Genomic DNA, 65,935 nt, shown 5'->3' with positions numbered 1-65,935 from the left:
TGGGCCAGTGAAGCGACATCCTCCACAACTAGACTGAAGAACAAAAGGACAGCAACTTGTCTGTTCCCCTTCCCCCGATTCTCCAATAAAATCTTTAAAAAAAAAAAAAATAAATAAATAAATAAATAAATAAAATATATATATACACACACTTTCTCACTATTGTGTAGTAACTCCTCATTTTCAAGCTTACCTCATCTTGTAACTAGGCAGATCTTGCTTTACTATTAGCTAATCAGTTTAGATTGTAAAGTCACGCTCTCACCAATAGAGTACGACATAGTGGAACCTGCGTAAGGGATAAAAACTGAGTGGACTTCCCACTCAGTGTGCTTGTTAGACCGGCTTACAGTGGCTCTGCACCCTTCTGCAGAAGTAGTTTCCCTTGCTGAGTTACTTTCGACTTCATGTATCTTTATTTGCGACACGGCTAAAATCTGTTCCCAACACTATCTCCTCAGAAAACTTGCTTTATTGATGATTCCTTGGTTCTTTCCCATCACCACCAACTTCTCCTCCACTATACTCATTCCTCTAACATCAAAACATCATCAAATATGTTTACGTTTTGAAACAAATTCTCGTCTTGGAACAAATTCAAGCCTCAGGCCCCACTTAACCCTCCAGTTACTGCTCAATCTCTCTTCCCCTTGATCATAAAACTTTTTGAAAGAGTCATCTACCCTCACACTCTCCCCATTTCCCCACCTCCCTGACTACACAGCAATCTGGTTCGCATCTCACCACTTCACTGACACATTGCCAAGGATTTAAGAGATTGAGAATTAACCCGGTGACTACATTTCTGTCTTTGATTTAGTTGGTCCCTCAGAAAAATTCTATCACTATTTTCTTCTATAAATTATTCTCTTTCTTGGGCTTTTGTCACTACAATCTCCTTGTCAGCTTACTTCTCTGGCCACTTTCCTTCAGGGTCCTCAGCAAGCTCTTCTCTCGCTGTTGACTTTCCTCCCGTCCTCAAAACTCAGTCCTGGCCCCTATTTCTCACCTTATTCTATGCATTTTATATTTATCCATTCTCTCAAACTTAATTTCCATCACTAGTAACACCAAAATCTCAGATTTAAACTTAAAACCCTTATATCCAGCTGCCTTTCAACTATGGCCTTCTAAAATTTTCATAGGCACCTCTGATGAAACTCATCAGAGACAGAACTTGCCATCTCTTCCAAAGAACTGTTTTACTTCAAACACTGGCACTGTGAGTGAGGAGTATTAGCGCCCTCGGTATTCAAACAGGTAGAAGGGATGATTGGTAACACACTTCACCCCACCCCACAGCTGTAATTAATTGACACTGAAGATGAATCCACTTGACAAGCCCTCCTCCCCTCCTGTGGGCTGTGATCAATCAAAACCTAACAGAATCCTTGGCTCCTCTCCCTCAGCCCACATACATAGCAATTGAAATCTTAAAATATAGACACACTCTCTCCCCCCAACCCCAAAGGGCAGCAGCAATCACCTGAAACCTAAAACTATTTCTCCATGAGCTCCTCCACCCTAACACCCAACAGAAATCGATTAAAAGTCAAACTAATCCAAGCCACACCCTTCTCTCTCTCAACACCCAAATTCACTAAACCTTTCAATGTGCTCTCACCCGAGAAAATCTCTCCAACAACTTCATGCTCCCCCATTCCCCGCCACACATGGAGAATTATTCCTCTATGTCATTTCCTCAGAATCACCTTGACGGTGAGTCCCACGTCCAATATAAAGCCAGTCTCCTCTTATTTTACAGCCTAAGAGTGCTCTCTATTTTTCTTATGAAACCCTGTTCATGATTTGTAATTTTGTTTACTCATCATCTTTCTCTTCCTCTAGGTTGCAATATCTGAGTATAAGAGAGTGGTCTTTTCTTGTTAAAACTCTATACTCAGTCACTAAGCATAGGGTAAGTGTCCAATATTCTGGGTGAAGAAATTAACGAGTCACCAAAGTATAAATCCCACCTTCCATCTGCCCTTCCATCTGCCCTCCAAATCATCCCTTTGTTCTACATTGCAATGCTCAAGAATCCAGATTACCATCATTCATTCCTAAATCATTAAATCTTTTCTCCATTTGGTCAAGCTTGTCCTTCCTTCCCTCCCCCTTCACCATGCAGCGAGCTCTGCTACACACAGATCTAATCCTGTGACACCCCTGCTCGCAATGGCTTACCCCCAACCTTAGAATTCAGCCCTGAACTTGCTTTCAAGGTTCCACGTCATCCTGCCAGGACTCTTACAGTTGAATTCACCTTCATTCTTTCTTGCTTCTTTTCTAGCCACGTCCTGTCTGGCTCAATTCCCGGTACACTCCACCCTCTTCACTAGATCAGGGATTTTGCATGTGCAGAGCCCTCGAGCTAAATGCTCTTCACCCAGCCTCCATTCCGGCCCCACCACAGCCAAGCCCAGGGCCTGGCTGTATCCTAGTCATTTGTAAGATTGCAGCTTTAATGCCTTTTTTTCCCTAGAGGCTTTATAAATCTGTAGGTCAGTCCTCCTCTGACATGCTCTCATTTAAAATAATTCACGTTCAGCTAGCATTTACAACTAGGCTTAATGGCTGGACTACAAACTCCGGTGGACCTGACCCTTATGTATGTATTTTGTTTGTCGTTGCATGTGTGGGACCGAGCAAACAGTAACAAGCTCAGTGTGGGCATGTCGTAATTATCTGTGGACCACTGACAAGCCACAAAAACTCACTCCAAGAATTTTTTAGTGTGAGCACACTAAATGACAAGAATTACTAAAATACATGTCATAATAAAATATGAAAGCAATGAAGCTTATTCATGAGTTTTTAAAATAAGGTGAATTCAGGCCAGCTGAGTGGCATGTTGGTTAGGAGTTGGTTTGGGACGCCAGCTCTGAGCAGCAGAGCCCCGGTTTGGATCCCACATGAGGGCCAGTGACACTGCACCCTCTACAGCTAAGATGGTGAACAACAGCTCGACCTGGAGCTGGGCTGCCATGAGTCGCTTGCGGCAACGGCATAGGCTGCAGTGGGGCTGGCCGGCAAATGGCAAGCACTTTCATGAGATGCCATGAGCAGCCACCCAATGGCCAGCGAGTGACTGCCTCACCTGGGAAGAGTGCAATGATAATACCAACATGGGCCAGTGAAGCGACGTCCTCCACAACTAGACTGAAGAACAAAAGGACAGCAACTTATCTATTCCCCTCCCCCAATTCCCCAATAAAAAATAAAATAAAATAAGGCAAATTCTATTTAGGTAAATGAGGCTTCAAATTCTGTAAGAGAATACTCTTTTGTAACCAAATTTTTTGCATTTAAACCCAAAGTTGATTCGTAATTTGTCTTCATTATGTTTTATTATGTTTATGGTTTGGGAGGAAGTAAATACTTATTTCATTAACTCACACTGGGTCAAATCCCATTTCATGGAGTCAATGAAACTCTAATTTTGGGTAATACCTTAACAAAGTTTACATTACTTTTTAAAGAATCTCTTGATGTTTAAGCCTTGGGGGTTGTAATTTTAGCTGACCTCTCTTGAAAAGAACAAAGCTGACCTTCATAGTAGAACTCATGATTAGAAGTTGATAAATTGCCCATCCTGATACTCCCATGAGCGAAACTTGCCCAACATAAATAACTGAACATTTTCATTTCACAAAATACCCCAACCTTAAAGCCCAACCTGATGCTCACAGTCAAGAGCAAATGTTCTGCAGGTGAAAACTTTTCTTATAAAGTGATGGCGAATGGGAAACCTCTGCCACATGTTCTATTCCTTACTCACCAAAACACACAGAACACAGAAGTTCATAGTGAGGTGAGGTAAGTAAGGGCTTGGGCCAGCCTGATGTTCACACACTTCTCAGCTACAGTGTGCTTTCTGTCTAGAGAAAAGTACAAGGTCACTGACTTTTATCTAGTGATGCAATGGAAAGGACTAAAGGATTAAAAGACACACCCTGTTCTCATTGATTAGATTTACACAGGGGACTTTATATAGCATTATTGATAAACCAAAGAATATGCCTTGTTAACCCAAATTCTACTTATTTGATTGTTTCCTAAATATCCAGAAACATACAGGTATTCAGAAATTTCAATGGAGTGGTTCATTGCCTGTTAAAGTCTAAATGTTGCATCTTTTTTCAGGGTAATTATCATTCATTCATTGAATAAATATTTATTGAGCACCTACTGCATACCATGCACTATTCTAAGTACCAGAAATGTAAACAAACAACACTCTACTTATAGAAAAATCAAATAAGTAAGAAAGCTTGAGTAGATGTCAAATGCTGGAAGAAAAAGCATATGGCAATGGGATAATGAATGATTGGTGATAGTCAAACATGGTCATGCTTTCAGGAGCTAATGAAACCTTGACAAGGCAGATCAGATTTTGTGCTTGACCTGACTTAGGCTGGATTGACTAGAATAGCAAGGCCCTACATTTTATGTGAATTCCCATCACTATAGCCTGTTGGCTCAGGCTCAAGTTTATTGGGGTGACAATTGTTAGTAAAGTTACATAGATTTCAGGTGTACAATTCTCTAATACATCATCTATATATCACATTGCATGTTCACCACCCAGAGTCAGTTCTCTTTTCATCACTATATATTTGATCCCTTTTACCCTCATCTACCACCCCCTTCACCCCCTTACCGTCTGGTAACCACTAAACTATTGTCTGTGTCTATGAGTTTTTCTTCATTTGTTTGTCTTGTTCTTTTGTTGCTTTCAGTTTTATATCCCACATATCAGTGAAATCATATGGTTGTCGACTTTTTCTATGTGACTTATTTCGGTTAGCATAATAATCTCAAGATCCATCCATGTTGCCACAAATGGCACTATTTCATCTTTTCTTATGGCAGAGTAGTACTCCATTGTGTATATATACCACATCTTCTTTATCCAATCATCTATCAAAGGACACTGGTTGTTTCCATGCTTTGGCCATCATAAATAAAGTTGACATGAACATAGGAGCACATATATCTTTACAGATAAATGTTTTAAGATTTTGGGAGTAGATACCCAGGAGAGAGATTGCTGGGTCATATGGTAATTCTATTTTTAATTTTTTGAGGAACCTCTGCACTGCCTTCCATAGCAGCTGCACCAATCTGCATTCCCACTAACAGTGTATGAGGGTTTGTTTTTTTTCTCCATGGCCTCTCCAACACTTGTTATTATTTGTCTTGATGACAAACAATGATTTCTGGCCTCATCTTTCTTGTTAGTGCAATATTTAACACAGTTTGTTAAGTTTCAAAACACACGCCCACCAATGTAGCAGTTTTTAGCATGCCCCTTCTTCTTTTCCCAGCTGCTTACCTCTGAATGTTTAAGCTTTGTTCACCCACCCCTTCCCTATTCTGGCCTACACTTTGTGCAGCTTTCTGTTAATAGTCCCCCTTAATAAAATCTTTCTTTACTAATGTTGAAAGTGGCTTTCTTTTTTAATTTAACAACCTGAATTACTAGAGCCAACTATGGGAAGACCTGGGAAAAGCTTTAAGAAAGAAATGCCAAAAAAAAGCCGGTACAAAGGCCTGAAGGCATGAATAAACTTGGGGAATTTGAAGAACAAAGAATTCCTTTAGGTGATGAGCTGAAGTCTGTTTTGCACAGCAGATTATGCAATCTCTTCCCAACTCTGCTTTCAGTGTCTGCCAATTGGTAGCTTGAAATTGACTGTGGTGAGAGAATTTACAACAGAAATCAGTCAGTGCTACAAATCAGAACTTATACTGACTTCTCAGCAAACCCTTGCCTCTAATCATCGGTTTCTTCATCTCCATCATGGGTTTAATAATAGCACCTCTTAGGTTGGAACAATTTCTTGATTCATGCCAGTAATATGTAATCAGCTCCCATTTGTGTCTGACACTGGTAGGCCATGGTGTGCAAAAGCTAAGTTCTTCTTTTTTTTTTCTTTTAATTATTTTATATTATGAAATACACATTTTTTAGAATTAGTTTCAGCTGTACAACACAGTGCAATAGTTATACTTTTTACCCCTCGAAGTGACAACCCCCCTCCCCGGGGATGAGGGAGAAGGGGAAGGAATTAGACAGCATAAATAGGTAACTACAATATTGCCACAGGGACATGAAAGACAGTTCGAGGAATATAATTAATAATGTTGTAAATATTTTGTATGGTGTCAGATGGTCACACGTCTTGCTAGGGAGACCGCATCATGGATGGGGAAGAGGCTTGATCACTGCACTGTACACCTGAAGCTGATGTTGTAGAATATTGTATGTCAGCTAAGTTCTTCTTTTGGAGTTGTAGTTTGGAGGGTCAAGTGGGCTCTCATCAAATAATTGCCAAAATCCTGGATCTCAGTATAATTGTAGGTGACTGCCATCAATGACTAGAGCACCTATGAGAGAGCCCCAAACCAGGAACCCTTAGCTAAGGTGTGTATCAGAGGAGGCTACCTGAGCAGGTGCTCCAAAAGCAAAAATCCAGAAGCTGTAGAGATGTAGTCATTAGTATTTACAAATTGGGATGCAGAGTTTTTTAAAGACTATATATTTTAATGTGTATTAAAAAATACAGCTGACCCTTGAACAACACAGGTTTGAACTGCATGGGTCCACTTACACCAGATTTTGAAAAATAAATACGTACAGTCCTTGTAAATGTATTTTCCTTGTGATTTTCTTAATAACATTTTCTTTTCTCTAGCTTATTTTATCATAATAAGAATACAGTATGTAACACATATAACATACAAAGTATGTGTTAATCGACTGTTTATGTTATCGGTAAGGCTTCCGGCCCACAGTAGGTTATTAGTAGTTAAGTTTTGGGGGAGTCAAAAGATACATGCGATTTTTCTTTAAGATTTTATTGGGGAATTGGGGGAGGGAACAGCGTTGGGGAATCAGGGAAGGGGAACAGACAAGTTGCTGACCTTTTGTTCATCAGTCTAGTTGTGGAGGACATTGCTTCACTGACCCATGTTGGTATTGTGACCATTGTGCTTCTCCCAGCTGAGGCAGATCAGTTGCTGGCCATCAGGCGGCTGCTCACAGCGGCTCACAGCAGCTCAAGCCGCAGGCCGCTCACGCTGGTTGCCAGCCACTCACCCTAGCTTACGACAGCCCACTGCAGCCTAAGCCATTGCCGGTGACTCACAGCAGCCCAGCTTTAAGTGGAGCTGTTGTTCACCATCTTAGCTGTAGAGGGCATGTCATTAGTCCATATGGGATCCAAACCAGCGGCTCTGCTGCTCAGAGCTGGCGCTCCCAAGCCAACTCTTAACCAATGAGCCACTTGGCTGTCCCTATATGCAGATTTTTTACTGTGCAGGGATCAGAGCTCCTAACCCCCTTATTCAAGGGTCAACTGTATATCAACAGCACACACACACACACACACACACACACACACACACACACACACACACACCACTTTGCTCAGGATTGGGCTGAGTTAAAAATGTGAACCAATTGAGAGTTCCTTTCAAGTGGAGGAGACTATTGGCAACAGCCATAGAGAGTCAGGAATGACTGATGTTTGGAAAACTGCTTCCTGGTACTCAGTGAAGGGCACACTGTTTGCTGTTGGGCCTGTTCATCAGTCCTGGACTGTGAGCCTTGACCCAGGAGCAGAAAGGGCAGGAGAGGGGAGAGGGCACTAGTTTCTTTCTGCTGCAGGACTGGGAGGAACAGAACAATTCGGCTAGTGAGGGGCTTCAGAGATCAGGCCCCTAGGGCCAGAACTGTCAAAAGACCTCTTGTTCTGTCCTGTATCAACACGATCTCGCCTGCCAGACCAGAGAAAATGTGCCTTGTCTCGCCTCAAAGAATGTGTCTTGTCGAGAAACTCTACACATGGCTGTCTCCCTGAAATTCTCAAGGGCCAATTAGTCTTCAACATGTACATCTGAGAGAGATACTCAGCCTCTGTGATCTTCGGTGGGGTCACCTGGAGATATAGAAATCCCTTGTAAGTTCTGGAGGAAAGAGGGCGACTTTATTATTATTGTGATTATCATTATTACTACTACTACTATTATTGCTATTACTATAATTATTCCAATTTGGAGGTAGTCCTAGGTTAATTAAGTAGGAAACCTATGTCAATGGTGCTTAGAATGTTGTCCCCAGACCTGCAGCCAGAGCTGGGTTCCTGGGCTTGCAACCCAGACAATCTCACAGGACACGGTAGGTTTAATGCTCTGTTGTCACCATCTTGAATTTTTGAACAAGGGGGTACCACATTTTCTTTTTGCACTGGGACCTGAAAATTATGCAGCCAGTCCTGCCAGCAGTATCAGCGTTACCTGGGGAGTTATTTGAAATGCAATTTCTCAGGCCTCACCTGAAACCCTGGGATGGGGTGCAGCGATCTGTTTTAAGAAACCTGCCAAGTGACTCTGATGCCTGGTCAAGATTGAGAATTTTTGTCTAAAGTCTCCTGATTTTTCATTAATTATGTGACATATTTCCAAGGCCCCTGGCACTGGATTCACAGTTGTTTTCAGCTCCACTTACCCCCTTCTCTGACCCTAAAACTGCAGGGGCCAATTCCTTACTCAAAGAAATCAATGCTTTCTAACATTTTCTAAGGATTCCGGCTACTCCCATGCACCCCTCCCTTTATTTCCCAGGAAGGGCAGGAGGAGACCTGTGCTGCTCTGTCTTCACAGAACTGGTTTTAAATTCAATCCTTCAGAGGAGACACTGGGATTCAAGGGAAGGGGGTGTTCAAGGGTCCTTGTAAAATATTCCTCTTTCCTCACAACTCACAGGTGTTGTCACATGGATATTCTCTCTCTCTCTCTCCTCCCTCCTCTTCCTCCTCTTTCTCCTCCTTTATCTTCTGGTCCTTTCCCCTACCCACTCTAACACACACCCTTCTAGGGGAGGAATTCAAGGAACAAGATAACAATGAGAGGTTCTGTGGTCTCCTTCTCTGATGAGATGGGTTGTGCCCTGAGGGGTTCAGAAAAAGGGATTACTCTGACATTCCAAGGGCATGTTACTTTATTTTATTTATTTGTTTTTAAAGGTTTTATTGGGGAATTGGGGGAGGGGAACATTGTTGGGGAATCAGGGAAGGGGAACAGACAAGTTGCTGTCCTTTTGTTCTTCAGTCTAGTTGTGGAGGACGTCGCTTCACTGGCTCATGTTGGTATTATCATTGAGCTCTTCCCAGGTGAGGCAGTCACTCTCCAGCCATTGGACGGCCGCTCACAGCAGCTCATGGCAGTTCACGGCAGCTCATGAAAGCTCACGCCTGCTGCTGGCCAGCCCCACTGCCACCTACACCATGGTGGCAACTCACAGCAGCCCAGCTCCAGGTTTAGATGTTGTTCACCATCTTAGCTGTAGAGGGCGCAGTGTCACTGGCCCTCATGTGGGATCTGAACCGGGGCTCTGCTGCTCAGAGCTAATGTCCCAAGCCAACTCCTAACCAACGCGCCATTCAGCCAGCCCAAAGGGCATGTTATTTTAGATGCAAAAAGACAATAGACAGGCTCACTTAAGGTGAAGATTGATCTTTGTCAAGGAAGCTACAGGACCAAGAAAGAACTATGCACTATGACCCGCTTTTAGTTAGGAATTCTTATGTTCAGATCATTCTGTGTGGTTAACTTCAGTCTCTGAGTTTGTAGGACCCATGATGCTTGCATCCCCTGAGCTTGCCAGGTTTAGTGTGGCCCCTTTTTTGTCCACAGCTCTGCACAGGATTGTAATCCAGATGTGGTTGATTCTACACCATGCTTTAGAAATTTCTACAGTGGTGGTTCTCAAAGTGTGGTGCCTCCCTCCCCCAGCAGTTTCAGAGTCCTCTGGGTACTTGTTAAAAATGCAGGTTCTTGAGCCCCACCCCAGATCCAGTCTGTCAGCCCTTCTTGGGTAGGACCTAGAGATTTGTGTTTTTCACAGGCCCTTTGAGTGTTTCTGATGCACACTAAAGTTTGACAGCCACAGTGCTAAAGTAACTGTTGTCTTCCTGGAGAATAACCAAAGCATCAGCCTCTGTCTCTAGTTTGTTTTGTCCACTGGTTTGTAGATCATGGAGGCTGGTGTTGAAAGCTCTGTAATTCTCATTATCTTTTTACCCTTGAGCCCTAGGGACTCATTATGAATGTTTCCTCCTGCTCATTCCTAAGAACCATTGGTAGATGCTCAGAGACCCACCCAGTTGTCCCTTCTGGCCTCTTTGGAGGGGCCCAGGGATCAGCTTTCCAGGATCCTGAAGCAGACCGAGGGGACAGAGTTGGTGAGGATCTAAGCCTTGTTCCTGCTATGGATTCTCCCAGGAGACAGCTCTGTCTGAGTCATTTCTGAACTGGACTTGGACATGATGCTGTCAAGAGCCAGAGGAGGTAAGATCTAGGTCTCCACAAATGATGTTAAATAGTCCTGGATCTGAGGGATTCCCTGGCTGAGGGAGAAGGGGGAGACAGAGTGAAAATGGGGCTGTGTCCCTAAGAAGATCCATGAAGCATGAGGTGCGGCTGATTTCTCAAAGCACCATGAAGGACAGGAGCATGATTAAAGCAAATCGGAGAGAGTTCCTTCAATATTTTTTATTCATTAATTTACATTTTAATCATAGGAAAATATACATAAAATTTACCATTTTACACTAATTCAAAAAGATATATGCACTCCTATGTTCCCTGCAGTGATATTTACAATAGCCAAGATATGGAAGCAACCTAAGTGCCCATCAATAGACAATTGGATAAAGAAGATATAGTACATATAATCAATGGAATATTACTCAGTCATAGAAAAAAATGAAATCTTACCATTTGCGACAACATGGGTGGACCTGGAGGGTGATATGCTAAGTGAAATAAATCAGACAGAGAAAGACAAAAACCATATGATTTCACTCATATGTGGAATCTAAAAAACAAAATAAATGAAGAAACAAAACAAACTCATAGATACAAAGAACAAACTGATGGTTGCCAGGTCGGAGGGGGGTTGTGGGGCTGAGTAAAAAAAGTGAAGGGATTAAGAAGTACAAATTGGTAGTTACAAAGTAGTCATGGAGATGTAAAGTACAGCATAGGGAATATAGTCAATAATTTGGTAATAACTATGTGTAGTGTCAGGTGGGTGCTAGATTAATTGGGGGGAATCACCTCATAAATTATATGAATCTCTAACACCTGAAACTAATATAATATTGAATATCAACTATAATTGAAAAAAAGAAATTGAATATTCAGAATGACAGAGTTTTGTAAAAAGAGAGATGTGTTTATGAATATATGTAGAGGTAGAAGAAAAAATACAAGAAGGGAATACATCATAATATTATTAGCAACTGTGGCTAGCTGAGGATGAAGTTTATGGGTTTTTTAAAAATCACTGTGTATTTCCATATTGTTCAAAATCACTACAGTTCTTAAGCATTGTTTTGTAATTTAAAAAAATCATTTAGAGAAATAATTTTATTTAACTTCAAAGAGACATTTACCATTTTAACCATATTGAAGTGTGCAGTTCAGTGATATTAAGCACATTGTCATTGTTAGGCACCCTCACCACCACCCATCTCCAGAGCTCTTTCCATCTTGCAACACTGAAACTCAAACTCCCTATTCTAGTCTCCTACAAGCCCCTGGCACCACCATCTACTTCCTGTCTTTATCAATCTGACAACTCTAAGTATCTCATATAAATGGAACCACACCGCATTTGTCTTTGTGTGACTGGCTTATTTCATAGAACATCATGTCCTCAAGGTTCATCCATGTTGTAGCAGGTGTCAGAATTTCCTTCCTTTTTAAGGCTGAATAATATTTAATATCCCATTGGATGTGTATTCTATATTTTTGCTTTCCCACTTATTTCTTACATTTAGGTTGCTTCCCCCTTTTGGCTATTGTGAATAATGCTGCTGTGAACATGAGTGTATAAATATCTCTTTGAGTCCCTGCTTAAAATTCTTTTAGATATATACCCAGAAGTGGAATTGCTGGATAACCTGGTCATTCAATTTTTAAGTTTTTGACAAACTCTTTAACCTTTTAAATATAAATATACAAATACAAAAATATATTTTAAATACTAAAAATATAAAGTCTCTTTCTTGCATTATTAAATTTTCCAAATGTATAACCTCTATTCATGTTTCCAGAGCAGTGACTATCGAAACAGGTAACAACAGCCTGTGTATCAGGGAATTGAAGGGAAAAGGAACACCCTAAATCAAGCTCAGTATTTTCCATAGAGACTACTATAACAACTATTTTGCTATTAATAAAACTAATAACAATGGTAATAATTATAGCTAATATTTCTCTTTTTTTAAGACTTTATTGGGGAATTGGGGAAGGGGAACAGCCAAGTTGTTGTCCTTCAGTCTTAGTTGTGGAGGGCGCAACTAGCTCAGCTCCAAGTCCAGTTGCCATCTGGCCACCCATTGGCAGCTTGCAACTGCTCAGCTCAAGGTGCTGTGCTCAATCTTCTTTGCAGGTGGGCATAGCCCACCATCTTATGCGGGAGTCGAGCCGGCAACCTTTTTGTTAGGAACATGTGCTCTCACCAGCTGAACCGTCCTGTCACCTGTCGGCAGCTCAGCTCGGGCACAGCTCACTGGCCCATGTGGGAATCAAACCAGTGACCCTGTTGCTCAGAGCTCATGCTCTTAACCAACTAAGCCACTTGGCTGGCCCCTATAGCTAATATTTCTAAATATTCACCATGCCCCTAGCACTGAGGCCTTCACATATTGAATGCACATGGCATCTTATTCATTTGAATGACACAAATGTCCTTTGAACTTTGCTCAGCTGGCTCTCTCTCGCTCTCTCATGAATAGACTATGTCCTGCCTCCCTTGGTTCCCCACCATCATATGGGTTGTGATACTGTCAATGACCTGATTGTCAGCATTGGCCAGTTTGACAGTTCTCTCCCACTCCCTCCAGTGTGAGAGCAGAGGGAAAATGTGCATCTATCTCCTTAGTTTTCTCAAGACTCCATGCATTCCATCCTCCCTGCGCGTCTGTTAAAGGTACGTGTCCTTCCAAAGTGCACATCCTAAGATGAATACTTTAGTTGGGGTTACGCAGGACATGACCCATTTTCTTCAATAATGTGTCATGCTAGTATATGCACAGCAGCTCTTAGAATTATTAGCTCTTGAAGATTTCTTGACTCAGTCATGATATGGAGTGTCAGTTTTATGAACCAGCATTTGCCAAGAGTACATCAATCCATGTGTAATTATCACAGGGGCCCAATGATGGAGGAAGTTGAATGCCAGAGTGAGGACTGGGAGGGTGTTGGGTAGAGTTGCACCGAAGTCAGCCACAAAGATGTGCTAGTCCTTCACTGGCACCTTTGGGAAGATTACAGAGATGCCCAGAGTTGAATGCCCTCAAGAGTGCTTGGAGGGAGGGGGTAATTATAAAACCATTGCCATATGGAAACGTCCTAGAAGGTGGTTACCGAGGAAAAATTAGTCCCAAGCAATATTCTATAAAATGACTCTTTCTGAGTTTCTAGACATGGTCCGTGTATCTGACTATATGCTTCTTAGCAGCCAAAAGAAATAAAAGAACCAGTTGTTCAGAAAAAGCACTAGCTATTCTTATTTAAAAGGACAGATAAGAATTTCCTCTATGGGTGTGACATTTCTACAATAAGGACAATAGAGACTCATTCAACCTTTTCTTATAATGTCCTTCATGGTAGGCTAATGACAAATGACGAATCACCATTCAGCAAAAACAATTCCTTCAAAACAGATGGGTCCCAATAAAGTGGTTTGATCTAATTGTAAAATATAGAATGTTTAGAGGAATAAATTAATGATGTTATTTGTCACATAGAGGCAGTAGAGTATGTAAGGTTATATTTTCCAGCAATACCTGAGATTTGCAATTATGAACAGGCTCAATACAGTTAACTACAGAATTTATATTCTCTGATAAAATGAAGTCATCTAACCAAGTTTGATATTGTATGAAGAAACTACTAGAATTAATCCTAGATTTTAAAATGGCAGGTGGGCGTGATAGTTCCTGAAAAAAGTAAAACAGCATTTGTTTTCATTTTTAATTTTAGCATTAGAAAAATATGATATATAGAAGTCACTCAGAAATTACTTGATAAAGGAAGGAATGAATAGAGGAACTCGAAGGGAAGGATTATTTAAATATTATTAGAATTTAAGGCACAGATAACAGACCTCTGTGAAACAAGTGTTGTCTGTTTCATTGTAATTCAGTCTCTATTTACCAGCAGACTCATCAATAACATGGAATCAGAAAACCAAACAGGCGTAGCAGACTTCCTCCCCCTGGGGCTCTCAGAGGACCCAGAACTACAGCCCTTTCTCTTTGTGCCCTTGGCTCTTCCTGTCCACGTACCTGGTCACCGTGCTGGGGAGCCTGCTCATGATCCTGGCTGTCAGCTCTGACTCCCATCTGAACACACCTAAGTACTTCTTCCTCTCCTACCTGTCCTTTGTCGATATGTCTCTCACCTCCATTATAGTCCCCAAGATGCTGGTGAACATCCAGACAGAGAACAAAGCCATCATTTACACAGGCTGCCTCGCTCAGGTATGTATTTTCATATTGTTTATATGTATGGACAATTTACTGCTGACTGTGATGGCTTTTGACCTTTCCATGGTCATCTGTCACCCTCTGTGTTATGTGGTCATCATGAGCCCCGCCTCGAGACCTGGTGGTTCTTCTCTCCTTGTTCATTAGCGTTATGAACACCCTATTGCACACTCTGATGGCACTGCAACTGTCCTTCTGCAGGGACCTGGAAATCCCCACTTCTTTTTCAAGCTCACTCAGGTCCTCAAACCCGCCCATTCTGACACCTTCACCAATACCATCCTGGTGTATTTAGTGACTAGCCTTTTGGGTGTTGGTCCCCTCTTGGGGATAATGTTCTCTTAAAGCAGGTTAGTATAATATCAGGCAGTCAGGAATTCCCTGGTAGACTGAGCAAAGATAAGAAAAAACTGGTTATTCCTTAAACTAGCCATTCCTTCCAAAATTATAGGGTAACTCCCACATACTGAAACAGAGACATCAATCATGCCCCAGAGCAACAAAGCCATTTGGAAAGATATTTCGAAAGACCTCCCCAAGGCTGAGCAACAGAACAAACCTGACAAACCCCTTAATAACAGACACCAGTATTTGAGCATTCCCCCTTCCAGGAAGAAACAAAGTATAAAACTCAAGCCTTTTACCCTAGCTAGGGGCATCCCATTTTCCGTACCCCCTCCCACTCGAAAGCTGTAACCTTTCTCTTGCATTAATAAAACTATCCTCTGCTACAAACTCTACCTCTCTGGTACATGTCTCCATTCTTCGGCTTCAAGAGACTACGATCCCAGTGCAAGAAATATCCTACATCACTCTTACACTGGCATTGTCTCCTTCATCCTGAGAATCCCATTAACTGAAGGAAAGTATAAAGCTTTTTTTACCTGTGGGTCTCGCCTGTCTGTTGTTTCCTTGTTCTATGGGTCTTGTGTTGGAGTACACCTTAGTTTTGCAGCTACTTTCTCATCCAGCAGGAGGGAAGTGGCCTTGCTCATGTACACAGTGGTCACTCCCACGATGACCCCTTTCATCTACAGTCTGAGGAACAGGGACATGAAGGGAGACTTAAGGAAACTAATCTCTGGAACATTTTTCTTTTCACGATTCTGTCATCTGCCTTGGGTGTGGGCTTCAAGAATGACTTGTAGACCTAAGAAACATCCAACCTGTAGAAAACTTTAATGAGTTTATTTGAGCCAAACTGATGACATTTTCCGGGAAGCAAAATCTCAACAGATTAAGAAAATTCTCCAGAGAATGGCAGTTTTGCAGCTTATTTTATACATTAGAATCAACGGAGGACATGTAAGGAGGGTTACATAAAATCTGTTGATGGTCAATTAAGGGGGAGGAGAAAGCAAAGTGAGGAAATCTCTGGGGTTACATAAAAAGTAAATTCGGAGAGACACATGCTTCTTTTACGTTGGCGGGTAGTGGATAGTTAATAATTATCATTTACAGCACTTAGAGATGGTATTCGGGGAACAAGATAACAGCAAGGGATCCTGTAGTCCGGTGCTCTGGTGTGGTGGGTTGTGCCCTGAGGGGTCCAAAAAAAGGGGATTACTCTGACATTCCAAGGGTATGTTATCTTAGATACAAAAAGACAATAGACAGGCTCACTTAAGGTAAAGATTGACCTTTGTCAAGGAAGCTACAGGCCAAGGATGTGACTACTGGCCAGGACCAACTTTAGTTAGGATTTTTTTTTTAAAGATTTTATTGGGGAATTGGCGAAGGGGAACAGTGTTGGAGAATTGGGGAAGGGGAACAGCCAAGTTGTTGTCTTTCAATCTTAGTTGTGGAGGGCTCAGCTAGCTTAGCTCCAAGTCCAGTCGCCATCTGGCCGCCTGTTGTTAGCTCATGGCTGCTCAGCTCAAGGTGCCGTGTTCAATCTTAGTTGCGAGTGAGCATGGCCCACCATCCTGTGGGGAAGTCAAACCATCAACCTTGTTGTTAGGAGCACGTGCTCTCACCAGCTGATCCATCCTGCCACTTGTTGGCAGCTCAGTGGCAGCTCAGCTCAGGCGCAGCTCACTGGCCCACATGGGAACTGAATCAGGGAACCTGTTGCTCAGAGTTCGCACTCTCAACCAACTGAGCCATTCGGCCGGCTCCCTAGTTATGAATTTTTATGTTCAGACCATCTTATGTGGTTAATTTTGGTCTTTGAGTTTGTAGGGACTGCCATGCTTGGACTCCCATGGGCTTGTCAAATTTAGTATGTGCCCCCTTTTTCACCCACAGAGTCAAAGAAAATGAAATACTGGATATGCCAGAAATCCCAGCTCTTCCATAATTCATTTCTCCTGGGACTTCAAATCAAATAGCTTTGTATTAAATCCTGCTATCCTGTGCAATATGACTTGTCAACTAACTCAACTCTGTGAGTTCAGTTTGGCATCTACAAAATGGGCAGAGTAATATTAAACACTTAATAGTGATATTGGGAATATATCTCATACATTGGGATATATGAGATAATTTAATATATAATGTGTATTAAGCACTAGTAAAATTTAATGAATAATTATTGGGTGTTTAAAAAGTCAATTGTATCTCAAAGCTGGGGGGAGAATAAAAATTATCAGGCGTACAATCTATGTGTTAGTAAACTTGTAGTGAACACTTATTTGCTTCCACGTTAATATATTGATTATATCAATTCTCAATTCACATTCTTCCCTTTGAGTCATCTTCATCTTTCTTTTTATTTTGTTCTCATTTCTGCTGGAATCTATATGGGGAAATATATTTGAAATAAGTCAATTGAGATTTGTTTTACTTAATTCATGTGTTATACAGAAGTGCATTTCTTAATGCCCAAATATATAAAGGGTCTCCATTTCTAGTATAGTTGCGTTGTGACCACAAAACATACTCTGTATGATTTTAATGCTTTGAAATCTATTGAAACTTACCTTATGCATCACTTCTGGTCAAACTTAGTACATAGTCTATTTGTGCTGAAAGATAAATGTGTATTTTGATAATTGTGTAATTCTGTAAATTGAGTGCATTTCTATATCTGTCCAATGGGTCAAATTTGTTAACTATGTGTAAATCTGATTTTTTTTTGGTCTTCTTGTATCAATCATGGAGTGATATACTCATATGTTAAAATCATCCAGAGTGTGATTGAATTTGTCTATTTCTGCTTGTAGTTCAATCAGTGGACTACTAAATACAAATTCAGGATTGTTATATCTTCCTGGTATTTTGAATATTTTATGTCTATGAAGTTATCTTTGTTATCTCTGGGCGTGTTTTTGCATTAAAGTCTACTTTGATAGCAATGCACTGTAGTTACATAACCTTTTCTGGGCCTTCCAGGTGATGGGAGACCTGGCTGCAATCCATACAGTCATTGGGTTGCTTCTAGCTTCCCTGTCTTCCTAAGAGACATTCCTCTGGGGTGCCAGAGGTAACAAGCAAATGAGTATTGATCAATAATTCCAAGGGAAAATCAAGATGCATTTTAAAAATCCTCTGAGCCTGCTCGTTTTCTGTACCTCAGAAGGAATTTGGTTTTCAGACATTTTGCCCAGCCCCTAAAACCCTGGTCATTTATTAAAGAAAAGGCGGGCAGTGATTTTACCGTCCCGTTTCTCCCACCTCAGCACTGTTCACATGTGGAGCCGGTTAACTCTATTTTTTTTTTAATTTAACTATTTTTTATTTTTTATTTTTATGTATTAATTTTGTTTTATTGTTAGTTTCAGGTGTACAGAACAATGCAATAGTTATCCTTTTCATCCCTCACAAAGTGACAATCCCCCTCCCTCCATCCACTGCCCCCAACCCCCGATATCATACATATCTATTACAATTCCATTGACCTCATTCTCACACTATACTCCTCATTCCATGGCTGTATATGTATCAAATTATAGTTGACATATAATATTATTCAATGGCAGCTTCAGATGTACAGTGCAGTGGTCAGGCATCTACACCGTCCATGAAGTGATATCCCTAACAAGACAGGAGTCCATCTGGCCCCCTAAAAAGTATTTACATCATTGATTATATTCCCCAAACTGTCTTTTATATTCCCCAAACTGTCTTTTCTATGAGGCAATATTGAGGTTGCCAATTTATGTTGTCTCATCCCTTCCCCTTCTCCCTCATCCCCACCCCATCCCATCCCATCTAGCAACCATCAGTTTTTCCTCTGTGTCTCTGAGACTATTTCTGTTTACATTACTCGTTTATTAAAAAAATAAAAAAATAGAATAAATAAAAATAAAGTATCTCCATAATCGTAGTCCTTGTGATCAGGATGTCTGCTTTTCTGTTAGCTTTACAAACAGTTGTTCGGAAGACTTTGTGGCTATGGCCCAGTCTGGAGGCTATTTTGCCCAGTTCAAATATTCCAAAGGTTCAAGGAGCAAGATGTTCAAGGTAGTTCCTCTAGAATAGTTGCTCTGGTTCCATTTTATTAAGATTTTATTGAGGAATTGGGGGAGGGGAACAGCATTGGGGAATTGGGGAAGGGGAACAGACAAGTTGCTATCCTTTTTTGTTCTTCAGTCTCGTTGTGGAGAACGTCGCTTCACTGGCCCATGTTGGTATTATCATTGCGCTCTTTCCGGGTGAGGTAGTGGCTCGCAGGTCATTGGACGGTGGCTCACAGCAGCTCACGGCGGCTCACGAAAGCTCACACCCGCTGCCAGCCAGCCCCACTGCAGCCTATGCGGTCGCCACTGGCGACTCATGGCAGCCCAGCTCCAGGTTGAGCTGTTTTCACCACCTTAGCTGTAGAGGGCATAATGTCACTGGCTGTCATATGGGATCCGAACCGGGGCCCTGCTGCTCAGAGCTGGCATCCCAAGCCAACTCCTAACCAACATACCACTCAGCCGGCCCCGGTTCCATTTTAAAATGGTTCTACTTCCATCAACTTTTCATAGGCATGTGCCCTTTTTATGATTTATAAATTTACTTTAAAAATTTATTTGTGGACTTTTTGTATGTTTGTTGTAATTAAGCAAGTAATTAAAAAAATAAGTCTACTTTATCTCTTTCTAGCTTTTCTAGGCAAGGCGAATGACTGATTAAAAGCCATTTACAAGGGTGGGGTGAGATATTCACCAATATTAACTCATCAGTATTTTATCTCCCTACAATAATTATTTATATAGAAACAGGATGGCCACAAGGTTTCCCAATCTTCCGAGGTATTGTTTACCTTAATAATACTTTCCACTGTTTGGGGAGTATTGCAGAATTTTCCTTCTCTTAATTTTGAAGGGTCAAATGAGTGATATTTCCCCCCTTTATTCATTCCATTAATTAGTCCTTCATGTAAGCTTACTGGGATTCAGCATTGATAAGACAAGCTCTGATCCTGACCCAGCATTTTAAAATAATTTTAACTACCCAATTTCCCCAGGTACTGCCTGAATCCTAATTAATCTTTTCCCTTTCTTCCTCCTCTGTCCTGGGCTCCAGGTCTTGATTATCCTATCCTTAACCTCTTCTGGGGTTTCCCCGGCCTAAACCCAAGGCACCTCCTGCCCAGGTCTTTCCATCTTTGCTCACCTCTCTACACTAGGCTTTTTTTTTTTTACCTCCTTCCTGTATCTGCTGAGCAGTAATCAGAGTTGCTTATGTTCCCCATTTGAGTCTTGCAACAACTTTAGGAAGTGGTTGATTTTTACAGAAGGAAAAACAGGCAATTTACTCAAGATGCCCACCTTGGTGGAGTTAGGATTAGGACTTGTATTAGAACTTCTCTTTGCACTAACTGCTCCCTCACCCAGATAAAAGCCCTCACCTGGATGCTGTGCCTCCTAGCTTTCTAGCTCAGGTATTGTAAAAAAGCACCACAAAACACTAATCCCGATTATTCTGAGTCCCGCCATGACCTCTCTTGACACAGGATCATGGAAAACATTTCTGGCAAAGTGACCAGGTTCTGGGTTGCCAGTCAAGGTAAAACTAAATGTTCCCCGATGGATCGATGGGACAAGCAAAAGGGTTGAGGATGTCGCCAAGGTTTATAAGTGGAAAGATGGGGTTGCTGTTACTGGGTTGTCAGAAAAGTCATGATGTATTTTTCTGTTTTTCGTTGCAAAAATGCGTCATGACTTTTCCGACAACCCAATATTTGCGTTTGAGAAGGCGAAGTCAGAAGTTTGATTTGTGGCATTTTAAAGTGTGCATTATGGATGAAAAAATGGGTTCTCTGGAGAATAACCTCACAGGGTGATCTGATCATAAATTCCTAACTGGGCAGGTCATGGTGGGGAGTTACACTTCAGGTCTTTAATTCTTTACAGAAAGGTTTTAAGCCAGCCCTGTCCATTGTTTTTGTGGATCTAGGTTAACACACCTTTGAAATGCCAGAAAGGGGGTATTAAACCTCAAGAGAGCACATAATCTTGTTAACTATCCTGTAATCCAATCCATGTCTTGCTTTCTCCAACCTTCCTTTTGTCCCCTCCTTAATTTCAAATGCATAAAAGAAGCTGCTAAACTGTTATTCTCGGAGTAGTTAAGTTCTTGCTCCCCAGCATATGTCATCAATTTAGGTCAAAAAAACTTTTATACAACTTTTCTACAGGTTTGTACATTTCTTATGTTGACATTATAAAATATCCAAGTGGAGAGAGAATGTCTCATTCTATCTGGAATTCAGGGTAAATGTGTGGGGCTGTGGATGGATATTTCAGTCTTGAGTATATTGTGGATGTAAGAAATGTCCAAACCTGTAAAGAACTTTAATGAGTTTATTTGAGCCAAACTGTCAACAATTGCTGGGAAGCAAAATCTCAACAGATTAAGAAACTGCTCTGGAGAATGGCAATTGTGCAGCTCATTTTATACATTCGAATCAAACAAGGAGACATAAGTAGATTACATGAAATGCATTGACAGTCCAAGGGTATGTTATCTTAAGTGCAAAACGGCAATAGTCAGGCTCACTCAAGGTAAAGCTTGACCTTTGTCAAGGAAGTTACATGACTAGGCTGTGACTATCCACCATGACCCACTTTTATGTTCAGACCATCCTATGTGGTTAATTTCGGTCTCTGAATTTGTAGGGCCTCCCATGCTGGCCCCTCTGAGCTTATGAGGTTTTAGCACGTGGCTCCTTTTTTGTTCACAGTATAAACAGTACTTAAAGCAGTGAGATTCGCTGCTACCACAGAGAGAATGATTATAAGAGGAAAAGAAGCCAGAGGACAGAGAACTGAGTCCCAAGACAGTCAAACAATTAAAAGTTGGGGAAATGAGCTGATGGTCAGAATCCACCTAGGTACCTCCATCATACCCCTCTAAGCGCAAGAACTACATTTCCAAGAATCCTTTGCGCTCAACATTTCCGGGTTACGTCTGTCAATGAAGTCCCGCGAGATTTAGAAGGCGGACGTGAGGCGGAAGCCATTGCTTTGGGGCTGGGATCTCCGCTATACAGATTGGGCGAGATCTCTGCTGTGGTTTCCGCGAAGCTGTTGGGGACCCTCCACCTCCCCTCGGCAGACTGCACCTTCTCTTTCAACTTTTCGTCCTTTGGGTGGCAGCTTCCGTGACCTCTGCTTCCTCCAGTTTTTTCCTCAGTCGGGTAAGCTCCGCTTTCCTCATTTAACCCTTTACCCCCCGCCTTCCTGAGGACTCCAGAGGCCCACAAGGCGGGGAGAAATTAGGCAGGACGGGGAGCTGGGACAGGCGAGGAGTGTGACTTGAGGGCTGAAATTTAGGACTACTGTATTTAGCAACGTGGGGCAGGCACTGGTGGTCTGGTAAAAAAAACCTGACATCTTGGGGTGGAGACGGAAAAGCCCGACTGAAGGAGTTCAGAACATTTTGGAGGCTCAGAAATTGGAGACCGCAGGATAAACTACCTTCCTTTTGCTCTTCTTCTGGTCAGTTTCCTCTTGTGGTCAATTTTTGTGTAATATTCATATAGGCACACTAGTTTTCTTTTTGGCAGCATTTGTTTTGAATACCTTTTATACTTTTTGGTGCACTTGTCTATTTTTATTTTATTAACTTTACTTGATTCTCGTATAAACAGCCTACAACTAGATTTAAAAATTCACTTCAACATTGTTGTTTGAGAGTCTGTTGATATTTATTATGATTACTAATATTTTGCTTTGATTTTTACCATCTTATTTGGTGCATTCTGTTTATCCTTTTTCTATAGGACACGTGCAAAAAAAGTTTGAAAACACACACACGCACACGCACGCACACATGCACACAAACTTTTAAGGACACTGATAAAGCAAATCCACAAACCAGGCCAAGAAAAGATTATGAAACCTCAGAAACCTGTGAGCTCCTCAAGTGCATCCTGCTTTTCTCCCAAGATTTTCTTTATGATTGTTACTGCTTATATGTTTTCCTAAAAATGTATTTCCTAATTTTGGTAATTATTTGTGCATAGACTCACACTCTTTGGTGTTTTCGGACAGATCCTTTTTTCCATATTGATGCAACTACACATTTTAATTTAGAGAATTCTAAATATCTTGTAGATGAAATTCATACACCTACCCATTATTTTAGGTACCTTGTGGCTTAAATTTTAGAATCAGTTTACAAAGTTTCACCTACTGGAGTTTTGTTTTCAGGTTGTGTTGAATATTAATTTTGAGAATATTGGCATTATTATGTCATCGAATCTTAAAATTAAATTATATCTATTTACACCTGTGTTTTTAATAAAGTTTTATGAGTACCAATAAAAAAGATTTAAAGTTTTTTTTGTTGTTAGATTTATGCCTGGGAATTTTTTTTTTGGGGGGGGGAGTGCTTTGAAATATTTTTTTCCTAACAATTTTGTATATTGAATTTGGGTTCCACAAGCGTACAAAAGTATATAATTCTCTTAGTTTTTGTGTAGTGTTGTTGTTTTTTAACAAATATTTTGTTTATTTTAATTAAGCTGGTACAGACAATTTAAAATCCATTTAAAACCCATATCCCAGGCCAAAAAGTACAAATAAAATAAAAAAGAACAGTGTTCTGTTGTACACACTTCTGCATTAATAACTTTATTAACTGCTAATGAAATTAGAACTTTTCTGGGATCTTCTGACAAGGTTCTTCTTTACTCTTAAAATGCTTTTTCTTCAGGGAAACCATCTTTGGAGTTAGTCTTCACTCTCGCCACATCTGTCATCTTAACTCCAACCTGATATTACTCTTCTTTTGGTCCAAACCCTCAGATTTTAAAAGTAGCTTCAAGTTAATGAAAGGTCATTTGTCCACAGTTCAGTTCTCTGAAAAACTTCCATCTACCACTGAAAGTCACAGTCCAGGAGTGAAGCAATCATATGCTAGAACTTCAGGGCCAATTAGAAAGTCATTATGAACACTTGTATTGGTTGATCTTATTTATCACAAGCCTGAAAATACACAGTCCTGAAAAAGGTGGCCTCTCTGTGCACACACATAATATTTAAAAAGGAGAGGGCAGTGCTCGCTTCGGCAGCACATATACTAAAATTGGAACAATACAGAGAAGATTAGCATGGCCCCTGCACAAGGATGACACGCAAATTCATGAAGTGTTCCAAAAGTTTTAAAAAACTAAAAATAAAAAGGAGAGGGCAGTATTGTGTGTGTGGGGGGGAGAGGTTTGATCACCAAAAACCAGCACAATGAAAACAAACAGTAATGAACAGTGGGCACTAGAATTTAAATTACCAGATGTTTTAAAGAGATGGGGTTGATCACCAAAAATCAGCACAATGAAAACAAACAGTAATGAACAGTGGGCACTAGAATTTAAATTACCAGATGTTTTAAAGAGATGGGGTTGATCACCAAAAATCAGCACAATGAAAACAAACAGTAATGAACAGTGGGCACTAGAATTTAAATTACCAGATGTTTTAAAGAGATGGGGTGCCAGTTTTCAACTCTGTTTTGAATACCACATTACAAAAGAACTATTTTTAAAATAAAAAGAGATTGAGGGAAAAGAAAAGAAAAATATCTAAAATGTTGAATGACCTGTTCAACCCCCCCCCCTTTGTTCCTGATAAACTTCAATCACATCTTCTTCCTCCATTCCCAGCTCTTTTGGAGTGTGATTATCAGCAATTCTCTGACCTTCAAAGAGAAACCTGAGTGAATTCATTGGAACTCCCTGTCTTTGACAGTATGATTCTTTGAGTTTCTTGAGATGTGTTCACTTTGAAGTGAATCTCACTGTTATCCTGTCCAATGACTTTGAGTTTAATGTATTCTCCTTCCTTCTTATCCCCCAAGTCCTCAGCTGAAGGTTTTACCTCCTGGTCAGACATAGTGACAGTGACTTCACCCAGGGTCTCTACACAGCAGTGGCCTCAGGTATGCAGAACCTCGCTCTGGGGTTTACAAATCCATCTCTCTTTCCCACAGTACAACACTGCGGCTGGAGCTGTGTAGTGTTTTGGATGTTCTTCATAGACAATTTTATCTGTATAGAATGAATAAATATAAATATATTTTGTTTGGCACATGTTTTATATTATTTACTTTTTTGTAGTACTGGCTAGGGACTTCCAGTAGCATGGAATGGAGTTTAGATAGGAGACAGTCCTGTTTTTGTTTTTGTTTCTTGACCTTAAAGGAAATTAACTTTAATGCTTGCTGGTGGCTTTTTCTTTTTTCTCTTTTTTTTTTTGATAGTATTTATTAGGTCTAGGAAGCTCCCTTCTTTTCCTAGTTTAAAAGCTTGAAAGTTTTTTTCTTTTATCATGAGCAGCTGTAGGCTTTTTAAAAAAAATATTTTATTGGGGAATTGGGGAAGGGGAACAGACAAGTTGCTGTCCTTTTGTTCTTCAGTTCTTCAGTCTAGTTGTGGAGGATGTTGCTTCACTGGCCCATGTTGGTATTATCATTGCGCTCTTCCCGGGTGAGGCAGATTGGTCGCTGGCCACTGGACGGCCGCTCACGGCGGCTCTTGGCAGCACTCGGGGCTGCCAGCCACTCAACGCCGGCTGCCAGCCACTCATGGTAGCACGGCAGCCCACTGCAGCAGAGGCTGCAGCCTATGCCGTCGCCGGTGACTGACAGCAGCCCAGCTCCAGGTCAAGCTGTTGTTCACCATTTTAGCTGTAGAGGGTGCAGCATCACTGGCCCTCATGTGGGATCTGAACTGGGGCCCTGCTACTCAGAGCTGGCGTCCCAAGCCAACTTCTAACCAATGTGCCACTCGGCCATCCCAGCTGTAGGCTTTTTACAAGTGATTTTTTTTTTTTTTGCATTTACTTTGATATCTGTTTGTTGATGTATTTCAAGCACCTTACACAATGTCTGGCCTGTGATAGCACTATTTGTACCAGGAATGAATGAGGGAATAATATGCTCTTGTCTAATAGTGTGGTGAATTATACCAGTGGAGTTTTCTAATGTTACATTAAATATGCATTGATAAATAACTTAACCTGGAAAGGATACTTACTACTGTATCATTTTTGGCTTTCATTTGGTAATATTTTGTTTGGTGATTTGGATCTATGTTTGAGTGAAATTGGCTTGTAATTTTCCTTTTCTGCGTAAGGTTTATGCCAACTTCATATAATGGGGTGGGGTGTTCCCTCTGTTTTCTAAACTGGAGTATTTTGCCTAGAAGTGAATGACTCATTCCGTAAAGGGAGCTGTACCAGGAAAACCCATTTAGGCCGGAAGTTTTCTTTGTGGTAATTTTTAAAGCTGTTGTTTCAGTTCCCTTAGAACAGCGGTTCTCAACCTGTGGGTCGCGACCCCTTTGGGAGTCAAATGACCCCTTCACAGGGGTCACCGAAGACCATCAGAAAACACCTATTTTCGATGGTCTTAGGAACCAAGATACCACTCCTCTATCCATCTCCAGGCGGGTCCGCCCACATGCAGATACGCCCACATATGAGTACCCGGCTTCAAGATAAAATTTCATTTATTTGTAGTTAGAAATAAGTATTTCACAATATATAATTACATATTGTTTTTGTAATTAATCACTATGCTTTAATTATGTTCAATTTGTAACAATGAAAATACATCCTGCATATCAGATATTTACATTATGATTCATAACAGTAGCAAAATTACAGTTATAGAGTAGCAACGAAAATAATTTTATGGTTGGTGGTCACCACAACATGAGGAACTGTATTAAGGGGTGGCAGCATTAGGAAGGTTGAGAACCACTGCCTTAGAACCATAGGGCATCTGAGTTCTTTATTTCATTATGGTAAGAAAAATTCCTTCAGGAATTTATTCATTCCATTTAACGTTTAAATTGTAAAGTGAAAGTTACTAATAATGTGATCTTATTATATTTTTAATGCTTCCTACATCTGTAGTGTTATCCATTTTTCACCCCTATATTTACTCATATATGTTCCTTTTAAAAAAAGAAAATCTTGCCAGAATTTTGTCAATTTTGTTTTTCTCCAAGGACTTTTTTTTTTTAAATTGGGGAGTTGGGGGGAGGGGAACAGCGCTGGGGAATCGGGAGAGGGGGACAAACAAGTTGCTGTTGTTTTGTTCTTCAGTCTAATTGTGGAGGATGTTGCTTCACTGGCCCAAGCTGGCACCATCATTGCGCTCTTCTCGGGCGAGTCAGATCAGTCACCGGCTTCTGGACAGCCACTCACTGCGGCTGCTGGCCGCTCACGCTGGCTGCTGGCTGCACACGGTAGCCCATGGCAATCCACTGCAGCAGGGGACTGCAACCTACGCCGTCACCGGCGACTCACGGCAGCCCAGCTCCAGGTTGAGCTGTTGTTCAGCATCTTAGCTGTGGAGGGCAGTGTCACTGGCCCTCATCTGTGGGATCCAAACTGGGGTCCTCTGGCATCCCAAGCCAGTTCTTAACCAACACGCCACTTGGCCGGCCCTCTCCAAGGACTTTTGACTTGATTGAATCTCTTTATATTGTGTGTTTTCTATTTTGTAACTTCTGTTTGTATGATTTTCTTCCCTTTACTTTTTTTAGGATATTTTTCTAATTTTCTACATTAAGTATCTGTCACGTCCCAAAGTCCAGTGTGTAGTATTGTATTATATTTTCAGTTCTAAATATTATTGAATATTATGACTTTCTTGGCATGTGAATTATTTCAAAATTTCTCTTTTAATTTCCACTTCTGAAATTTTTCTGGTTATATTCTGGTTATTGTTTGCTTAACTTTATTGCATTGTGGTCAGAGATTGATGCCATTTTCTGAAACACATTGTGCTTGTATGGTTGGATTTTATAGTTATGAAATACTGTCTCATCCTATTCAGTCTGCGTATATTTAATTATCTGCCCGAACTATATTAGTAAGAGCTCTGGTAGTGGCTTTATCCGTTCTCCTTAGAGTTCTGTCCTTTTAAATTTTTTTCATGTTTTTGAAGCTATGCCACAACATATACACAGGTATATACAGCTTTTTCTTGAATTATACTTTTCAATTATGGGCCTTTTTGCCTTAATATATTCTGTCTGCTGTTAATATATTTAAACCAGCTTTTTCAAAAAACATGCCTTGTATATCTTTTTATTTCCAGTCTTGTTATATTCTTATGTGTTAGATGTCTCTTGTAAACAGCATGTAACTGGATTATTTTTAATCCATTTTGAGAGTATCTATTTTAGTTGAGGTGTTTAACCCATTAATATATTATGTGTTAATATATTTGGTTGTTGAATTTGTTATCTTTTTCAAATTCTTTTTTCTCTAGCTTCCTTTGATTTGAATATTTTTTATTCCCCTATTTTCTCTGAACATTTTGAATTTATTTACTTATTTATTTGCTGTGAAGAAATTGGCTTTAGAAGGGAGGGCAGACATCTCCTTGTGTGTAATAGGAGAAAAGGAGATCAGTTGTGGGAGGAATTTTTGTAGAGACCAGAAAGTAAGAAGATTCCTCTTAAATTTTTAAGGTGTAACTTACAAGAAAATGCACAGATCTTAAGTTGTGTACTAGGTATGATAAAAAAAACTGTGGTGAATGTTTAAATTAAAAAAATATAATAAAAGACACATTGCCATTAATCCCCCTTAAAATACTCTCCTTCACTTCGAACACACTTATCCCATCTTTCTTGCCACTTTCTGAAGCAGTTCTGGAAGTCCTCTTTTGTGAGTGTCTTTAGTTGAGCTGTTGTGGCTGCCTCAATATCCTGAATCGATTCAAAATGTTTACCTTTCATAGTGATTTTGACTTTGGGGAAGAGCCAGAAGTTGCACGGTGCCAGATCTGGGGAATAAGGTGGATGAGGACACACCGTCATGTTTTCATTTGACAGAAATTGCTGTACCAAAAGCAGTGTGTGACACGGAGCCTTTCTGTTGTGATCATAAAACACAGTGAATGCTGCTGCCAAGTGCCGTCCAATAGGAAAGGTAGGGATCTTCAATACGGGAAGCAGTGCATCAAACCTTAGGAACAGATGTGACAAATTTCAACTTGTTTGGTGCAGCCAGTTGGGTGTGAGCTACGGTTGACAGAAGGTGTGTTTTAAAGTGTGCTGTAAGGCCGGCCGAGTGGCTCAGTTGGTTAAGAGCTCGCTCAAGAGTGTGAGCTCTGAGCAACAGGGTCGCCAGTTCAATTCCCGGCCCAAGCTGAGCTGCCGCTGAGCTGCCAACAGGTGGCAGGATGGCTCAGCTAAAAAAAATTAAAAAAAAAAAGTGTGCTGTAAATCATCCTCTATCATGACAATGCTCCGTGTCACACATCGCTTCTGGTATACAACAATTTATGTTCAATAAAAATATTACGATGTGTCCTCATTCACATAGCATTGTGCGACTTCGGCTCTTCCCCAAAGTCTAAATGATTCAAAATGACATCAAGGCATACACAACACCACAACTAAAGACACTCATGAAAGAGGACTTCCAGAACTGCTTTGAAAGTGGCAAGAATGATGGGATAAGTGTGTTCGAAGCAAGGGAAAGTATTTTGAGGGGGATTAATGGCAATGTGTCTTCTGTTATAATTTATTTTATTTAAACATTCACCATATTGTTTGATCACTCTTCGTATGTTGTGTAACCACTAAAAAAATAAAATAAAAATGTAGAAAACTTCAGTTGCCCCAGAAAGTTCCCTCTCACTTCTCTCAGTCTGTACCCATCTTAGGCTCCTCCATCAAGGCAAGCATTTTTTTTTTTAACTTCTATCAACTTAAACAAGTTTTGCTATCGACCTAAATAAGTTTTGCCTATTTGTGGACATCATGTAATTGGAATCATAGAGCATTTTTTTGTGTCTAGCTTCTGTTGGTCAACATTATAGAGATTCAGCCAACATTATAGAGATTCAGCCATGTGTCTTAGTAGTTTCTTTTTACTGCTGAGTAGTATTCCATTGTACATACCAAAATTTGTTTGTCTATTCTCTTGTTGATGGATATTTAGATTGCTTACACTTTTGGCTACTATGAATTAGAGTGCTTTGAACATTTTTGTGTGAGTCTTTGTGGGCATGTTTTTAAAAACTTCTCTTGGGTAAATACCTAGGCATGGAAATTTTTGGTCAAATGGTAGGTGTACTATTTAAGAAACTGGTAAATTATTTTCTAAAGTGGTTGAACCATTTCATATTCCCATCATCAGTATATGAGAGTTGAAGGTATGCCACATTCTTTCCGACATTTATTGTAGATGGTCTTTTTTATATTTTGACCACTTCAGTGGGTTGAAATGCTATATCATTTAATTTGTATTTATCTGTATTTAATTTGTTTTAATTTGTATTTGTCTAATGACTAATGATATTAAGTACCTTTTGCCATACTTATTATATTAGTTATTAAATTTCAAGAAGGCCTAAGTCTAGCGTTTTCTGTTGAGTTGGTTTTTTTAAAGATTTTATTGGAGAATTGGGGGAGGGAAAAGTGTTGGGGAATTGGGGAAGGGGAACAACCAAGTTGTCCTTCAATCTTAGTTGTAGAAGGCGCAGCAAGCTCAGTTTCAAGTCTAGTCGCACCGCTCAGCTCAAGGTGTTGTGTTCAATTAGTTGCAGGTGGGCATAGCCCACCATCTTGAACCAGCAACCTTGTTATTAAGAGCACGCGCTCTATCCCCTGAGCCATTGGGGCGGCAGCTCAGCTCAGGGTGCAGAGTTCAGTCTCAGTTTCGGGTGGGCATAGCCCGCTATCTCAAACAGGCAACCTTGTTGTTAGGAGCACATGCTCTCACCAGCTGAGCCATCCTGCCAGCTGTTGACAGCTCAGCGGCAGCTCAGCTCGGGTGCAGCTCACTGGCCCATGTGGGAATCGAACCAGCGGCCCTGTTGCTCAGAGCTCGCGCTCTTAAGCTAACTCTTAATCAACTGAGCCACTCGGCCAGCCCCAGTACCATATCTTCTTAATGATGTTATTTGACGACTAAAAATTCTTAATTTTGGTAAAGTCCAACTTAATAGATTTTTTTTTAAGATTTTTATTGGGGAATTGGGGGGATGGGAACAGTGCTGGGGAATTCAGGGAAGGGGAACAGACAAGTTGCTGTCGTTTTGTTCTTCAGTCTAGTTGTGGAGGACGTTGCTTCACTGGCCCAAGTTGGCACCATCATTGCGCTCTTCCCAGGCGAGGCAGATCAGTCGCCTGCTTCTGAACGGCCGCTCACGGTGGCTGCTGGCTACACACGGTAGCCCATGGCAACCCACTGCCACAGGGGCTACAGCCTACGCTGTCGCCGGTGACTCACGGCAGCCCAGCTGCAGGTTGAGCTGTTGTTCAGCATCTTAGCTGTGGAGGGCAGTGTCACTGGTCCTCATATATGGGATCCGAACCAGGGCCCTCTGGCATCCCAAGCCAGTTCTAAACCATTGCGTCACTCGGCTGGCCCCAACTTAATAGATTTTTAATGTCTGGTTCTATTTGTGTCTAGTCTAAAATGTTGTGTAACTCAAGGTCATTAGAATAGTCTTTGGATTTTATTTTTTGGTGTCTGATGCATCTCAAAAAAGATTTTTTAAATTCAAATTTTTGTGTATGCAGTGATAATAGAAGTAAAAATTCCTTTTAACCCCCACTGACTATTTCAGCACCATTGTTTAAAAAGACTGCTTTCTTGTTTTGTTAATAACATTGTGATAACTGTGTATGGTGTAAGATGGGTACTAGATTTATTGGGGTGATCTCTTCGTAAGGTATATAAATGTCTAATCACAATGTTGTACCCTTGAAACTAATATATCGCATGTCAACTATAATTTAAAAATAAAAATTTTTAAAACTATTGAATTGTTTTGTTTCCTATTGAAAATTATTTGTGCACTTGCATACTTATTTCTAACAGTTCTATTCCACTGACATATTCTATAATAAGTCTATACTTATTCCAGTAACTCTCCATTATTGTGGTAAAGTTAGTATGAATCATCCAAATTTTTCTGTCTTAACATTGTGCTAGCTCTTCTAGATCTTTTGTATTTTGATACACATTTTAAATTTGCCTAGTCAATTTCCAGAAAAAAAGCCTGCCAGGATTTTGCTAGTGACTGTGTTGTATCTATAGATGATATTCCTCCCCATTTATTTAGGTCTTTAACTTTCAGCAGTATTTCACAATTTCTATTGTCAAGGTCTTATACAACTTTTTATTCATAGACATTTTATATATTTTTATGCTGTCATATGTGGAATTGTTTTTTAAGTTTCATTTTCCAGTTCTTTCTTGAGGTACGTTTTTCTGGCTGTGAGTGCTGTGTAATGAATATAAGAATATTTGCTGAGAGCCCGCCGAGTGGCGCATTGGTTAAGAACTGGCTTGGGAAAACAGAGGACCCCAATTCGGATCCTACATATGAGGGCCAGTGACGCTGCCCTCCACAGCTAAGATGCTGAACAACAGCTCAACTTGGAGCTGGGCTGCCGTGAGTCGCCAGTGATGGCATAGGCTGCAGCCCCTGCTGCAGTGGGTTGCCATGGGCTACCGTGAGTAGCCAGCAGCCAGCATGAGCGGCCAGCAGCCGCAGTGAGTGGCCGTCCAGAAGCTGGCAACTGATCTGCCTCGCCCGGGAAGAGCGCAATGATGGTGCCAACTTGGGCCAGTGAAGCAACATCCTCCACAACTAAACTGAAAGAACAAAAAGACAGCAGTTTGTCTGTTCCCCTTTCCTCAATTTTCCAGCGCTGTTCCCATACCCCAATTCCCCAATAAAAATCTTTAAAAAAAAAGAAGAATATTGGCTGAAAGTAAGGGTAATGGTAACACAGTTTTTTATTCAGAAAAAACTGTTGAGATTTTTACCTGGTTATTGGGAAATTGGAAGGTTGGATTGCCTAGAGTGCTTTTCTTTAGTGTGGATACTCCTTTAGGGTTAGCAACTTTGAGTTTTGAAGGTTACCTGTTTTGTGCATACAGGTCTTCCCAGAAGTACCTTCAGGGAGGAACCAAATGGTTGGAATCATCCAGGGCTGGGTTTTTGCTCATTCTGGGTTATAATAGAGGGTTAAAGGAGTTTGGACAAATAAATAGAAGTGATGGACCTTGATGAATCTCAGTTGGATAGGTGGGGCAGTAAGAAGAGGAATTTGCTGTTAGCAAGATGTAGAAGCATGGATGGCCTGGAATCCTCTCTAAAGTGAAAGGGTTCATGTGAGAAGAATGTTGTGTAGAAGTTTTGTCCAGAGAGCAGATTTCTAAACCATTGTCTGCAAAGTAAAGTTGATTGTAGTGGTGACAAGGCCTGTTCATTGGGCCACAGGTGTGTATGTTGGTGTGGAGTGTGGAGATTGGAACATGTGTTTCCAGCTGGACCTTCCTCGTGGCTACTACAGGCATCCGAAACCATGGCAAGCCTTGAAGCTGAAGAACAGAAGTCTGGGGCCAAGTGTGTAATGAGTGAGGGGTTTAACAGAGTTGTACTTGGAGACAGGTTACTTTGGGGATGAGTCTGAATCTTCCTTGAGACAGGTCAGGGCTCTCTATCACATTGCCTGGAAGTTTTTCCTAAATAAGGTGAAGGTTTGGGGATCAGACAGAACTTGATGCTCAAAAAAGGAAATGTTGGAAAGCAAAAGTCAGAATTGTCCTGTGAGCAGGAGCGATAGAAAGCCTTTGACTTCTCCTAATAGTCTTTTTCTCATTTACTACAGATGCCTGCTCAGAGTCCCATGAGAGCAAGAGAGTAGCTCTCTGGTGCCAGTGCCCTGTTGTTCAGGCATATTCATTATCATTCTCATAGGATGGCAGCTCTTGGTCTCTCTCCCACATGTGGTAAGTTCTTGGGGTGAAGAATGCCCTCGGCAAAGTAAAGTGACCCCTGTCACTTCACCAAGATCAAAGGTGTGCAAGGCCAGAGGGAGGGCTGTCAGGAGAGGATGAATGAACTGGAAAGCAGTGGGAGCAAAGTCCTGGGAGGCCCTCCAGGTGACTGATTCAGGGTCTTGGTGAGTTTGGGTGAGGGAGTGTGTACAGTTGGTGTGAAAGGCAGGGCACAGGTATGGGTAACCCCATTTATGATTTTGATAAATCTGAGCAAAAGTAAGTAAAGCTCTACTTCTTAGAGCTTCCATTTCTTCACTTATAAATTGAGAGTATCACTATGTTTATGGATATATTGGCCCACTTCCCTTTTTCCTGTCCTTGAGTTAGAGCAGGGCTGCTTTGGCTTGTTATAAAACGTGTGTGTGTGTGTGTGTGTGTATGTGTGTGTGTGTGTGTGTGTGTGTGTGTGTGTGTGTGTGTGTTTGGGGATGTGCACTGCACACTTAGCGTAGGTAGTTTCCTGGTTTGTGAGTGTCAGGTAGGCTTTAATTCTCATGGATCCTGTCTTGTCTAGCTATATCCACGCAGGATCCTGCCCATATCCAGGACTCAGAAATTCCTCTTTCTTCAAAAGACCATTCCTGTCACCAGGACGTGGACCTGTTTGCTTGTAATGGCCTGGAGCCTCATATGCCAACTAATGCTAGTTCCCAGGTACACCAAGATCTTAGGGCCCCTGAGGGTGGGAGAGGCACTTCCTATAACAGCCCACTATCACATGTTAAAATTTTTTAGATCTTCATCCAGGCTGATCAATAAAAGAGCCAAAGAATGTTGTGAGGCTGTCCTGGTATTGGGGTTGTTAGGGGAAATAATGTACGTATCAGGTGTTTCTGTCATAATACAGCCTTGCACAGGCCAGGCTGGAAGTGGAGAGAGATTTTAGTCCCATGTCAGTTGCTTTTGAAGCAGTGAGACAGGATGAGATCACCTCACAGGAAAGAAGACAACTGCTGACTAACTTCTGGAATAAATGTTGAGCCACCAGAACCCCATACTGAAAATTCTGTGTTATGAATCTCTCATACCGTCTGCAGCCTCTGCCATATTTGAACACAGGTTGGTTTCTCACTGACCCCAAATGTGTGTGGTGTTGCAGGAATCAGTGACTTTCCAGGATGTTGCAGTGGACTTTACTGAGAAGGAGTGGCCCTTGCTGGATTCTTCTCAGAGAAAGCTGTACAAGGATGTGATGTTGGAGAACTATAGCAACCTCGCCTCAGTGGGTAATACTGGCATCATTTCTTCATTCACGAACCTAATGTTTTTGTTTTAAGTACTTGCTATGACCCAGGAACTGTGTGGGGGATTTGGAACACAATTGTCAACAAGTAGACGTGGTACCTACCATCCTGGTGTCTCCCCATGGATATTGAGACCTTTCTATTGCATTGACCTTGGAAGTTGTCAAGTATGCCTGAGCTTAGGCATATGTTTCTGAGTTAAGAAATCCTTAACTTCTGAGTTAAGAAATGTTTTGAAGGGCAAAATATGTGGGTATTTGTGGTTTTGCTTTTTATGAAAGCCTTTCACTGTGTCCCTTAGAAATTTGTCTCCATCATTTTGCTGCTCCTAAGTCAGTCTTGTCCATCTTCAGAACTCTGACTTCAGAACACCTGTCCTCTGCACGATCCTCCCTCAACATGTGTCTTTCCCCGTGAGTAGGGTGTCAAGTGGGCAAACCCAGCCTCATCTCCCACTTGGAAGAAGAAGAGGAGCTGAGGACAGAGGAGACGGGACTTCATGGAGGCACTTGTCCCGGTAAGCACTAGGCAAACACAAGTGCTTCTGAGTATTGGTTGTGCCAGTGATTGGGGTGGAGGAAGATCCACTAGGAATGTCACCAAGGGAAATTTGAAAATGGTTATTCTCCTTCACTGCTCCTCCGTTCTCTCACAGATCCTTTGGTGTCACTATTTCTTCACCTTTAGATTTGACGTGTCCACATGGACTTTTTCCCATCCTTCCACATTCAACATTCCTGATCATACTTTTTCTGTCATTATCAATGTCAGTCTTTCAAGAATTATTGTTTAGGGAGTTGACATAAATGTCTACCCCTTCATTGCCAAGCATCTCACACAGCCAAAATTTTCAGTCATTTTTACTCTTTTCCTATCATGTTTCCTTCTTTAGTGTTTATATTTGCAAATTAATTCACCTATTTTTGTCACCATTATCCCACCATTTTCTTTTTTCAACAAGTAAATCTTTTTCCAATTTGTTTCAGATTGGGAGACTCCATCTAAAACTAAATGGTCCATTCTCATGGAAGATATTCTTGGGAAGGAAACATCCAGTGGTGTGGCAATGGTAAGACTTCCTTGGGATAATTCTAGATCTTCAATATTAGGAGAAGACTGGGCGGCTTAAGTTGGAAAAGCAGCCCAAGAACCAGGCAAGTGGCATTCCCCAAGAAGAAACAGTGTCAAGAGACAGTGAATATTACCAATTTAGTGGAAAACCCTAAATTTTCAGACTTTTCCACTTAGAATTCTGATGAGTAAACATTTCTATAACTTTGTCTCAAATGTTGAGTATTGAGGCTCAGTTCAGATTTAAACAGTTAACCCTTCATTGGGCGCAATGTAAAAGTTACGAGTTTGGGCACAATGCATCTACTAGATGCGTGTCTGACATTTAATTATTTAAATTGAAAATGAATGAAAAAAACATGTAAGCATGCTTATTATTTATTCAGAATGAAATTTTAATTTGCCACAAAGTAAAAACAATATATGTTTATTACATAAATTCAGTATAAAAATCAACAAAAATTAAAAACAATCTGTGAGATCAGTTGCGCCCAACGGAGGGTTAAAGTATATGTAAAAAACTTTGTAGAGTTACACACATGGAGCCTTAGGGCATAGCATTTAACTGTTCTGTTTGATAGAGCCCAATGGGGCAGAAGCAGTACTTTTGCACTTTCAATTATGATATCATTCGTAATAATGATGTGCTTCAATTTTTGTCAGTTTACGTGGGAATAATTCTTAGGAATATAATGAATATGGGAAATGTCTTAGCACTCATCTCTTAATCAACAGGAAAGAACTCGCCTTGGAGAGAAATCCACTGAATATGCTCACCTGTTAGAAGTCTTCAGCATTGGCACTCATCTTACTCAGCAGATGGGAAGGCACACTAGCAAGAGGCCCTGTCACCGCAGAGACTGTGGGGTAGTTTTCAAGAACAGGTCGCACATAACCCAACATGTGAGCATTTACAATGGGAGAAAAATGCACGAATGTCATCAGTGCCAAAAAGCCTTCACCACAAGTGCTTCCCTTACGCGGCACAGGAGAATACATACTGGGGAGAAACCCTATGAATGCAATGCCTGTGGGAAAGCTTTCAATGATCCATCAGCCCTCAGGAGTCATGCAAGAACTCACCTCACAGAGAAGCCCTTTGACTGTAGTCAGTGTGGAAATGCATTCCGAACCCTCTCAGCCCTGAAGATCCACATGAGAGTTCACACTGGGGAGAGACCTTACAAGTGTGACGAATGTGGGAAGGCCTACGGCAGGAGCTGCCACCTCATTGCACACAGAAGAACACACACTGGAGAGAGACCCTATGAATGTCACGATTGTGGGAAAGCTTTCCAGCATCCCTCACATCTCAAAGAGCACGTCAGGAATCACACTGGAGAGAAACCCTATGAATGCACACAGTGTGGGAAAGCCTTTCGATGGAAGTCTAACTTTAATTTGCACAAGAAGAACCACATGGTACAGAAAACATACGAATGTAAAGAATGTGGGAAATCTTTTGGTGATCTCTTGTCCCGGAGAAAACACATGCGCATTCATATTGTAAAGAAGCCTGTTGAATGTAGGCAGTGTGGGAAAACATTCAGAAACCAATCCATCCTTAAGACACACATGAATTCTCACACTGGAGAGAAGCCATACAGGTGTGATCTGTGTGGGAAAGCCTTCAGTGCAAGCTCAAACCTAACTGCACACAGGAAAATACACACTCAAGAGAGACGCTATGAATGTGCCGCCTGTGGGAAAGTCTTCGGTGATTATTTATCCCGGAGGCGGCACATGAGTATTCATCTTGTAAAGAAACATGTTGAATGTAGACAGTGTGGGAAAGCCTTCAGAAACCAGTCAACCCTTAAGACACACATGAGGAGTCACACAGGAGAGAAGCCATATGAGTGTGATCACTGTGGGAAAGCCTTCAGTATAGGCTCCAACCTTAACGTCCATAGGAGAATACACACTGGTGAGAAGCCCTATGAATGCCCGGCCTGTGGGAAAGCCTTCAGTGATCACTCATCTCTTCGGAGTCATGTGAAAACTCACCGGGGAGAGAAACTCTTTGTGTCATCCGTGTGGAAAAGGCTTCAATGATACCTCTTTAAGAAACATGAGAACTCAGACTAGAAGGAAACCTCGTAAGTGTAAGAAAGGCAGGAAAGCCTTTATTAATTCATCTTACGGACACAAAAGAATACATGTAACTTGGGAGAAATACAATTTGTGTAATGATTGTGGGAAGACATGAGTTTTTTTCCATCACTTTGGAGATTCGTGAGAACTCACGCAGGGAGAGAAAACATAACTGTGGTGTGGAGAAGCCATTTGTACATTCAGCTCTTAACATGAGAATTTAGGGAGAGAAACCTTGGACTGGTATGGAATGTTGAAATGACTTTAGCACCAGCTTGTACCTTCTGGGCATACAAGTAAGCTCACTAGGGAGACTCTGTAAATTCAACGACTAAGCCAACATTTCCTGGTCTTAACTGTATTCCTCATGAGAGAAATACCGCAGAAGAGAAGCATCTCTAAAGTAAGGAGCATGGAAAAGTCAATGGGACAGCAAGCTACAGACAGCTGTCTGCTTTTTTTGTACAGTCCACAAGCTAAGAATAGTTTACATTTTTAAGGAAGAAAAAGGTGTGATACAGACCGTGTATGTCCCACAAAGTCTACAGTACTCACTGCCTGGCCCGTTACAGAAAATTTGTCAAACCCTGTTTGCACAGCAGCAGTTCTCAACAGGGCATGGTTTTGCTCCCCAGGGGACATTTGGCAGTACCTGGAGACATTTTTGGTGGTTAAACTTAGTGGAGGTGCAACTGCATGCAGTTGGAAGACTTCAAGGATGCTGTTAAATATCCTAAAATGCATAGGAGGCCCCCAGAACAAAGAATTATGTACCCCAAAATAATGAGAAGTTGAGAAACATTGGCTTATAACAGCCTTTCAATTTTTATGAAACTTGAGTACTCATACTAGGAGAAATTTCTATTTAAAACTTCAAAATTATAATCAATGTAATAGTTTTAGGAAACGTGAGAACCCACACTGCAGACAATCCCTGTGTGGAGATGATTTCAGCTACCATCCCCTCAATCGTGCTTATAAGAATTCATTCACACCTCAACGGAATTTTCTAGTGAATATTAAATTGCATTTGTTAGTTTTTCATAATGAAAACAGACCCTCATTAATTTTTAGCCTTTGTTTTTAAGGTTATGCTCTAAATTACCTTTAGGCCACATTACAAAGGTTTGTATGTAGTATTTTTATTTCATTCTTGATAGTATGTTAATTTCATTTTGGGTGACTTGACCTGTAGAATCTTATTGTGTATTGTGTAACGTGGGTATTTTTAGTACCTGTTTGTTACAAGTATCTAATTCAAACGAATTGTGATCAGAGCATGATGTTTTCATTAGATGGATCCTTTGGGATGTTCTCAGCTTCTTGTCCAGCCAAGAGTGACATATACTTTTAGTTGCTTCCCTAGTAGCTCATCTTCCATATCAAGAAAACCCAGATTTTGTCAGACTAGTAAGGTGTGCTATTTTAAAAATCAGGTTTTCTTGCAACTAGTACAGTCCATGTTACACATTGACAAATAAGCAGATGTTACTATGGGTACTGAGAATGGTCTTGACAAAGGTCATTCTTACCTGGACTCTTCCCCACATGTCTTGTTTTTTTGCTCTTCCCTCTACTTCTCACCTTGCAAGGAGATCCAGTACCTAGTGTTAAAAGATCCATCTTGTGACCAACCATGAGGATGCAAGCCACAGCCTAGGGAGGATCCTACAGAAAATCACAAGTGATTCTGGCTTAGCCAGTGGCTTCTTTGAGTGTCTACACTAGCCATGGATTTGTTATATCCAGGCTTCCTGTTACATAAAAAAAAAATAAAACTGATTATGGGTTTAAGCTGCTTTGGATAGTTCATTTTTTTCTATTTAATCGTTTTTTTTGTTGTTGGTGGTGGGGGAGGTTTCTCCTGCAACCTGCTGGATGCTGTCTGTTACAACCTGCTGAATGCTGTCTATTACCTGCTCACCTGGTATTAATGAGCTTTTATAACTGCTACAGGTGTGAATATAGTCTGCTATGCTTTTAATTGTTGGCTATGGAGTTTTAAATTCTTTAAAACAAGTTTTTAAATTGTATTTCAAATCTTAGATGTATTTAAACATTTCTTTCCCTGACTTCTTGTGTTGAAGAACTATATTAGTTTTCACAAACGCCCTAAGACGCAGGTGCCATCAGTTTCTTCATTTTGCATATTAAGAGATCTGAGGCAGGGAAGTAAAGGTGACTTGTCTGCGGTCAATCTGTTAGCATGTAGCAGTGCTTGGATTTGAGCCCTGGTGTCTGGCTTCAGAGTCCGTATTTCTTTTATGTCAGACCTTGTTCTGTGCCCTTAGCCTATAGTGTGAATCAATATATTTGTCCTTTGTGGTGCTTACATTCTATGTGGCGTTGAGACACCTGATAAATGAGTAAATATATCTCAGATGGTGGTCAGTGCAATGAAGGAAAAATGAAGCATGGTGATGATAAGGAATGTGGGATTTAGTGGAGCTGTGTTGTAGGTAGGGAAAGCCTTTCATTTAAGGGGATGTTGAGCAGAGATGTAAAGGAACTGCACGAGAAGGCCATATTGTAATGTGGGGAAGAGCAGCACCCTTGGCAATTCAGAGGCCATAGAAAAGAATTGTGCTTGGGGATAGCCACATGCTTGGGACAGAGGGATCAGTGTGATGGAGTGTATCAGGCTTGCAAGTTGCAGAAGATGATGAGATCAGAGCTAGATCAGGGTTCTTATTATGGGGACATCTTGTGGGTTAACTCAAAAGGGCGTTGCCTTTCATTCTCAATGTGCTGGGAAGTCAGTGGAGGGTTTTGAAAAGGAGTGACAACTATCCAGTTTCTGTTTTTAAAGGGTCACAGTGGTTTCTGGGTTGATAGGCTAAAATAGAGGGACAAGATACAAACTTGTTGGAAGGCCATTGCAGAATTCAAGTTAGATAAAATGGTGGTCAGATTATTACTACAATAGTGGTGGTGGTTTGAGAGTCACGTTGATGACTCTTAGCCATAGTTTCTTTTTCACCAGATAGTGATTCTTGGTTTTATTATTCCACAACTTATTTAACTTTTCTACTGCTGATGTACAGTTAGTTACTGGACCGCTTTTTCCCTAGTTATGAACAATGCTGCTTTAAGAAATTTTATACATACCCTCTGGAGGATTGGTGAGTTATTCCAGGAGTGTGAAATTGCTGGGTTGTAAGGTCTGTGCATGTTGTATTTATCAGTATAATGCCAAAGTCATTTTTTTTTAAAGATTTTTATTGGGGAATTGGGGGAGGGGAACAGCGTTGGGGAATCGGGGAAGGGGAACAGACAAGTTGCTGTCCTTTTCTTCAGTCTAGTTGTAGAAGATGTTGTTTCACTAGCCCATGTTGGCATTATCATTTGCAGTCTTCCCGGGTGAGGCAGTCGCTCACCGGCTATTGGACGGCAGCTCATGAAAGCTCACGCCAGCTGCCAGCCAGCCCCACTGCAGCCTACGCCGTCGCCGGTGACCCATGGCAGCCCAGCTCTAGGTCAAGCTGTTGTTCACCATCTTAGCTGTAGAGGGCACACCCTCACTGGCCCTAATGTGGGATCCGAACCGGGGCCCCACTGCTCAGAGCTGGCATTCCAAGCCAACTTTTTTTTCAGCTGAGTCATCCTGCCACCTGTTGGCAGCTCAGCTCGGGCTGGGACTTGAACTGCTGTTGCTCAGAGCTCGCACTCTTGAGCGAGCTCTTAACCAACTGAGCCACTCTGCCGGCCCTTCCAAGCCAACTCGTAACCAACGCACCACTCGGCCGGCCCCCAAAGTAATTTCTACAGTACTTGTATTATGACACTTCGTGTATGTGTGGTAACATTAAAACAGGTTTTGCTAAAATGCAGAAGTGCTTAATTCATACATGTACAGTTAAATGATCACATGAACACATACATGTAGTGAGGCAAGAAGAAGTGTTACCAGCATCCCTGATACCTCTTCTTGTCTTATCCAAATGACAAACCCTTCCCTTTTCTCTACAGGTGACCAATATTCTAACTGACATGGCTTGGGATTTTTGTTTCTTAACCCTATACAAATGGAACCACACAGTATATGTTCTTTTGTGTGTCTTAATTTTCCCTAATATTTTTGTGAAACTGATCCATATTGTTTTAAGTATCACTAGCTAATACATTTTACTGGGTTCCATTATTTGAATATTCCACAAATTGTTTAAGCAATTTATGTTGATGGACATTTGACTTTTCAGCTTGGGGCTATTGTGAATAATGCTGCTGTGAGCTATTTTAATATTTCTGATAATGCACGAGTATATGTATTTCTCTTGGATGTGTAGCCTGGACTGAAATTGCTGGGTTGTATGGGATGCGTGTGCTTATTTTTCATAGATGATGCCAGTTTTCCAAAGTGGTTGTGCAAATTTGTTTTCCAAGAAGCTTTTATTGAGTTGAATAAGATTGCACTAAAGTTGCCTGCCTTTTTCTTATTGGTTAATGTATTCCAGATGTGAGCCCTGTGGGTGGGTATGTTTTGTAAATATTTTGTCCCACTCTGTGATTTGTTTCTTCGGTGTTTTAATTGGTATTTTTTTATTAAATGAGTTCATAATTTTAATGCCATCTAATCTTTATGTACAGTACTCTTCTGTTCCTGAGTAAGAGCTATTTAACTACTTTGAAAGCAAGAAGATATTCTACATTTTCTTCAAGTTTTATTGTTTTAGTATACATGTTTAGATCTACAGTCCACCTGGAATTGATTTTTTGTGTATTGTATGAGGTAGGATTAAGTTTTGTTTTTTCCACATTGACCCAGACCAATTATTTAAAAAGTACATCTTTGCCCCAGGGATTTGAGATGTCACCATTGTCATATGCTGAAATTCTGTATGTATTTGGCCTAATTCTGAACTTTATTCCATTGGTCTATGTGTTCATACATCATGCCACAGTCTTTAAATTTTTTTTTAAATTAAAGTTTATTGGGGTGACAGTGGTTAGTAAAGTTACATAGGTTTCAAATGTACGGTTCTGTAATGCATTATCTGTATATCACATTGTGTGTTCACCACCCAGAATTCTCCTTCCATCACCGTATATTTGATCCCATTTACCCTCATCTACCACCTCCCTCCCCCCTTACCCTCTGGTAACTACTAAACTATTGTCTCCTGTCTATGAGTTTTTGTTTCTTTGTTTGTCTTGTTCCTTTGTTGCTTTCAGTTTTATATCTCACATATCAGTGAAATCATATGGTTCTCGACTTTGTCTGACTTATTTCACATAGCATAATTTCAAGATCTATCCATGTTGTCACAAATGGCACTATATCATCTTTTCTTAGGGCAGAATAGTATTCCACTGTGTATATACACCACATCATCTTTATCCAGTTGTCTGTCAAAGGACAATTTGTTTGTTTCCATGTGTTGCCCACTGTAAGTAAAGCTGCAGTGAACATTGGAGCACATATATCTTTACGGATCAATGTTTTTTTGATATTTATTTATTTGGGGGGTAGATATTCAGGAGAGGGATTGCTGGGTCATGTGGTAATTCTATTCTTAATTTTTTGAGGAACCTCCACACTGCGTTCCATAACGGGTATACCAATTTACATTCCCACTAACAAATGTATGAGGGTTCCTTTTTCTCCACAGCCTCTCCAACACTTATTTGTCTTGTTGATGATAGCACAGAAATGCGAATAAAAACCACAATGAGATATCACCTCACACCAGTTAGAATAGCTATCATCAACATAGTGTTTAAATTTTAAGAGGCTGTAATAAGTTTTAAAGCCTGAGTAGACTAGTTCCCCCTCATGGTTTTTCAGTGTTTCTCTAGGTATTCATGTTTGTTTGTTTGTTTATATGCACTTTCTATTATCTTGTCCAACTCCATAAAATTAGCTTGTTGGTGTTTTTATTGGCATTGCCTTGAATTTATAAGTTAACTTGGGGAGAACTAACAGCTCTATAATGTTAAGTTGTCTTATCTAAGAACGGGGATGTCTTTCCATTTGTTTGTCTACTTTAGTGTTTGTCATGAATGTTTAAAAATTTTCCTTATAAAAAGTTTTTGTTGTTTTCCATAAGTATTTAATCCTTTATTGTAAATGAGAATTTCTGTGCCATTATGTCTTCACTTTATGTATATTAAAGCTACTAATTTTGTATCTTAATTTTATAACTTGCGATTTCACTGAATTCTTTTTTTTTTTATATTTATTATTGCTTTTTTGTGGTTTTCCAGGCATTTTCTGCAAATTGAGATAGCTTTACTTGTTTGCCAATTCTTAACACCTCTAATTGTTTTTGCTTGTCTGTTTGGCTGATATCTCTAGTACCGTGGTAAATAGTGGCAGAGATAATGGGCATCCTTGCCTTGTCCTAGGGGTAATGTCCCTATTGTTTTTCCATTAGTTAACATAATCTCTTTGGGAACTAAGGTATATATTTGTTTTATCATATTGAGAAGGTATTCTATATCATTGGATGTTTTACCGTGAATAGGTATTGAATTTTGTCAGAGTTCTCTGAACATCTATGAAGAGAATCATGATTCTTTTCCTCTGGTTTATTAATATACCATGTTTCCCCGAAAATAAGACTGGGTCTTACATTAATTTTTGCTCCAACATTCTACATTTATTCAAACAGTCATGTCTGGCTGAAAATCTTAACTGGGGCTTATGTTTGGGGTAGGGCTTATATTACGAGCATCCTGAAAAATCATGCTAGGGCTTATTTTCCAGTTAGGTCTTATTTTCGAGGAAACACGGTAGTATATGATACTAATAAGTTTCTCAGTAATCAACAAATCTTGCATTTTTGTAATGAATTTCACCTGGTCATGGTGTATTACTTTCCTAATGTGGATTTAGATTCTATTTGCTAGTATTTTGTTTAGAATTTTGCATTGGTATTTATGAATAACTGGTCTGTAGTTTTCTTTGTATTGCCTTTACCTAGTTTAGATATTAGTATTATACTTGCCTGTAAGAAAAATTAGGAATTTTTTTTTTCTTTTCAATGCTCGAATAATTTATACAGCTGTAGTACTTAGGTTTGGAAGATTTGGTAGAACTCCCTGTAAAACCATTTGGGTCAACTGCATTTTTAGTGGAATATTTCCTTAGGAATTTTATTTCTTTTATGGATATTGCTCTGTTTTAAACTTAGTAACTTGAATGGCGTCAATGTTGGTAATCTGGCTTTTCCTAGGAAATTGTCCAGTTCATTTAGCATAGAGGTCAGGAAAGTTATCTCATGATTTTTAAAATATTTTCTGATTCAGTGGTCATCACCTATTTTTTTTGTGTGTATTTGCTTTTTCTTTTCCTGAATCAAATGAGCTAGTGGTTTATTTGTAAATAAACAAATAAAGTGGAATTTTGACTAACTAGATCTATTATTTTTCTGTTTTCCTCATTCATGCTTTTATCTCCATTCCTTTTTTTTTTTTTAGCTGAGTCATCCTGCCACCTGATGGCAGCTCAGCTCAGCCAGGAATCGAACCAGCAACCCTGTTGCTCAGAGCTTGCACTTTTGAGCGAGCTCTTAACCAACTGAGCCACTCAGCTGGCCCTTCCATTCCTTTTTTGTGCTTTTATTTTTCTTTTTCTGTCTTTTCTTTCTTAACTGGTAATTTATTCTTAATCTTTTATTTTATTAACAAGTATTTTGTGCAGCGAATTTTCCTCTTGACCACTGCTTTAGAATGCAGTCCATAGATTTTAATAAGTAAGTCTTAATAATCATTATTTCTTTAAAATTCTGTAATTTTGGTTTGTATTTCTCCTTTTACTCAGGAGTTAATAAGAGGTTTTTAAATTTCCAGGTAAATGAGCCTTTTTTCGTTTTTGTTACTAGGTTTATTGTATGTTGATTTTTCTGTAATTTGAATATAATATGCCTCGATGTAGTTTTTTTGCTGTTGATCCTACTTGGTGATTTAGCTTTGTGGATATGTGGTTTGGTGTCTGTCATTAATTTGGGGAAATTCTCATCCATATTACTTCAAATATTCTGGTCCTTTTTCTTATTCTTCGGTATTTCCATTGCACATGTTACACTTTTTGTAATTGTCCCACAGTTCTCAGAAATTCTGTTTGTCTTTTTCTTTCTAGGGTTTTCTTCTGGTTTTGTCTTAGAGTTTCTCTTTCTCTGTTTATATTACCCTTGTGGGTTTTTAAAAAAGATTTTACTGGGGAATTGGGGAAGGGGAGCAGTGTTGGGGAATTGGGGAAGAGGAACAGCCAAGTTGTTGTCTTTCAGTCTTAGTTGTGGAGGGCGCAGCTAGTTCAGCTCCAAGTCCAGTCGTCATCCAGCCGCTGGACGGCATCTCCTGGCTGCTCAGCTCGAGGTGCCGTGTTCAATCTTAGTTGCGGGTGGGTGTAGCCCACCATCCCATATGGGAGTCAAACCGGAAACCTTGTTGTTAGGACCACATGCTCTCACCAGTTGAGCCATCCTGCCACCTGTTGGCAGCTCAGCTTGGGCACAGCTCACTGGCCCATATGGGAATCGAACCGGCGACCTATTGCTCAGAGCTTGCACTCTTAACCAACTGAGCCATTCGGCTGGCCCATTACCCATGTTTTTTACATTTTCACTTTTTTCATTAGATCCTTTGGCATGTTAACCATAATTATTTTAAATTCCTCATCTGATAATTCCAAAGATCTCTGCTATAATAGAGTTTGGTTGTGACATTTACATTCTCATTTTAGACTTTTTTTTTTTACTTTTTTTGCCTTTTAACATGTTTTGCAATTTTTTGTTGAAAGTTTGACATGATGTATTGGATAAAAGGAACAACAGTAGATAGGCCTTGAGTGTGTTTTGTTTTTCTAGCTAGAAGTCACCCTGTGTTTTTCAGTTGCTGTAGCTATTGTGTCAGAGGCTAAAGCTTCCTTTAGTGTCCTTATTTTTATCTCTCCTGTTTTATTTGAGTTCTACTAGAGACTCCCTAAATAGGGCCTAAGACTAGTAATTCTTTTAATTTATTCCCATTATACATGAGCCCTAGAAAATCCTTCACAAGGCCCAGCCTCACACCCTTGACAGTTGTTTTGACTTAATATTTGTCATAATTAAAAAAAAAATAGTTGCTGTCTTACACAAGAAGATGGAAGATTTGAATACTTTATGTAGATTAACTACAGTCTTATGCACACCACGGTAAGGTGGCCATTTACCCACAGAAGTGAGAAGGGTCAGCTTACAGCTAGAAACTGGGACCCTCAGTCAGAGTGCTTACTCTGCTCAGACCTCACTTCACCTCCTCCTGACTGCTGTGCCTTTCAGGCCTGCATCAACTGATGGATCGGTTGGGCTGATGGTGCGTGACAGGAGGGGCCCACGGGCACAGGGCTTGTCTTCCATTTGCCTTCCTGACACCTCTGCACTCTTCCTTTCTACTCGCAGTGCTTCGGGGCAGGTCTTCAGGTGAGTGGTGAGGGCACTGACACATCCTTGAGTAGAGGTGCTGAATGTTCCGCAGACCTTGGTCAAAAGTTTTCCTAGACTCATTAGGGAAGAAGTAGCAATCATTGACCAGCTCTTGCCTAGATTTGGAAACAATGTATACCCTAAAGGCCAGGCATAAGGGGAGGATGAGGAGAGCACTTTCAGCAGTGAGTAAAAGGGGGTTATTTCTTTAATTAGGAGCCTTGGGAGTCCAGGGCAATTACCCGCTCTGTGCCAAGTTCCTCCATCGGCTCAATTAGCAGCAGCACAGAAGGAAACTGAATTCCCATCTCCACATACAAGTGTCCCAGGGCTCTTGAATCTCATCGAACTTTCCTGCCAGTTCTTGGGACAGACATAATTTCTTACACAATCTCTCTGGAGGGAACTTGTAATTATATTCTTACCCAGTCTCATTGTCTCATTATGGCTTTCAATTCTTGAGGCTTCTCATTAAGAACCAGCCCTATCTAGTGTAATGTTTGGGTAACTCCATCATTTTTTCCTCTCTAGGGAACCAGTGAGTATCAATTAGGCTTCTACTGAATTAGGCTTTGGGAAGAAAGACAGTAAGACATAATAACTGTCCTTAAAAGAGTAAAGGTCAAGGTGGAGAGACAGGTATAAACAGTAAATAAGATACCTAATATGGCCAGTTAATCCATTCAGGAAGTCCCAAGGATAGGATGTTGAACTTGGAGCCTTCGAGGAAAGCCATATGGACGAGAGGATGCGAGCTAAGTGTAGAAGGCTTATTTATAATGTTCAGGATCAGATTTGAATAAGCATGCCAATCCTGAGTGCAAAGGCACAGAAAAAATCACATTCTCTTATATGTAAAAGAACAATCTGAAGTAGGAGAGAAAGCTGAAGTAACATGGGACAGATCAAATAACACACACACACACACAGACATATACATCAACAATTTACATACCAGTCTCAATTTAAATGTCAACTGAAGATGGAAATTCCTTGACATTTGATGAGATTTACAGTTTAGAAACATAACGAATGGAATGAAGGGGGCCTATTTATATTTGTTGCATAATAAACTACCCAAAATGTAGTTTAAAACAACCACAATTTTGTTTATGATTCTGTTTGACAATTTGAGCTGCGCCTAGCTGGGCTTATTCATGTGCCTGCAGTTGACTGCCAGTTTGACTTGGGGGTTACTTGCTCTTCATTCTGGTCACATCCTCCAGTGGTCTAGATGGGGCCTGTATACTTGCAGCCAGAAGGTTCCAGAAGAGTACAAGTTCCACTGTGCAAGCGCTGCTCAAGTCCCTGTTTGCCTGCAGCCTGCCCAGTGCAATCACGTGGGTGTGCCCAGAGTGGAAGGGTACTCGAGAGTTACACAGAAGAGGCATGGGTCCAGGAAATGGAAGGGGAGAAATGGTAGCTATTTTTGCAGTCACCACAGGGCCAGTGTTCGTATTGCAACTGTCTAAATGAGAGGGAATAGCTTTATATAGATAAAATTGACATTCCATTCTTAAAATACACAATGTGATAAATTTTGACCTGTGTGTACACTTGTGAAGCCATCACCACAATCAAGGTGGTGAACCCCAAAAAGTTTTCCTGGTGTCCCTTTATAATCCTGATCATTTCCAGGCAACCAATGAACAGGCAAGGTTCTTGTCCTGTGGAATTCTGAGGTCACTAAAATTTGTTCACGTGTTTGTTCAACAAATGACATTGTTGCTTCTTCTATTCCAGATCTAAGGCCTCTTTCTCCATGCAAGAACTTTTGACTAGAGGCCAGTATGTTAGGTCCATTCAGTTCTGGGCCTTAGGAGAACCAGGGTCTTCCCCTCCCTTCATTTTTCCTACATTTTCCTTTTCTTGATTCTTCTGGGACATGGTAGATCAGTGGTTCTCATTCAGGAGTGATTCGTCCCTTAGGGACATTTGGCAATGTCTGGAGACATATTTTTAGTGTTCATGACTGGGGCCGCAGATGCTGCTAAATGTCCTGCAATGCTTAGGACAACCCCACCATAAAGAATTACCTGGCCGCGGGCCGGCCGAGTGGCGCGATGGTTAAGAACTGGCTTGGGACGCCAGAGGGCCCCGGTTCGGATCCCATATATGAGGGCCAGTGACACTGCCCTCCACAGCTAAGATGCTGAACAACAGCTCAACCTGGAGCTGGGTTGCCGTGAGTCGCCGGCGACGGCGTAGGCTGCAGCCCCTGTGGCAGTGGGTTGCCATGGGCTACCGTATGTAGCCAGCAGCCAGCGTGAGCGGCCAGCAGCTGCAGTGAGCGGCTGTCCAGAAGCTGGGGACTGATCTGCCTTGCCCAGGAAGAGCACAATGATGGTGCCAACTTAGGCCAGTGAATCAACGTCCTCCACAACTAGACTGAAGAACAAAACAACAGCAACTTGTCTGTTCCCCTTCCCCCAATTCCCCAGCATTGTTCCCTTCCCCCCAATACCCCAATAAAAAAAATCTTTAAAAAAAAAAAAGAATTACCTGGCCGCAAATGGTAACAGTACCCAGGTTGAACAACTGTGTGGTACAGTAATAATTTTCTATTCCAGGAATTAATTGAAAGGTGGAGGACAGTCAGATAGTGCTACAGGCTCCCTAGGATGGTCCTGTTCTCTTGGCTTTGTCTAATCTGCCCAGGTCACCAGGGCCAAGGGTTCCATAGAGTGGTTGGTAGTAAGACTATTGCACTGAAGGAAGTGACTTTTCCAGGAGCAGTTATTTTGTATCTCATGCTCAGACATCTGCTGGAGAAGAATTCAGCTGGGCAGAACTTTCCAGGGTACAGCATCCTGCCAATAATAGATCTACCTCTTTTGGGCACAAGAATGGGTAACAAATATGCAGTGTTCATAAACATTATGCCACTACTTTTCAGGACTCTACATTAGACACAACGCTTCTGTAATCACCCCAACAACTATTTACAAATCAAGAATTTGAGGCTGCTTAGAGACAGTCAATATCCTAATAAATAATAAAGTGAGGGTTCAAACATTGGAATCTGCCTCGTCTGAATCCAGTGATTGTCAAGAGGGTTCAAAAGTTCTCAGGACAACCCAAGACAGATTTTAGAAGTTTAAAATTTTTGCTCTCTGTTCAAGAGAATCTCCCCATGGAGCTGAACCAGTATAAAGAATGTTTTGTCCTCCATTTCTCTGTTGTAGGGAGTCCCTGACTGGGGCCATGTCCTGGTCCATTTCTCAGTCTCTAGGTCCAGGAAAGTTCTCTCCTGGACTCTACAGATCTGGCCAGCATTTGGTGCTCCTAGGGCTGTTCGGGGGGCTGAGGCTTGCACAGGGGCCCCCTCTCCTACATGGCTTTCTTGGTGCTGAGTCACAATTCTGGGATATACTCAGCCCCATCTAAACCCATAGCCTGATCAACACTCTAACCAGTGTTTCCAATTCTGTTCTGGTAATGGATCCCTCCCCTGAACTGCACTGTTCTCCCCCTCCCCCCACCTTTCCAGCAGTGCAAGCTATTATAGTTAATAGGGTTAAAGGGACAGAAGAGTCCTTGGCTGGCTGTTCACAGTCTGCACCTTTGTGTGGTCAGCATAGACCCTGCAGACCCTGATGGCCCTCATGGATCTTGTGATGGCTAACAATTACTGAGTGCTTATGTCAGGCACTGTCCTGAGCTCTCCTGTGTGTAACATTTCATCTCCACCAGAACACTTCAGGAAATGTATTTTCATCCTTATTATGCATGAGGGTATGGAAGCACAGAGAAGTAACTTGGGCAAGATTGTACAATAGTGAATGATAAAGATTTTTGAACCCAGAGCCCTCTTAACCACTATGCCCTGATGCTCCAAATAGAACCATAGGACTTCACTCATATGTGGCATATAAAACTGAAAGCAACAAACAAATGACAAAAGCTCATAGAGACAACAGTTTAGTGGTTACCAGAGGGTAAGGGGGGAGGAGGGTGGTAGAAGAAGGAAAAGGAGGTCAAATACATGGTGATGGAAGGAGAACTGACTCTGGGTCTTGAGCACACAATGCAATATATCAATGATGTATTATAGAAATGTACACTAGAAATCTATGTAATTTTACTAACCAATGTCACCCCAATAAATTTTTAAAAGGTGCCACAGATAACATTTGAAGAAAAGGGCAGAGGATTAACAGACAAGGGAATATGAACAATTGCTGAAAATACAAAAATACCTCTCTCTCTCTCTCTCTCTCTCTCTCTCTCTCTCTCTCTCTCTCTCTCTCCATATATATATATATATATATATATATATATATATATATATATATATATATATACACACACACACATTTTAAGAAAGGAAAAAAATTAAAATTGTAATATTATATATATATACTGATAACAAAAGATAAATACAAGTCACGTTTGACTTCTGCAGTTACAAGAGCTAACTCAAAATGGTTACCATCAGTGTACTTTTAATACAGTTTTTTCCTTTCTTAAAGTGTATATATTTTTTTGGAACCCTCTCGACATATATGGAAACTGGAATGAGTAGGAGGGTGGTGGCCAGGGTAGGCCTCTTTGAGGAGCTGCCAGTTTAGATTTGAAACCCAACTTGTGAGGAGAGGAGTCAGGCTTGTGAAGATTCGGTGAAGCGTGAAGCAGGGAAGGAAGGTCGCGAGTAGATTGCTTTGGACTTTTATTTCAGGTCTGGCTCATATGGATCCACGAAGATCAGAATTTTCCTTCTCTTAAAGTAGACACTACAAAGAAGTTTCTAACTGAAGTTCTCAGTGTAGGGCAGTGGCCACCACCAAAGCCAAGATACAGTAACTAAAATATTATGGGGCAAAGGAGGTGAGTGGGAGACATTCCAGATAACGGTTCCCATACAGCCCGGGGAAAACACCGTCCCACAGGCGTGGTGCTGTGTTCTTGCTAGAACATCACAGGAGTAAGTCAGTGTGTAAACATTTGTTGTCATTCTTGTCCTCTCTTGTCCCCTGCTGCACTCCTGACTTGTTTTCTTCTCCCTTGATGCTTGCAGGAGTCTGTATCTTTGAAATAGTTTATTTTCATGAGAAGTTTAGTTATTAGTTGGCCATTTTCCCCCCTTGGGAGATGGTGAGCCTTTGGGTGTGCTGCTTCAAGTTTGTCTTTGGTTCACGAATGTCTTCTAGTATATCATGAATAGCATTTCTTCTCTGTCTCATTACATATTCAGAACTACTAATTCTCAGCACTTTGGATCTCTGTTGTGTCCTTCACTTCCAAGACCTCACCGAAAGTGAGCTCCTCTGCTGAAAAGTCTCAGAGCTGCCTTCATGTCTCTGTTCCGCAGATTGTAGATGAAGGGGTTCAGCATGGTCACAACCACTGTGTACATGACAGAGGCCACTGAACCCTTTCTGGAGGGATGGGCTGTTCCAGAAGTGAGGTAGACCCCATGGCCAGCACCATAGAACAAGGAGACAACTGACAGGTGAGACCCACAGGTGGAAAAGATTTTATACTTACTCCCAGCCGATGAAATGCCCATTATAGAGTAGATAATTCTAGAATAAGAAAAGAGAATCCCAGTCGGGGGAACAATACGCAGCAGGCCAGTTACAACATACAGCAGGATGTTGTTGGCCAGGGTGTCGGAGCAGGCCAGCTTGAGAATCTGCGCAAGTTCACAGAAGTGGGGGATTTCTGTCTCTTTGCAGAAGGATGCCCTCAAAACCATCAGACTTTGCAACAATGAATATGTCAAGCAGATTAACCAAGAGAGCAGAACCAGCAGCCCACAGATTCGGGGGTTCATGATGACCATGTACTACAGTGGGTGACAAATGGCCACAAAACAGTCATACGCCATCACAATCAGTAGCAAATTATCTAGCCCAGCAAAAACCATGAAGAAATATATCTGGGTGAGGCAGCCTTCATACGTGATGACTTTGCTCTGTGTCTGGATGTTCACCAGCATTTTGGGGATGGTGGTGGAGGCAAAACAGATGTCACTGAAGGACAGGTGGGAGAGGAAGAAGTACATGGGCATGTGGAGGTGGGGGTGTAAGATGATGGCCAGGATGATGAGCAGGTTCCCTATAACACAGACCAGGTACATGGATAGGAAGAGCCTGAAGAGAGACTGCAGGTCCATGTCTTCTGAAAGTCCCAGAAGCATGAATTTTGAAATAGCTGTGTGATTCCTTGATTCCATATGAATTTATGGAAATTGCCTATAAGAAGCAAGAGTAATGTTAAAACAGTGACAAAACAGAAATGTGCCATACATTTCAATCTCATTCACTCCTGAAGTCTTATGGTTCATCTGAGTTTTGTTTTCTTTAGTTGATGAAAATCTCTTCAGCAATTCCTTTCCTTCCCTGCTTCTATTACTACTACCTGGAGCACCTCTTTAAAATGAATGTCTCCTCAGAGGACACCATTCAGGGGTCTTTGCATTGTACCTGACTCCTGGCCAGTCCACCTGTGCTGTAAAATTCCTGTGAAAGGATAATAAACTTCTCCTTTCTGCCTCATAGCTGTGGTCTCTCCGAGTCCCAGGGAAATATGGAGAAGAGGTAGATTACAGGGAATTACAGAATTTAATGATGTTTTTTGTTTGTCCTCATGACATTTGCCAGTATCTTGAAATAGGCCATTCTCTGTTTCAGTTTTAACTCAGAGAAAGTTATTGGGAAAATATTTTATAGATAATTACTTCATTATTATAGTAACTTCTCCATTACTTTCCAATTTATTCCTTTACTATCATTATGATTAGTGTACCATAATATACCTCAATCAGAAAGACCACATCAGACTCCCCAACCCATCACCATGCAATCTAATTTTGTCCTGCATGTTTGTGTTATAGTTCTTTAAATTTCTTTAGGATGGGAGAAGTATGCCTTTTCTATTCCTTTTTCGTTTTATATCCCAAGCACTTAGTACAGTACCTGGTACATAATAGATGCTCTATAAATATGTGTTTAATGAAGGAAAGATTAAAAGACATTTTCAGAGAATAATAGAGGTAATTCCCTATCATAAAACCCTTTAACCAAGAACAAAGACACCATCGATCATGAAGACTTTTCAATTGAGTATACAGAGGGTGCCAAAAAATGTATACATATTTTAAGAAAGGAAAAAAACTATTAAAATTGTAATACTCGATATTACCAATAACAAAAGATGAATACAAGTCACGTTTGACTTCTGCAATTACAAGAGGTGATCAAAGTGGTTACCATAAGCATCCAGACACTTCTGATTACACCAAACTACGGCTTGAGTAACGTTGACCAGTGTCCACTTGTATACATTTTTTTGGCACCCCTGGTATAAAGAATGAGAGGATTCTACATTTTATTTCACTTCATTAAAAAAAGCCTTACTTTCTGTTTGATTAGTAGGTCTCTGCCACAGGAGAGAATTTATAAACTCAGAGGTAGTTGTCTTATACACATATAAGAGAAAGTTCCTTCCTTTGAGTTGAAATGTGTCTCTTTATAACTACACGGTCTTAGTTCCTCTCTCTGAGGACCATTTCTCTTTGCCATGGTAATTTTTAAGTTTCCATAGACATCTAGAAGACTTTCTCTGTCTCCTCATCTTTCATTTACTCCACAACTATTTGAGTGCCTACTGTATGCCAGGACTGGGTTAGGACTAAGTACAGGAAGTTAAGAGGCATGGGCTCTGCCTTCCTGCAGCTTTGAGTACCATGGGAATATTGCTGCCTTGGACTTCTGTGCAGTAATTATCCTAAGACCCTTATAATCACCTTGAGGAAAGTGATTAAAATATTACTTGATCAAAGTTAAAGAATATTGACTTAGTTGGAAACCAAGAAAGTTTGTAAAAGAAGATTAATGATAAGGACAGACAACTTTTAAAACTGTGAAAGACATAAACAGAGGGATCAGTGGAACAAAATGGAGAGTCAAGAAACAGACATGAGCCAGTACGAGAATTTAGTTCACAGTATAGATCGATCATGAGTGACTGGCAAAATTAAAAACAGAATGCTATTAGAAATGAATATTGATAATATATAGATATATATTAATATATATATATTTTAAGATTTTATTGGGAAATTGAGGGAGGGGAACAGAGAAGTTGTTGTCCTTTTGTTCTTCAGTCTACTTGTGGAGGACATTGCTTCACTGGCCCATGTTCGCATTGTGATCATTGCGCTCTTCCCAGGTGAGGCAGATCGGTCGCTGGCTTCTGGGCAGCCGCTCACAGTGGCTCTTGGCAGCTCACACTGGCTGCTGGCTGCTCACGCTGGCTGCAGGCCACTCACAGTAGCTTATGACAGCCCACTGAAGCAGGGGCTGCAGCCTACGCCATCGCTGGCGACTCACAGCAGCCCAGTTCCAGGTCGAGCTGTTGTTCACCATCTTAGCTGTAGAGGGCAGTGTCATTGGCCCTCATGTGGGATCCAAACCGGGGCCCTGCTGCTCAGAGCTGGTGTCCCAAGCCAGCTCTTAACCAACATGCAAATTGGCCAGCCCGATAATATATTTATTTGACTTCTTGAAGTGTGAAAACATCCTAAGCAGAAGAGCATTGAAAGAAATCACAAAGAAATATATCAATAGCCTAAAGTACAATAAATAATTTATTTATCAATAATACCAAATGACATTAAAAAGCAAATTAAAATCTGAGGGAGGGAAATTTATAATGTATAAGAAAATATAAAAGTGCAGTAACAATAAATTAGCTCTTAATAAGAAAAAAAATAGCAAAATAAAAAGGAGAGGCTAAACACAAGTGGATAAAAACATGAAAAAGTGCTCAAATTCCATACCAATCAATGAAAACTAAAACAATAGGAATTAGATGCCATTTTATAGCATTTTTAGAGCAGTTTTAAGTTTACAGAAAAATTAAACAGTACAGAGTTCCCATACAATCCCCCCATCCCTGCCCCTCGCCTCATGTTTGTCTGTTATTAATATCTTGCATTTGTTATGATTGATGAACTGATATTGATACTTTCTTATTAACTAAAATCTTTAATTGACATTAGGGTTAACTCTCTGTGTTGTACAGTTGGGTTTTTTTAGTCTTTTTTTAAAGATTTTATTGGGGAATTGGGGGAAGGGAACAGCTTTGGGGAATCGGGGAAGGGGAACAGACAAGTTGCTGTCCTTTTGTTCTTCAGTCTAGTTGTGGAGGACGTTGCTTCACTGGCCCATGTTGCTATTATCATTGCGCTCTTCCCGGGTGAGGCAGATTGGTTACCGGCTACTGGATGGCTGCTCACGGAGGCTCTTGGCAGCTCACGCCGGTTGCCAGCTACACACACCAGCTGCTGGCCACTCATGGTAGCTTTACGGCAGCCCACTGCAGCCTCACTGCAGCCTATGCCATCTTCGGCGATTCACAGCAGCAACAGCTCCAGGTCGAGCTGTTGTTCACCATCTTAGCTGTAGAGGGCGCAGCATCACTGGCCCTCGTGTGTGATCTGAACTGGGGTCCTGCTGCTCAGAGCTGGTGTCCCAAGCCAGCTCTTAACCAACGTGCCACTCTACCAGCCCTTTGTGTTGTATAGTTTTATGAGTTTTACCAAATGCATAGTATCATTTATCCATCAACTCAGTATTATACAGACTGCTGCAAAAATCCCTTGTGCTCCACCTATTCACCCTTCCCATCTCCAACCACTGATCTTCTTACTGTCACTATAATTTAAGCTTTCTTCATGTCTTTTCGTGACTTGATAGCTCATTTCTTTTCATTGCTAAATAAGATTTCATTGTCTAGATCAGGGGTCGTCAAACTGTGACTCGTGAGCCACATGCAGCTCTTTGGGTACGTTCCGTCTCAAAAGTTTGCCGACCCCTGGAAGAGCCAATCCTGTCCCTCACAACAATTTAAAAATTATTCGAGAGCCATAAATATATTTTTACATAATCACCATTATGTGAATAATATCCTTTAAAAATTTTATAAATGAGGGCCAGCCGAGTGGCGCATTGGTTAAGAGCTGGCTTGGGACGCCAGAGGGCCCCGGTTTGGATCCCACATATGAGGGCCAGTGACACTGCCCTCTACAGCTAAGATGCTGAACAACAGCTCAACCTGGAGCTGGGCTGCCATGAGTCGCCGATGATGGCGTAGGCTGCAGCCCCTGTGGCAGTGGGTTGCCATGGGCTACCGTGTGTAGCCAGCAGCCAGCGTGAGTGGCCAGCCGCCACAGTGAGTGGCTGTCCAGAAGCCGGCGACTGATCTGCCTCACCCGGGAAGAGCGCAATGATGGTGCCAACTTGGACCAGTGAAGCAACATCCTCCACAACTAGACTGAAGAACAAAAGGACAGCAACTTATCTGTTGCCCTTCCCCCAATTTCCCAGCACTGTTCCCCTCCCCCAATTCCCCAATAAAAATCTTCTAAAAAATTTTTATAAATGAAACTATGATAGTTTTATTTTCATTTTCATTTTTACTTCAGAGCCACAGTTCATGAGCCACAGTTTGCTGACCCCTGGTGGCTCTTCTGTCACAAAAGTTTGCCAATCCTTGGTCTAGATATACCACAGTTTGTTTATCCATTCACATCTTGAAGAACACCTTGGTTGCTTCTAATTTTGGGCATTTATGAAGAAAACTACATAAAATTTGTGTGGACATAAGTTTGCAACTCACTTGAGTCAACACTAGGAGTGCAACTGCTAGATCATATGGTAAATCTGTGTTTTCTTTTAAAGAAATAGCAAAACAAAACAAAACAAAAGCATCAAATTTAATGAGAATATCAAATGTTGGTAATAATGAGTGAAATTGCCATGGCAGTGTATGCAAAGACTCCTTTAGGCTCAGATATTCTGGAGATCAAGTTAGTAAGTATAAAGAAGTTTCCAAATGTATATATACACTAGGAGCCCTCTATTTTAATTCTAGGAAAATAGGTTATCAGATTGGCCAAAAAAATGTAGGTATGAGACTGTTGATAACATTACTGCTTATGGTACTTCAGAATGTACTGGAGAACATTACTATTAGAGTATGCTGTTTAGAGCATTGCTGTTGGAGTATAATGTTTCTAGTGCTGGAAAATTTTGAAGAACTCAAATGGAATGGTTGAAAAACACTAACCTTATGAAGTGTCCATGTTATAATGTTAAGTGGAAAGTATAGGACAGAAAGCCAATCATATAGAAAAATAGCAGTTTCTGGGCCAGCCAAGTGGCTCAGTTGGTTAAGAGCTTGCTCAAGAGTGTGAGCTCTGAGCAACAGGGTCACCGGTTTGATTCCCACATGGGCCAGTGACGCTGGATCCTGAGCTGAGTTGCCAACAGGTGGCAGGATGGCTCAGCTGGTGAGAGCATGTGTTCCTAACAACAAGACTGCCTTTTCAATGGTGGGCTACACCTGCCCGCAACTAAAGAATGAACTCGGCACTTTGAGCTGAGCTGCCACCCAGGTGGCTAACTCGTTGTTAGAGTGCATGCTCTTAACAACGAGGCTGCTGGTTCAACTCCCACATGGGATGGTGGCTACACCCACCCGCAATAATTGAACACACACAGCACTTTGAGCTGAGCAGAGCAACTGGACTTGGAGCTGAGCTTGCTGCGCCCTCCACAACTAAGATTGAAAGACAACAACTTGGCTGTTCCCCTTCCCCAATTCCCCAACACTGTTCCTCTCCCCCAGCCCCCCAATAAAATCTTAAAAAAAGAAAAAGAAAAATAGCAGTTTTGAGATGAACTGTGACTGGAAAGAAATTCACCAGAAGTGTAACACCAAAAAAAAAAATCCAATTAAAAAATGGGCAGAAGACCTGAGTAGACATTTCTCCAAAGAGGACATACAGATGGCCAAAAGACATATGAAAAGATGCTCAAACTGTCACTAATCATCAGAGAAGTGCAAATTAAAACCACAATGAGCTATCACCTCATACCTATGGTCAGAATGCCTATCATCAATAAATCAACAAACAAGTGTTGGATAGGTTGTGGATAAAAGGGAAGCTTCTTGCACTGTTGGTAGGATTGCAAATTGGTACAGTCACTATGGAAAACAGTATAGAGGTTCCTTAAAAAATTGAAAATAGAACTAACATATGACTCAGCAATTCCACTTCTGGATATTTATCTAAAGAAACTCAAAACATTAATTCAAAAAGATATATGCACCTCTATGTTCACTGCAGCACTGTTTACAATAGCCAAGATATGGAAACAACCTAAGTGTCCATCAATAGATGATTGGATAAAGATGTGACATACATGTAGAATGGAATGTCACTCAGCTATGAAAAGTGAAATCTTGGGCTGGCCGAGTGGCGCATTGGTTAGGAGTTGGCTTGGGATGCCAGCTCTGAGCAGCAGGGCTCTGGTTCGGATCCCACATGAGGGCCAGTGATGCTGTGTCCTCTACAGCTAAGATGGTGAACAACAGCTCAACCTGGAGCTGGGCTGCCGTGAGTCACCGGCAACGGTGTAGGCTGCAGTGGGGCTGGTCAGCAGCAGGCATGAGCTTTTGTGAGTTCCCATGAGCCGCCGTGAGCGGCAGGCCAATGGATGGCGAGCGACTGCCTCACCCAGGAAGAGCACAATGATGATATCAACATAGGCCAGTGAAGCGACATCCTCCCCAACTAGACTGAAAAACAAAAGGACAGCAACTTGTCTGTTTTCCTTCCCTGATTCCCCAACACTGTTCCCCTCCCCCCAATTCTCCAATAAAATCTTTTTTTTTTAAAGTGAAATCTTGCCATTTGCGACAACATGGCTGGACCTAGAGGTTATTATGCTAACTGAAATAAGTCAGAGAGAGACGTATACCATATGATTTCACTTATATGTGGAATCTAAAGAACACAACAAATGAACAAACAAAACAGAAATAGACTCATAGACATAGAATAAGCTGATGGTTGCCAGATGGGAGAGGGTTTGGCGGGCTGGGTGAGAAAGGTGAAGGGATTAGGAAGTACAAATTGGCAATTACAAAATAGCCATGAGGATGTAAAGTATAGCATAGAGAATATAGTCAGTAATATTGTAATAACTGTACAGTGCCAGGTGGGTGCTAGACTCTTCGGTAGGGATCACTTCATAAATTATATAAATGTCTAACCACTATGCTGTACACCTGGAACTAATGTAAAATAATATTGAATGTCAATGGTAATTGAAAGAAAGTTCTATAAAAACATCTTTAATAGTTGAATAAAAAAATAAAGCTAAAAAGACACACACAAAAATCACCAGACTGTTCATGTTGCTTATATCTCTCACAGGCAGCATTGTGGACACCTATTTTCTTCCTTTTTTTACACTTTCTTAATTTTTCACAATGAGCATATATTCCTTTGTGATCAGAAAGAATTATTTATAGAGAAATATATTCATATCTTAGAACTGATTTCAAGGTGGCCCCTCCATTCTCCCTGTTCCCCTGGGTCAGGTCAGGTACAGAGTAACTCCTCAATAAAAGGTAACTTATCATAAACCATTATGCTAGTATTTGGAAGATGAAAAAAAGAGAAAGCAGAAGTAAGAGGAACAAAAATTTAGAGATGAAAACATGGAAAAGAAGCTGTGTAAATAAGTCAAAGTTCTTCAGAGAAACAGTACCAGCCATGTGTGTGTGTGTGTGTGTGTGTGTGTGTGTGTGTGTGTGTGTGTGTGTGTAGAGACTTATTATAAGGAAATGGCTCATGCAATTATGGAGGCCGATATGTCCCAACATCTGCAGTTGGCAAGTTAGAGACCTAGGGGAGCCGATGTGTAGTTTCGGTCTGAGCCCAAAGGCCTGAGACCCGAGAGTCAGTGGTGTACTTCCAGTTTAAAAGCTGGCAGGCTTGAGCTGATATTTCATTTCTAGTCTGAAAGCAGAAGAAAAACCAGTGCCCCAGACCAAATGCAGTCAGGCAGAATGAATTCTCTTTTCCTCAGCCTTATTGTTCTATTCAGACCTTCAACTGATCAGATGAGGCCCACTCCCATTAGGAAGGACGATCTGCCTTAATCTACAGATTCAAGTGTTAGTCTCATCCAGAAAAACCCAGACAGACACATCCAGAATGTTTGACCAAATATCTACCATCACAGAATCATATAGATTATACTTGATGTATTCAACTCAAAGGTAACATGCTGCAGAAACAAAAAGCTCTGCACCTGGCTGCAACAATAATGAATCGGATTGTGAATTGGGAGAGCATCCGATGTCTTCTGGCTTCTCTGATGTGAAGCAGACATGGTTTATGACTCTAAATATCTAGAGATAAGTACTTTGATCTTGAATATCTGGTGGTGGTGGTGGTGTGTGTGTAGCATACAGAATAAAAAATCTGGTTTAGGGCAGATTTTTCAGATATGGGAGGAATACAATCAGCCTAGATGAGCGATGTCAATTTTATTGCTTCAGGATTCCATGGATCATAGGAAGACACACCAGAGGAACTTCATGGGAACACCTGAGCCTGACATGCAGTAGGACATGGGGAGTCAGGAATAGGTGAAGATGGCTGTTGTTACAATACTTTTTCATAAAGTAGATAAATATATGAAGATTATTACTTAGGAAGAGTCTGGCTATCTTTGGTATCAAATGGCAAAATAAACTGCCACTGGACACTTTCTTGATTCCCCAGGGCTTCTTTAATTGAGGTCCTCATAGCCTCTCATCTGGGCCACAAACAGACTGGTGCCTTTCTAGCCCATTCTGCAGGCAATGTCAAAATAGTTCCAATCTCATCATTGTATGCATCTTAAAAGTCATTTATGGCTCCATATACCTTCAGGAGAAAGCACAAACTCCAGTGCCCTCCATGATCTGGCCCCTGTCCTACTGCTTTACCTTCATCTCCCATCCACCACCCTCTTCCTGGCTTGAAATTCACCCTCTGTATCAAGGAGGAAGTTCCCCAAAACTTTTCAATGAGGAGAAAGGATGACTATGACACAGAAGTATTGTCTAATTGTCTGCCTAATCTCTCATTTTGTCTAATTGCCCAATTCTCTCTTTTTGTCTGATTGCCTGCGTAATTATCTTATTTTGGGGGGAATATTCCTTTGTTTGCTTGGGGCCTAGACTTTGTGAAGTTAGTGCTCATAGGAATTTAATAAATTGGGAGTGATTTTTGTCCAGCAGACATGCAAATTATTTATTTTCAGCTAAAATGATCACACCATAGATGATTGTTTGTTGCCCTGTGGGAATCTCTGTCTGGTAAAAAAGATAACCCCAAAGGTGATGGTTTCACTTTCCTATATTTTTGCAACTAACTTGGAAAACTAATTCCATCACTCCTTTCATGCCTGTACAAATTTCTGTTCCTCAAATGCTTTGCAAACTAGCTTTACTCCCCTTGTTACCTCATTAATAAATACATCTTTGGCATATGTTCTCTATATGTTTGTATGAGTCATATATTTTTTGTAGTTTCAGGTGTACAAAACAATATAATAGTTAGACACTTACACCCCTCACAAAGTGATAACCCCCCCTATTTACTACCTCTCTGACATCATATATAGCTGTTACAATTCCATTGACTCTATTCCCAATGCTGTACTCCACATCCTGTGACTATATAGATATTAAATTATAGTTGACATTCAGTATTATTCAGCTTCAGCTTCAGGTGTACAGCACAGTGGTCAGGCATCTACACCATCCATGGAAGTGGTCTCCCTAATAAGTGCCTAACTGACACCCTACAAAATCTTTACAACATTATTGATTATATTCCCCAAACTGCCTTTCATATACCCGTGGCAATCTTATGGCTACCAATTTGTGCTTTCTAATTTATCCATTGGAAAATAATGCTTTGACATTAGATACTCATCTTACAATTCTGGGAACATCTATACAGTTGCGTAGCTCTGGACTTTTGCATTTACCACTCCCCCTCACCTGGAGTCCTCCTCCCCCTTATTCACCTACAAGAGTCCTACCCCTCCTTCCACACTGCCCTGAAATCTTCACTGACACCCCTATACAGCGCTGGTGACTGTCTTTAGACATACAGAGGATGTCCAGCACCTTGTAGGTACTGGACTACACATGAGGCAACTCATCACACTGCATTTATGTGCTTGTTTCCAGATTTTGTATCCTCCCAGGAGAGCCACACATTATAGTTACCACTTTATGTGCAGCACCTAGCTCAGTGTTAGGCACAGGGGAGATGCTCTGTAGATGTAGAAATGTCCCCTTGAAGAAAACAATGGGGGGAAAGGGAAAGTTTCCCCTTTCATGAGTGGAGAGAGGATGATGAGCAGGAGGTCCACGCCTGAGAGGCAGTGAAGGAGAGCAGACCTAGAGACAGAATAAGAGAACATAAGGTCTAGTGGGGCTTGGAAGAGCTCTGTCCAGAGCCAGAGACTTTAACTTGACTTTGGTGGGCTTTTCTCCACTACATCTCTGCCTACGTGCCAGGAAAATATGCAAGTAAAAACTTTGGCCCCCCTCTTATCTCTTTGCCGCAGCAGTTTCTGAGCAACACTGGGGCATTACAATGAAATTTCTGAAGGTGTGGGCTCTATTATCTTTGTTTCTCCCAGTGGAGGACAAATAAGGACAGAAGAGCAGGGTTAAATGCTAAGGGCGGGGCCCAGGGCCAGACTGACACCTGGCGTGGCCCAAGGGCATTTCCTCCTGGCCTGGGATAGGTGAGCCACAGGATTACTTGATGCTGAATCCCCTTGCTTCTCATTAAATAAATTGCTGTCTTGACTGTTTCTGAAGAGCTCCTCCCTTGAGGATCAGGAGAGTCATCTGTTCTGCCGCCTCTACCCACTGGGAGCAGAGTCAGAGCCACATGTAGGATCCTAAGTGCCAGGCTCTGAGATCTGTGTACCATGTAGCTTGTTTCATTTCATCTGTAAAAATCACCCTCAAAATCTAGGTGCACTGTTTATTATTATTTTATAGAAGAGGACAGGAGCATTTTTATGTAATTTGCACAGGCCATGAGGCAGAGAGCAGTGAAGCCAAGTTTAAACAGGGAAGCCTGACCCCCAGACCCAGGGCACCTGTCCTGTGTCCTCCCCCTGCCAGCCCCACTAGTCACTTCACTTCTCTGGAGGCTCCAGGAAGAGACCACCTACTCATTGTGCTTTCCCCTTTGGGGCTTTCTGGTAGATCATAGCAGAGAGCAGTGGTTGGCACCTGCTGCATCAACTATATAGGAAAGATGGCTGAGAGCACAGAGAGTTGGCACACAGTAATTTAGGGCAAAGCCCCCCTCTAGCTGTCCACTCTCTCCTCTTGTGTAACCAGCCCAGTCAATCTCAAAGGGAGACGTACTCAGGAAACTGGAAAGCTTAAAAATGTACCTCAGGGCTGGCTGAGTGGCGTGTTGGTTAAGAGCTGGCTTGGGAGAAGCAGGGCCCCGGTTTGGATCCCACATGAGGGCCAATGATGCTGCACCCTCTATAGCTAAGATGGTGAACAACAGCTCAACCTGGAGCTGGGCTGTTGTGAATCGCTGGCAACGGTGTAGGCTGCAGTGGGGCTGGCCGGCAGCTGGCAAGCACTTTCATGAGCTGCCGTGAGCAGCTGTCCTATGGCCAGCGAACGACTGCCTCACCCGGGAAGAGTGCAATGATAATACCAACATGGGCCAGTGAAGTGATGTCCCCCACAACTAGACTGAGGAACAAAAGGACAGCAACTTGTCTGTTTCCTTCCCTGATTCCCCAACACTGTTCCCCTCCCCCAATTCCCCAATAAAATCTTTAAAAAAAAATGTACCTCAGATATACCTGTAGTTAAGCCTTCTGGACTCTGCTTAAACCTTTCTAAAGGTTGGGAAACTGAAGAAGTCAGACTCAGACTGACAATTTAATTTTGAATCCTTGTCTCCTCTACTTATCTTTGGGATATGCAACTAGTTTTTATTATCTGACTTGATTCCTAGCTGATACAACTGCATTGAGTAATGACTAACGGTAATTACTAATGCATTGAGTAATGCTCCCTATGGGATCGATATGTGGTGAGTGCATAAAGTAAGGACAAAATAACTTTTAGATATTATTTTCTTTAATAATGATAAAGCTGATCCTCATGTCATTCAACTTAAATACTTGTGACCTGAAGTTGTGATTTCCCTCAACCCCTGACAGGATATTTTAGTTTTGTCCTCAATTGAGTAGATACTTAGTTTTTAGAGAAAAACAATTGTCTCAATTATTTCTGATTTCCTGTGGCCTATATACTTTGTTGGCACAGAGGAAGCATCGAAAACAAAATGGAACAAAAATCTCTTTTAAATATTGGATATACACCTCTTTGGTTAATGGAAACAGGGCATAGGCAACATGGTTTCCACAAATTGGGTGCTTTCTTGCTTTCAAAGGTGTCCCATAGAACTAGAAACAAGAAGAAATAGTACTTGTTTGTGTCTA

At 41.1% G+C, this 65,935-nt stretch overlaps 2 protein-coding genes and 3 pseudogenes across 3 annotated transcripts; 3 read left to right on the top strand and 2 right to left on the bottom strand.

Moving 5' to 3' along the window:
- Nucleotides 1–14,254: 14,254 nt before the first annotated feature.
- LOC109376474 (olfactory receptor 7G3-like) lies at nt 14,255–15,749 on the top strand (annotated as a pseudogene).
- A 6,212-nt stretch (nt 15,750–21,961) lies between these two features.
- ZNF317 (zinc finger protein 317) lies at nt 21,962–39,974 on the top strand. 2 transcript variants are annotated; one of them, XM_019632420.1, is made up of 8 exons: nt 21,962–22,137; nt 24,798–24,878; nt 33,595–33,715; nt 34,281–34,420; nt 34,866–34,992; nt 35,432–35,527; nt 35,997–36,079; nt 36,817–39,974. In XM_019632420.1, exons 3-8 carry the CDS (start codon nt 33,685–33,687, stop codon nt 38,134–38,136), a joined length of 1,797 nt encoding a protein of 598 aa, XP_019487965.1. In that variant the 5' UTR covers nt 21,962–22,137; nt 24,798–24,878; nt 33,595–33,684; the 3' UTR covers nt 38,137–39,974. The 2 variants fall into 2 exon arrangements, with proteins under 2 accessions (XP_019487965.1, XP_019487964.1); XM_019632419.1 differs by lacking the exon at nt 24,798–24,878.
- On the bottom strand, nt 24,121–24,868 carry LOC109376490 (small ubiquitin-related modifier 1 pseudogene; annotated as a pseudogene).
- A 12,846-nt stretch (nt 39,975–52,820) lies between the features above and the next one.
- On the bottom strand, nt 52,821–53,757 carry LOC109376484 (olfactory receptor 7D4-like). Its single transcript, XM_019632410.1, is given in 1 exon segment — nt 52,821–53,757. A coding segment is annotated over 1 exon segment (930 nt). The 3' UTR covers nt 52,821–52,827.
- A 4,573-nt stretch (nt 53,758–58,330) lies between these two features.
- Nucleotides 58,331–65,935, top strand: part of LOC109376473 (olfactory receptor 7E24-like) — an 8,273-nt pseudogene continuing 668 nt past the window's right edge.

Source organism: Hipposideros armiger, unplaced genomic scaffold, assembly GCF_001890085.2.
Source record: "Hipposideros armiger isolate ML-2016 unplaced genomic scaffold, ASM189008v1 scaffold_1138, whole genome shotgun sequence".
In the NCBI taxonomy this organism is placed as follows: domain Eukaryota; kingdom Metazoa; phylum Chordata; class Mammalia; order Chiroptera; family Hipposideridae; genus Hipposideros; species Hipposideros armiger.
The sequence above is the reverse complement of the archived record's forward strand: the minus strand, read 5'-3'. Positions and strand labels throughout refer to the sequence as shown.

Coding starts and splice junctions, on each gene's coding strand:
- ZNF317 (XM_019632419.1), top strand. CDS start 33,685: ATGGCAGCTCTTGGTCTCTCTCCCACATGTG. Junction 34,421..34,865: donor CAACTAATGCTAGTTCCCAG/GTACACCAAGAT, acceptor GTGGTGTTGCAG/GAATCAGTGACTTTCCAGGA. Junction 34,993..35,431: donor TAGCAACCTCGCCTCAGTGG/GTAATACTGGCA, acceptor CCCCGTGAGTAG/GGTGTCAAGTGGGCAAACCC.